The 52,808-nt window shown below is 42.0% G+C and overlaps 1 protein-coding gene across 2 annotated transcripts; it reads left to right on the top strand.

Moving 5' to 3' along the window:
* Positions 1 to 19,585: 19,585 nt before the first annotated feature.
* On the top strand, positions 19,586 to 49,446 carry smtnl (smoothelin, like). Of its 2 annotated transcripts, none has more exons than XM_008305063.1 (10): positions 19,586 to 19,672; positions 19,986 to 20,953; positions 41,407 to 41,488; positions 42,620 to 42,877; positions 43,012 to 43,074; positions 43,166 to 43,226; positions 43,311 to 43,457; positions 43,546 to 43,669; positions 45,820 to 45,971; positions 48,657 to 49,446. In XM_008305063.1, exons 2-10 carry the CDS (start codon positions 20,279 to 20,281, stop codon positions 48,781 to 48,783), a joined length of 1,689 nt encoding a protein of 562 aa, XP_008303285.1. In that variant the 5' UTR covers positions 19,586 to 19,672; positions 19,986 to 20,278; the 3' UTR covers positions 48,784 to 49,446. The 2 variants fall into 2 exon arrangements, with proteins under 2 accessions (XP_008303285.1, XP_008303284.1); XM_008305062.1 differs by having other exon boundaries at positions 19,982 to 20,953.
* Positions 49,447 to 52,808: the final 3,362 nt, after the last annotated feature.

Here is a 52,808-nt window from a genome sequence, read left to right as displayed (position 1 = left end):
AAAGCCAGATAGCAAAGATATTTCCTGAGTACGCTATACACGCTATAGTGCGCTATACACACACTTGCTTCATTGCACAGGCCACAGGTCACATTGATTCATCACTAGATTCACATAAATGCACCTACATCAGGGTGGAGGTGGGCTGCATCAGTTACAAGCATATAGTACATATATATTATTTGCATACATTGCAAAGCCAATCTTGTTTTTGTGTTTTCATTTAAAATTCAAATGCTTAAAGTTGCAACAACAGAAATTTTATTCAGCTTTTGGAAGTGCAATGAATATTCTGAACATGATTCAATGTTCAAGTAACTATATTTCAGGTTTAACATGAAGTCATGGGTTGACCCTCTTCCAGAAACCACGTCATGATGGAAGAAAATCAACTTTGTGGGTGGGTGACCAATAATTAGGTAAATGTGAAGACTGACATGAAATCTTCACATGCTAAAATCAACATTTCACTCGTTTTTGTTTTAGTTTCACCTGCTTCCATTACATATTACCATTCATTTTAATGGAGCTGTATGCTTGACGTCTGCTTGAAATCAGCAGCTGTAATAAACCTGCTCCTGTTTTTCAGAAGTGTTCACAGATTACATGTTGTTCTGCTGCTGGCTGGAGCTAATGATGTTGTCTTTCCAAACTTAGGCTTTGAGGAAAGCATGGCTTCAGCTTGATGGATGTTCTCTAAGAGCCCCGGTAATTGACTCTGCCTGTGAGTGTGCGAGTGCACGACAGACTGTGTACGTTGGGCTCCAGGGCCTGGACGAGGAAAGGGTGACGTGATGCTGAATCAGGGCCCGGCTGGCAGCCGACGGGCCAATGTTGTAACTCTGTGAAGTTTTGATACGGCCGAGCAGCGTGTGTGTGCAGATTGCAGAGAAAGAACAATTGATGGATATGACCGGGATGTATTTTGGCTCAGTGTGAGTGCATGACATCATCGTGCACTTACACATACATACACAGTCCTGCTTAACAATCAGTCATCAGCTATCAGTGTGTGTTCTCTGCTCGAACTGCTTGGCTCCTGGGAAAAAATGCGGGACGTGTTTTCATTTTTTCTAGCCTTTGTCAGGAACAATATTAATTTTCTTTAAGGTCTTAAACCTCCAATAAAATGAGAAAACAGTCCAAAAATGCATTTTTCTTTTAAAAAACTTCCTTGACTGTGTGTGGTTTGCATGTGTGTGCTGTCATGTTTGTTTATCCACATGTCCTTAACTTCCCAAAGTTCCATCCAGTTCTTGAGGTCACATCCTCACAGCAGCCTCCAGTATCCTCTCCGCTGTTGACATTAGGGGCCCGTCCACTTCCACACCTATCTAACTCTGACGCCATCCCACAGAGGACACCCCGTCCAGACACTGTGCGTCTCCCTCCGTCGGCTCTCTGGCTCTGAGTCTTCTCTCTCTGGGGAGTTTGTCAGCCAGCCAGTGTGAGCTTATGAGCTTATGTTGGAAGGTTGACATTCATGTTTCAGATGCCCATAAATAAAAATCTGGTAAACTTAATCCATTTTTGTTGTGCAACCAAAATACTGAGGATACATGACATACGATTTTCCACAATAGCTGCAGGGAAACACCTGTTAAATGTCACCGAAACAGAGACAATGTTTGTTCTCAGTTTAAATTGCTTCAGTCTGAGTACTGTAAAGCTGCTATGGGCAACTTTGTCCACTGATGCATCCAATGTCTCTGCTTTAAACTGAACTACAGCAGATATCCCCTCCTTCTTTTGCTGGGAAAAGAAATACCCCTACAAAGGAGAAAGAGATAAATTGCAGCTACAGAACAAGCAGCTTTTCCAGGAACTATCTCTTCGTTGGGAAGTAGCTCCAGTGAGGATTTGACAGTGAGGTCTTTGGATTCTCCAGATTAAAGCCTTGATTATACTCGTTTGCAGGCGTGCCCATGGACAGCTGCAGGCACTCTGCTCATATAGGTGTTCTAATTATACAACTCCACAGATTGGCGCCCACATATTCTATGCATCCTCACTGCTGCCCTTATAACACAGTGGCTACATTCATTCAAATTGATCCTCACGTATACATCGATGTATGAAAGCACAACACAGGCCTGAAGATGTGATTAAAAAGACTCGAGTCCTGAGTTACAGTATGCAGGGTCCTCGTTCTTTTAAATGTCCCTTGGTCCAGCAGAGTTGTCAAATCCATGCCTTATTACAAGACCACAAAACTACGCTAGCGAGGTGCTGCGGTAGTCATTTAATATACAAATGAAAGTTTACATTCCCAGGAAATTTTGTGCTGTCAACATGGGATAAAATATTCCCTTGGGTCCCTGGTGATTTAGAACCCACCACTCTGGATGGGACATTAAACTTGATGAAATTACAGGATGTGGTCGATGTTAAACTTAAAGAAAAGTGTGTAACCAGTAGCAGACATTACAGCAGCCCATTGGATTTGCTTGCAGGCTGTAGGTCTCCTGAAAATGTTATTGGTTTCTTTCTGCATCGTAGTGTGACCACACAGCTTGTTTCTCTCTATCAGACTGATGAACTAAACACTTAACTGGTAAAATGCAGGCGAAGGAAAGAAGATCTTCCTAAATGAGCAATCTCACCCAACTCCAGTTGAATAACAGTGGATAGAATCTAAATTGCAGGAGGAGGAACTTCGCTGGAAATCAGAATTTAAGTTGGGCAGAAATGATCAGTTGGGAGAAGATGAAAAGTTACTCATATACGTGCTTAGACTGGATTAAAATCACTGAACAGGGCAGGTAATATGAGAATCAGCCCTCCCCACCTACAGAAGTTGGAGCCAGGTTATACTGTTCTGAACTGTTTTAAGTCAACTACTAGACCAGCATTCATCTGAGAACAGTGTTAGGTACAGGCACAAGTGTTGCTGTCACCAGGCAAAATCCAACGTAGCTGATTCTAGATGCATGTATGGCTGCAGAAATACAACAGTAACATGTAGGACTCTTCAACTACCCTAAGGAAGGTTATACAAAGGTCAAGCTTTGTCGGTATATCTTTTTAATGCATTTATAGTGACACAAACAGTTTAAATTATTGGGATATAAACAAAGACAACTGTAATTATAACAGAGTTCATCATTTGTAGCTCCTGGACAGATGGTACAGTCATCCTCAAACAAATCAAAAAGCTTTAAATATAAAAAAAGAGCTACTGACATTGGTACAAGTTATAATGTGAGAATATTACCACGCTGTCAGGTACAAAAACATCCAACATAGAAGCACATAAAGTATTACAGGTGTAATGACGCACAAAATTCCTGTTTGTTTATGAATCTCTGTACAGCAGAGAAAATAAATGCATAAACTAACGATGCTGTCCATAACAGTTGAGGCAGTTGCAATAAGAGCTGAGCTGTTTAGTCTCAAGCATAAAATGTTGATTAAGACAAGTGTAACATTTTCACAATTAACTTAAATTAACCTTTAATGTCATCCTCAGAACTAGACAGAGTAACGCTGCCTTTCTCTCTTTTTATCAACACTTCTTGTTGAGAACCAAGTCATCTTGTTCCAAAAAACTTTATTGGTTTGGTCCCTGTGATCAGAATCTTGGTTTTTATCATACTCTCCATGTAATGATTGATCAACTGACCCAAACAGCAAAGAGTTGTTAGGTTCTGATCAATAAAGATGAATAAAAATTAGTGTCAGCCAGGCTCTCAGGACTAGCCTTTCCAGCATGCTGTAGGTAATAAAAAAAAAACTGGAGCGCTGCCAAAACACAACAGGAACACTTGTGAATTTTTGTTCCTGGAGTGCAAGTGCATCGACACAAATAGACTACTGACGGTAATTATTGACTCATATGGCGCAGTGAACTCACATTGAACACGTCCAGCACTGAATGGTTCAGGACAAATACGCAAACTGCTACACCTCACAAGACATGCAAAACAATGAAAACAGAATATTAGTTCATAGAATTAAGTGTGAAGACAAATAATAGCCCTGCTGTTTTTGATTTGAACTACATAGTTTGCACATGCTTGATCCTAAAAGTCATTCCTAGAGTGTCTTCCAGGAAAAGTCTCAGTACAGAGGTTTCAAAACAAGGAATAGCTTGAAATGATTTTGGAAAAATCCTCAGAAGTCCAGGAAAATGTGTATCTGAGTGTGTTGAAGGGCTGCAGAGATTACAGGGCTGTAATTATGAGGCCAGTGATCTCAGGAGGTTGGCCTGAGTTTGCAAAATGTGACTCTCTTCTCCCTCCATCTCTTCCATTCATCTCTTCCTCTTCACACTCGTCACACCTGCCTGACTTCTTCTCTGTGACACTCTGGACGCCAGTAATAGTCTGACTCAGCGACCAAATACAATCTGATAAGACAAAACCTTGGAAATATTTGTAACGTGAAACATTTTAATGCTCGCTGTACAGTCCGATCCACACACAGACTGCTTCGTATTTCATTTCCAGTAACTTCATCCACATTTCTTGTTAAAACAAAAAAGTAATAAAGCTCTTGTGTTGAGACAGAAAGCTGATTAACGGGGAACATACGTCAGCGGAGAGCAGGGGTTTCTTTGTCCTTTTGAAGACAATGATGGAAACTGCTGCCAAAATAAACTAAATGCTGATACTGAAAATGACCCCATAAGTTGTTTGATATTCCTGAAAACACAAATCCCACCCTGCTGATCCCAAAAATGTATATCATGCGCACCTTGTCCTCCCCAGCGCTCTGCCTGGATTGGTTCAAATCTCATGTTTCTATCATTACTCTTCTGCTGCCGTTCATCTGGGCTCCATCAACCCTCCTTCGTTCTCTCCAGAGATTTTCCCAGTTCAATGTTTGCTTTTTCTAATCTACCTATGACCTGGTTACTAAATAATGGAACTTGTATTATATAAAGTCAGCTGACAAGTTGCTATCAAGGTTTTTATTTCTCACACCTTCCTACTTTCTGTGTTTTTAGCTATTTGATTTTTCTTTGATCTTTTTAATATTTTAATTTCACACAGCGGTACCACGTTTGTGCAGGAACAGTGCAGATGCTGATGGCGTTTTTGTTGGTCTGTGAGTTTTTGGGGTCCGCGTCTGGCAAGCCGTTGAGTCGTTGGGCCGTTGGGCCGTTGGGCCATGGCTCTATTGTTTTTACCCTCATGAACAGCTGTTGGCGCTTAGCCAGGCCAAGCCACCGCCGTGTGAGAGAACGCACAACCCCGATGAGCTGGAGGAAGAGAGGATACAGGGCAGGAGTGAAGCGCGGAGAGAAGAGGAGATGCTACAAGCCGTCCGTCCGTCATCATGGGATACGTGAGGTCTCTCCCAAAGGGATGGAAGAGCTAACGGCTAACAGCTAACAGCGCTGGCCCGGCTGCAGTGGGAGTATCGGGAGTGCAGCCTTATGTTGTTCACGGAGTCGTGGCTGAACGAACTCACTCCGGACTCACTCATAACTTTGAATGGATTTCACCTGGTCAGAGCGGACCGGAGCTGGAGGGAGAGTGGTGAGAAGAAAGGCTGGGGACTCACCATGTATGTGAATGAGAGATGGTGTAATACTGGGCACGTTAGCGTTAAAGAGCGGCGCTGCATGAAAGATGTTGAACTGCTGGCGGTTGGTTTGCAGCTGTTTTACCTGCTGAGGGAGTTTTAGCACATCCTGGTGATTACAGTTTTCATCCCTCCCTCGGCTGATGCTGCTGCAGCCTGTGAGCTCATCCATAGTTCAGTGTCCCAGCAGCAAACATCCCACCCTCAGTCTGTGATCTTCATCTCAGGAGACTTTAATCATACGTCGCTCTCTACCACTCTCCCCACATTCAGCCAGGATGCGGACTGCCCAACCGGAGACAGTGGGGCCTTGGACCTGCTGTGTGTGGACACCAGGATGCATATTACTTAATTATTGTTATTTTCTTGTACTTTCTATATTTTTGGATGCTGCTGTGGTGTGTAAATTTCCCCCAATGGGGGATCAATAAAAAAGTATTCTATTCTATTCTATTCTATTCTATTCTATTCTATTCTATTCTATTCTATTCTATAACTGATGTCCAATAGAAGCACATACAATCTTGTGTACTCTGAAAAACTGTAACTCTAAATGGTGCAGATGGTGACTGGCTGACTTATGCTGATAGCAGCTCTGATACAGACCTGCTGTTCTTGACTTTTCCTTGACTGCGGCCCATATACCAAAGAACACCAAACAACAGCTTGGGGACTGTGAGGTTAATCAGATTCACTCCTGCACCAAGTCAGACAGTAGATTCTGACAGTAGTTAGCTCAGTCGGACTTCCTCACTTTCTTTCTACAAATGAGAGGCATTACTAATTTTGGTGGAGTATTAGCTTGTTCCTGAGTCAGCCTAGTCTACTGTAGAGAACACCTCTGATACCGTACACCAGCACTGTGCGCATGTTTAATGCTTTTATTCTATTAATTGGAAAATAATTGCTTTACCGTCATCCTGGAGATCATGAGATGATGGAAAATGGTGGTCGTGTTTGTAAGCTCGTTGGGGACATTTTGGTCAGGCACTGTGGAAGGCGCAAGGCGTAAGAGGGAACCAAACAGGTTGAAGAACAGGTAATGGAAAGACTCTTGGCTGAAGCAGTCCTGAGGGACGCTCTCCTGTAGTCGGGGTGGGGGCTGCCGGGCTGGTGTCTTTGGCCTGTTGCTGCTTTATGTCTCTCCCCTGACCTAAGTTAGGGCCTCCAGCTCCAACCTCCACTCCCTCAGAATCAGAATCCATTTTCTTACCACATTGCTTCTCACATATGGGAAATACGAGGACTACAAATGGGTTTTGAGGAAGTCTCAAGCTTCAGGTGACATGGCTCCTCACCAATAAGCTTGACAACTGGATCCACAAGGAGGACTCAACATCTCCCAAGCTCAGCCACCACCACTCTTTATTCTTTCAACTTCTTTTAAGAGTGTTTTCTTGGACCTTCAAAAACTCCTTGGAACCCAGTAAAAGATGGCTTACTGACAGAGGATCTCCTGTAAGAGAAATCTGTCTTCAAGTCTGCGAAGAAACTCACATCCAGAGACGGCAGGATGTGAGATGTGTCCGGTGGCAGGTACAAGAAGACGACCACCTCCCTTTGTGCTGCCCAGACCAAATCTGGATCCAGATGAGACTGGTGTCCATTGAGGGCAAGCAGCAGCTCCTTGTCCTGCATGGCGAACTTAGGGAAGTGCCCACACATCACCTTCTGGACTGCTCACTGTTCCTGTTCTTTGCCAGCAGCATCAAGAGCTTTCCTGTTATTGACACCCCCTGGATATCCTTCTTTACAGATGATGAGAGGTGGGAAACCCTCCCCAGGTGCATCAGGTCCAGGAGGTGATGTGATCCTGGATTATTTGGAGTGGAAAAGGTCATACATGTCAAACATCTCAAGCTGACTTGTTTAAATTTCCATCTCAGCCCCTCTTAACTATGTGCTTGATGGCAAAATATAGATATAATGCCCAAAGACGGGTGCTAATGCTACATGTTCTGGTAGGTAGCATCCTCATTAGCTGATGATACATATAGAAAACATGGAAGTAAAGGAGCAGCGTTATTCAAATATTGCAAAGCAGAACTAGTCAGTCCTTGTAGCAGAGGCCCAAACATTCTCAGAACCAGTGACCCTCCTGCTCTCCAACTCTGCTGAACACTTTCACTGCAGCACTATGTTTGAGTTATTGGCAGAAGACGGTGCATTATTAATATCTCGTTCTTTCTTTGGGTGGTCTTACGTGCACAATGTCTACTTTGCCAAAACAGTTGTGTAACTTAATAAGATTCAGTATAAACATGACACAGTTATAGCAAATTTGTACTAATTGCCCTCAAAAACAATGTGTTTCTTTCTCTTTTGCTTGCCCTCTTCAAGCTCCACATGCACTTAATTAAAGTTGTGCTTTGAAGTGTCAATGACATCATGACTTGGCTGCCGTCTGACGTGGCCCTGTTTAGGCATGTCAGGTTCCCATGGAAACTCTGATGTCATGGGGGGGTCGAGGCGAGGCTGCTGGGAGTGGATGATGTTTTTCGTTCTGTTTTGGGTGAGATGTGATGTCTGTTAACACATGGACAGGCAGGAGCAGCGCTGTGTGTCAGCAGCCTGCGATCGAAGCCAGCAAGTAGCCTGTCTGTCAGTCTGAGCCTCCTGCAGCGAACCGCCTGGTACAACACTAGTGTGTGTGTGTGCACTGGCTTCCAAGCGGAGATATCACAGCCAAGCTGTCGGGAATTTACAGTGTAAGTTAAACACAATGTAAAGAGGAATGGTCTGGCTGAACGGCTTTTGCTGGGAAAGGGCTGGCACTGAGGAAAACCATATAAACAGACCAAAAATGTACAATTTAGAAGAAATGCACTGACATCAACTACATGCTAGACATTTTTACATACAGTATTATGAAAAAACACATATTCCTGCACTCTCCTAATTAAAGTAATATTTAATCTCAGCATCATATTTTTGTAAACTTTGATAAGAGGACTAACACAGCCACAATGCATGCAGGAGAGTCTGCTGTTAAAACTTTTATGTGCAAACACTCAACTCAACACTGTGTTGCAGAATAGTTTGAAAATACACACATTTTTAAGATTTTAATAATATGAAATCAATCAGTAAATAAAAGCATCACTGTTGGGCTGCAGCCAGATGAAGGAGACTGAGTTTGATCTCTGTGTTTCTTGTCAGAACATATCAAGGCCTGTCCTGGCACCACACACAAATGATTTTACTGAGGATTATCACTGGAAGTAGAATGGCAGAAACAGAAATGAATGTATTTATATTTACATTTCTACTGTTTTAGTAATAGTTAAATGAGGCACTGATTTCCACACAGCTCCTGGTGTGCTGCAGAAAAGTAAATCAAAAAGCATAAAATATGTATGTGAAATAAACTTATGTCCCAACACAAACATAACTGTCATTAGTGATGACAAAACAGCAGCTCCAGTCACCACAGAGTATAATATGGACAGTCACAGTGTTTCGGTGATCAAAACTATATTAAATAATCTGAATTGTAAATGGTCAGTGCTTTGAACAGCTACGTACGACAAACTTCAAACTAAACAACCTGTTGAACTCATTATGACTGCTTCAATTCAACACACAAACATGATAAAAGTCAAAGTTGGATCTACCACATCCCCCTGAGAAGAAACCAGATTACTCTTGTAGTAGAGAAGAATTTGAAAGTTTATTAGACTGACTGCTTTTGTGTTGCTTAGTAAAGGAATCTATGTTTGTGTTGGACCTGAACCAAATGATTACAGACATCAGTCTCTGTTTAAAAGGGTAATGGAATCTAACACGATGACTCTTACATGTCTCATACTGTAAGCATGTAGACTGAACTAAGCTTACTGTAAAGTTCCTAATCCCATCAGATATTTCCCAAGCTGCTCCAAAGATAACCATCAGACAGGATTTGAAATACCTTCATTTCATATTCACTTCTGGACAAGAAGTGTATCTGTAGGGTCTTTACAGGCCTTTGCATTGGTCGTGGTCACTATTGTTCTATTCAGCTGAGGCCGTCATGTGCTGAGTTTTGTCAAGCGCAGCTGCATCTGCTCCAGGTCCACCTGCTCATGGGTTCAGATCCAAACGCACACTCAACAAATCCTGTCAGCCTGAGAGGAGACTGGACAGATCAGACTGAAGCTGCAGTCATCTGTTGGAGGTAAAAAGCTCTGCACAGTGTTCACACCAAAACTCCGCTACTGAGCCAACACCAGCCATGTCTCACTTTGGAGCAGCTTACTGCAGAAGTGAATGATGCACAGGAACTTGTAGGATGTTTAAGTGTTTGTATCCATCCAGCAGTTCACAGAGTGACGTGTTCAGCTGTCAGACTGTGGAGGACCGACCTCGTACGTCCCACGTGTCAAACAAAAGGTTCTTACAACACAGAGACAGGAAGAGAGAAAGATTAAAGAGCAGACTGAGATTTGAATCAAAGTCCTCTGATCAACAGCTGGATGAAGAACAGAAGCCAGATGTTGTACCAGAGTAGCAGCAGTGTGGTCTTGTCTTTACAAAGCAGACACATCTGAAGTCTATGAGCTGCAGTCGAGGACCATAGGAGCTGGTTTCAGTAAGAATGTTTTCTGACTTGATGTCTCGATGGAAGACTTTCTTTAAGTGTATTTTCACTGCATCCACCAGCTGCTTTATGACTTTCTAACACACAGATGAAGACCAACAGGTGAGCCAGAGGCAGAGGAGAGACTGACACCTGTCAGTGTGGCAGCATTCCAACAAACAACGTTCTGAAGCTTTCCATCAATTCACACGATGCTGATGTTCAACTTTATGGATGAGCTGACGTTCAAATGTTGTTCACGACACGAGAGACATCAACGGAACAAACAGTCTCACTGCAAGGTCCATTTAGTGGCTGGTCAGGAGCTTTTGATCATCACATGATCTCACAAGCAGACACTGAATGGTTTCTGTGCTTCTGTCTTCAAAATCATGAAATTACAGTCAATAAAAAAATCTTTAAGTGACACGTTTACATCAGTTATTAGTGAATAACAGCATTAATTGTCTCAGGTTGGAAAAATCTTTGTCTTTCTTCAGCTTTACACTCTATAATGAAGTCTCAGTTGGTGTTTTATAACATTTGTAACCCAAACAGGTATCCAAAGAGAATTTTTCGCTTTGGTTTGAACCAAATGAGAGAAGCTATAGGTTGGACAACTCTCTTTTCACACTGAAAAACTCCAAAAACCTTTCAGCACTCACATCTCATTTCTTACAAGAAGCAGCACAGTCATTTTCTGACACACTACCAGCTTAATTGTAGCTTCAGTAAAAAGCAACTAGACATTTGACCTTTTAATGTTTCAATTACAGACTGTATAAAATAAAATGGATGAGCCATGTGTGATGTCACCCAGCGGTTACCTAAAGATCCGTTTAAAGCTCAGCGTGGTGGCTGCAGCTGTCTCAATCTCGACAGTACCTGACTCATCCTAATTCCAGGCTAATCCAAATATGAGTAAAGAGGTTGAGAAAGTCTGGAACTGAGGCGAGCCATGCAAACATCTCTGGGTCATGAACTATCCTGTGACAGAAACAACCATCCAGTCACAGCAGCCATGCCTTTAATTAAGCAGAACTTAATACAGTTTAAATGGGAGAGTTATACGACAATTCTACCCCGTACAATTGTAACGGGTGAATTGAGACCATAATAGTTTTCGTACCACGCTCGAAGCGCGTTTATTTCTGCTGTATGATTGGACATTTTAATGTAGGGGTCTATGGGGAGGGCTGCAGGGTGGAGCAGTGGGTTAGCACTGTTGCCTCGCAGCAAGAAGGTTGCCGGTTCGCATCCCGGTGAGGACACCTGGGATCTTTCTGCGTGGAGTCTCCATGTTCTCCCCGTGCAGCGTGGGTTCTCTCTGGGTTTTCCAGCTTCCTCCCACACAGTCCAAAAACATGTTGAGGTTAATTGGTGATTCTAAATTGTCCGTATGTGTGAATGTGAGTGTGCTTGGTTGTCTGTCTCTAAGTGTAGCCCTGTGATAGACTGGTTACCTGTCCAGGGTGTCCCCTGCCTTCGTCCTAAGTCAGTTGGGATAGACTCCAGCCCTCCATGACCCTAGTGAGGATTAAGTGGTGTATAGATCATGGATGGATGGATGGATGGTTGGGTCTATGGGGACTGACTCACTTTTGGAGTTACTCTCAAATGGACATTCAGAGAACTGCATCCCTGCATTGGCTGTTTCTCAGCCTCAGAGTTCACTGTGTGCTTGTAACTGATGGAGGTGATATTAAAGTTTATACTGTTGTGAATTTATACGTGTCATGTTTCAAATAGGTTTTAGATGAAAACTGCCATTTGAAATGTAACTGTGGAAAAGTATAATGCCATAAAAAGCAGAAGACTCCCTTCTGAAATGTAGCGGAGTGGAAGCGTAATATAAAAGAGCACACAAGTACCTGCGATATGTTACAGCACACTATCCTTCCAGAACACCACAAAGCTGGAGTGAACCTATTCAACTGAATGAACGAGCCAGGCCCGAGAATGAAACAACTACTGTCCTGTAACATGCAATGATTATCAGTAGCAGTATTGTTTAAGCTAACCCGCATGCTGCCTGACTCATTTTCATGTTTAGACAAAGAGGAGTTTGGCAGTTTACTTTGACACAGCTCTGTTTTTTGCATGCAACGTTTGAAACTGTAAGTGTGTGTGTGTGTGTGTGTGTGTGTGTTTATGGGGGTTTGAGAGAGCGTGGACATATTTGTGTTCCGTTTTAAGCGGGGCTGACGTACACTGTTCTCTGCGGGTGAACTCAGAACCCTCTTGTTAATGTTTACAGTCTGTAACCAGCAGTCAGAGTGTGTGATGTGAGGGAGCGTAACGATTAGGCAGAGAGGCTATTGTAAGTGTTTGAATGTGTGTGTGTGTGTGTGTATCCCTCTTAAAGAGATATAGGGGGATGTGAATGAAGGCAGAGGAGAAATTAAAGAGGGCCGTGGAGGAATGTGGTTAACTTTGGCAATGTTCAGCTGCACAGTTTCACCATGTTCATACAAACATACCTATAATTAACAACTTAATTATAAACAACTGATTCCCTAATGACCATATATCAAACATTTCTGATTTAAATACGGCAGCGAATTGTTGCCAGCTGTAAAATAGGCCAAAAAATGTGTTGAAATGAAAACCGCTGGTGACCTTTCTGTAAACAGAAGCCAGAAGGAGAAAGCAGGCGTGTTGATATTTTAGAAGTTCTTTCTTTTCAGTCAAACCAGATTTGAATACAGTTTTACATTTTGCATTTCCGTGTTTCCTGTCAGGATGTGAGTTTAAAGCTCTACTGTAACACCCAAAGCAGCCTGTTGCAAGTCGATTAGGATTAATGCTGTATAACTTCCAAGACTAGGTTGTGATGAATACTGAATACCAGACAAATAGACGATACCAGTTTCCCAAGAATACTGTTTTATGAACCGTGTCATGCAGTCATCATATCCAGCCATCAGTGTGTGTGTGTGTGTGTGTGTGTGTGTGTGTGTGTGTGTGTGTGACTGAGTGTAGTGATGATGCAGAAAGGGTATTGTCATGCTCTCATCATGTTTACTGTAAAAGCCACGAGGAGAGCAGTGTGAGAACCGTCTTCACATCTGAATGTGTCATCCATTAAATAGGTGTTTGTCTGACCTTGTTTTGGCTTATTGTGCAACTTGATGTTCACCTGAAAGCAGTTATCTCTGCCAGAGATCTGTGTTTGGACTGAATCCATCTGTGTTCTCTCAGTTTTGTTTCACTGCTGCAACGTTCGACCACAGGGCAGAGACGGGCCAACGACGGTATCTGTCAAAACAACCGCGAGAGAGTTCATCTCAGAGTTACGTCTGAAATTTAAAACAGCCATCACCAAATTTACTTTATCAAATGACGATGTGAGCATGTAACAGAAGTGCTCAGAGTGATCAACCTGCTGGAAATTACCCACTGAGTCTACAGCTCTGCTAGTTTACAGAGCTTTAACGTGAGCTCGTTTGGCTCTTTTCCACTGCAGAAACCTTTATGTTTGTTCAGACTGCAGGAACTGCTCCTGTAGAACCTGTTTTAGGACTGTTTTCACAGGAGAAAAAAGAATCTAATCCAAGGCAGGTACTTTTCCCTGACAGTCTGTTGTGCAGGTTTTGAAATTAATTGCAAGAACTTAGAGAAGACAAACACTGATTGGTTAAATTGTGAGAGGACAGCAAGCAACATTTTTCTTTCCTCTTGATGTCTTCGTCAAGTAGCAGTCCTCTCTCTAACTTTGCTGTCCTCAGTGTAAAATTCCCCATGTAGGCTAACATAACAATCCTTCATTATTCTTTTTTCTGTGTCGTAGAACTGGAGCTATGTCCAGTAACTGCGATGTGTAATTGTTTTGGTTCACTTGAAGTTAACGTCACAGTCGGATCCTGTCATGTAAACAGAAAGACTGAAAGGGCTGATTTGGGGGTTGTTCCCGTAAATTGTGAAAACTGTGAAAAGCCTATAGCTTAGCTGCCTGGCCCCCAACTATTTTAGTTTTCAATGGAAAAGTTAAAAAAATCTCCATGTACATCACCTTATTTAGCACCAAACAGCAAGCAGACCCCGATTGGCCAACGTTTAGCAGCATTTCAGAATAATGGACGTTGGAAGGAACCGAAACCAGAGCTAACAGAAAGAAAATATTGGACTAACGTTTACATCATGGGCCGAAACATGAATCTACATGACCAGTGAAAAAATTGTTCCGTGACACACTGTTTTGAAATATAGAAGTTAGCACAAGGCTCTGTATGGAGGCCATCTGGCAAGAGGTCAGTCAGCTCACGCTGGTCTGTCGAGGGTCAAGGAAGGCTTGCTGCTTATATGATGTGACGAGCATTAATAAACCTGGCCTTTATGAACTTACCTAGCAAAACAACGGACTTCACAGAGAAACTAATGAACTTATATATTATCCCTAAACTCTAGTTATTATAACAGCATACATTTCTAATATGTGACAGAGTTTCTGATTTCTCAATGCACAATATGCGAGGCTCTGGTTTTCCTTCTGTCAGTCCCTGTGGTCAATCACTGATAAATGTGGCACTCTCATTAAAATCCACCTGCTCTTTTTGTGTGTCTGTTATGTTGGTGTTGGACAGTCGGAGTGTAATGGGTTTATCTGAGTTTCTTGACACTGTAAAAATGTAGCTGTTGCTGCAAAGAAATTTAAAAAAAAATGAGAATAAGAATGGTGATTAATTTTACATGCCATAAAACCAACACAAGCAACACTGAGAGATGTTCACAAGTTTCATGTTAGATTTAAAGCAATCTCGTTCACATTTACTCTTCATAAAATTCATAAAAATATAGTGATCAATGCAGCTTTTAAAACTGGTCATGAGTGTAAGTTTTATCACTTAAAAGGCTTCACACCAAGGATCTGGTGATTTACTGCTCCTGTGGTCCTCAGAACCCATTTGGCTTCAGACTTGTGCTGAAGTCATTTTCAAAAAGCACAAAGGCATCAGTGAGGAAACAACAATGGTTTTCTTCATGGTTTTACATTTTACTTTTTGCAGATGTTCGGCCCTTGACAACCCTGATATATGTTGGTCCATTAGTGTGCATCTATCACAAAACCCGAATGTCTTCCAGTCTGCTATATGACCTAATCCACACTTAATCAGCTGAGGCAGCCTCCCTGAACAGAGGAAGAGGCGTGTTTGCAAATGTCTCTGCAATATCAACAAAGACTTTTGGCTGGGTGAGGTCCAGATGAGAAAAAATCTAAGTGAGTGACCTCGTCTCTTCAGTAATCACACTGGACCTCAGCTCTGCTCTGAGGGAGGCGGATTCAGTGAAGTCAAACATGTTCGGTCATTGTCAAAACAGTGAAAAAGTTCAAGTTGGATCGAAAGTGAGAGCTCTGTTGTTGTGGCTACAGCAAGAGTTATTTTTTTTAAATTTCATACCACTCTGATTCATGCGGATCACACCGCATTACCTGCTGACTCACTGTTACTGGAAAGCAGTGGTTTTTCAAAGTGGGGTCCAGGAACCGACAGCGGTGCTACGGGGGCTTTCAAGGTGCTCCGAGCAAAATGAGACACGCTTTCCTCTCGCTGCAATAAAATTTTATAATTTAATGGCTCACATAACGATGTCGCACGATGAATCATGAAGTTTCTGGATTTTTATGGGGCTAACAAAAGCGTCTGCACACAGCACTGACAAATTACTCGTATAAATATTACAGTGAGACTCAAACTAGACAGCGAAGTTGCAACACTCATAAATTCTCAGTCGAGTCAGAAGGAACTACAGAGTTTATCCTAAATCTCTTTCACATTACGTGCACAGTTCACATTGTTGAGACATGAATATTGATCGCTGCAGCTTTAAGAATTGTTATCATTTCAAGTCTTCAATCACAACATTCAGTGTTGACATGGACGTAACACTCCACACAAGCTCCGGCTGCTATGTGCATGCCATAACTTTCTATGAACTGTTAAAGCGCAGTGCAGCTTTATGAATCTTAAACATAGCAGGAGTGCCGCCGCTGTCACCGCTCACATCATGCAGTGTGCACAGGGCACCGAAATAGCTCTAAGATTATCATAATAACCATACGGGCCTCACAACATGAGCAATAACTGGTGTCGTGTGCGCAGGTTGAAAACCACCAAGGAGCCAGAAGGAAGAAGAAGGAGGAGGTCTCATATTAAAGTCTTTTTTTCTGATTATGTCTTCAGTGATAAATCACTATGTGCCTTTTAAATTTATCATTTGTTAGTTTGCTAACTAATCTTAAAGTAGTGTTGGTCAGCAGACTGAAGTATTGTGTCCTCTCTGCCTAACAGCTCTTTTTAACAACACTTTGCAACTTTGCACTGCTAACACACAGACTGATCCACTTCCAAAAGCACAAGCATAATATAATTAGGGTAAATCCTTTATGTCAAATATGTGATTTCTTGTGATTTTAACTGGCATCGCTTGTGTATAGTTTTAAAGTTTGGATCCTGAGGTTTTAGTTCTCCAGAAGTATTTAGAGGCCTTAACCAGCTCTTATTCTCTTTTCAGTCAGGTTAAGATGAACACTAGAAAATCCTCCCAAAGCTGAATGTGCAGAAAGTTTTAGATATGAGCTGAAACTTTGCCCCTGAAATATGAGCTTTTATATAAATTAGTTTAAATGAATTAGTTTATCATTGGTGTGGAAAGATGCCACATGTACAGGTTACTTGTTAGTTTACTTCCCCACATTAAAAAAAAAGCTGATCTACAGGTGAATAGATTTTGAAAAACAAATACAGACTTCCTGAGAGGCATACGGCATTATGTTACATTTTGAATTCTCACCCAGTGCCTGAATTTTGGGTTTTCCTTCACATGTACATATATATATATATATATATATATTTAGATATTTCCACCAAAAGGCACAAACCTGTTAAAAAAAATCCACCTGAGTGCGTAAAATTAAGCGTTTGACGCCCCGATTTAAAGTGACTTAACTGATGTGTAACTGATTTACGGGCTGCTGCTCTAACAAATTTGATAAAAAATGCTAAAAGATGACTCTGATCGGCTACATCATGGAGAAAGCTGTGTGAAGACTTTTTAATGGTTTTTAGACAGAATGCCTTTTCAGACAAACGTTTTCCAAAAGCATCATCTAACCATTAGCGGCAACACTGGAAAAGTGACTGTACATGTCTGTTTTCAAGAACCTCAGATGATACCTCTGACCTGTGTGTTGAACTGGCCCCAGCAGACCCACATAAAACCCTCAGGGAGGTGTTGGTGAGTGTGTGTGTTTGTCTGACAAAGAGGTGGAAACATGGGGAGACAATCTTCCAGTAAAAGACCCCTCCTCGTCTCTTAACCGTCTCAGCCACACCACTGTCTCTCACACACTTCTTAGCGCGCGCACACACACATGCACACTGTTGACAGTAAGCAGGAGGGTGGAGTGTCAAAGTATTTGTATTGGTCTGTCTGTTGCACACACACACACACACACACACACACACACAATGGTGTATCTGGTGTGGAATGTTTGCTCTGCTGGAGTCCAGTTACAGGGGGAGGGTGGTGGTCCTCCGTCCGTCTCATCCTGCCATCAGGCACAAAACTACAATAGGACTAAAAAAAAAAACCATACAAACAAAAAGATCCTACAATATTTATTAAAGCAGTAGAAGATAAACTCAATCTAACCCCCCGACAATGATCAGTAGTCATGGTATCATGTACAAAAGGTGACTGCATTAAGATACAGCCTGTGTGGGAATTGTGTGATAATCATGCTTGTATGTAGTTATGGACACAAAAATGTCAAGGGTCTCTCTTTAGCTCTAAATATGCCCTGTCCACTAAAAACAAGGTGTAAAGGGAAAACGTGTATTAGTTCACCTCAACAGCCTCATTACTTTTCTAAAGGAATGCTCAATGCAGATTAAACCATATCAGACTACTAATGACATAATAAACACAATATCCTAAAACTGAGTTGGGGGGGGCGACACATAGAAGTTTATGCTACTTAGGGGCAGCAGGACAAACTAAAAAACAATGTGATTATAATTAATATGTGACACATAATTACACATGCAGCAGTAACATTCATTCATTTGGAATTGATGTGGAGTTCTTTTGGAGTTCACCTGACAGAAGACTCCCCTTTTAGCTCCATTTTTGGTCTCCACCAACTCCTACAAAAACATCTGGCTCTGTCGCAGCTGAATGTGATGTTCACCACAACCTGATCTCACATTCAGACGCTTGATCAGGACCCCTTTGTGTCACTTTTTTTATTTTTTATATATATTGTTTTGGGCTTTTTGCCTTTATTTTAGAGCAGTAGAGATAGACAGGAAAGTGGGGTGAGACCTGCAGCAGAGGGTCGTGAGTGGGAGTCGAACCCATGACTGTTGCATCAGAGAACTACAGTCTCTGTTTATGTGTTGCCTGTTCAACTAGGTGAGCTATACGTCATATTTTCATGTGCAGGGTAGTCCAACGTCCTCCGTCAGTGTCAGAAAAATATGCCGTGAGTCGTCACTATTGCTCTTTTTTAGGAGAAAATGTATATTAGTTAATGCAGCACTTGTCACAATGGTAACTGTGGAAGTGAATTAGAACTGAGGTGAGATTAGTTTGCATTCAAAAATGTGGAGAGGGTTAAATTTATACCAAACCATGTAGTTTTGTTGCTTAGACTTAACTGAAGTTAAAGCAAAACAAAGTCTAAAAATAATCCAAAAGTTCGTCTAAAGATAATCTTAAAAAAATATTGATCCCAAATAGGACACTATCAGTCGCCAAAAGAACCCTAGGATAAAAAATTGCTGAAAGCAGGGAACCAGGTGTGTTAAAATGTGACACCAAGAGGTCCTGACCAGGCGTCTGCATGTTACAAGTTGTATGTAATACCGTTTTGTTCAGTCTGTTTTATCACTGGGCAGATAGAACTTTGTCATTTGTTTAAACAAATGAGCTGTGATGATAAGATGGTAAAGTCATGTGCTATGAAACCCAAACACAATCAGGTAAATGATGCTACTAACGCTTCAGTGAGGGCTAAGAGGAACTGCACGAAATCCGTGAGTGACACAGTTCACATTTCACTTCTTACAATGTTAAGAAGAAATAAAAATCATCAGTACAGCTTTAAAAAATACTGTTTCTGTCATTTTCTTGTTTTTCTGGAAGTGGTCATGATATAAAATGTGTAATAACACACTTGAATGATGAACTCCAAGAAACAATAACACAGTCAGCAGGTATTCTTTACCTTTACTTCTATTATTTCCTATATTTACTCTGACCAAGCAGGGGAGACATATCTATGATATAAAGGAGGGAGCGAGGAAGGGTAGCAGTGTGACAGTTTACACAGTGTTGGGACATTAAAGCTGCCCGGCCTGCCTCCCCTCCTCCCCTTACTACTATTTCCATGTTAGTTCTCCACCACTCCTCCTCCCTTATCCCTCCCTCTCTCCTCCCTCCTCCGGGCCACAAGAGAGGAGTGATCAACCTGAGAGTTTAAACAAACCGGAGAGCCGGCAGCGCAGAGCAGAGCTCACACACTCATACAGCTGTTCAGCGCTGAGGAAACTCTGGTGAGCTGAACCGAGGAGCACAGCTGAGGTAGGTTAGTTGGAACTGTTTGAGAAGATGACCTCATTGTTTCACAGCAGTTATGAAACGTAGCTGGCTCAAAGAGATGTACGCTTTCCTTCTGCCATTCTCACTCCTTCAAAACAGATCTGCTTATTCTTGTCAGCCTGAACAGTGCGATGTTTTAGAATTTTTTTTGTACTTTCTGAATGAATTAATGTCGTGCATGCTTTCGGTTTGAGTGTTCATATCTCTGATTGCTTTTAATAGTCTTCACCTACAAACTGGAATGTTATTGATCTTTGACAGTTTGACAGCTTCAACCCCTTTTAATTGCAGATAGAAGTCAGAGGGAGACATCGGTACCTGAAACAGCAGAGTTAACTGAAGAAGACGCAGCACAGGACAGTTTATCTCAGGACGGAGCTGAAGGAGTGGAGATAACACAGACCAGACCTTTGCCCCCCTCCCCTGCAGACTTTCACCTCCCAACCCCGGTCCATCAGTCCCCACCCCCTCCGACCAAACCCTCAGCACACCGACTGAAGCAACACATTCTCCAGTGGCCTGCAGATCTCACTCACAGACGTTAACTCACAGACTGTCTGGCCCAGAGGGTCGCCAGCGGCAACTCCGATGGAAGCTCCAACCCTGGCCGAGATGGGAGACTTGTGTCACCCCCGATCTTCCTCCCCTGAGGGGGAGACAGTGTGTGCAGCTCTAGCCCGTTACGAGAACACTCTCCAGGATGCCATCAGGGAGATCCACGTGGATGTCAGCACGTTCAAGCTGGGCATGGAGCGTCGCCTGGAGGAGACTGCCAACCTGAGCGGGCCCCTCGGACGAGCTGTGGCTCAGCTGCAGCAGGAGAACCGGCAGCTCAAGAGTCAGCTGGAGGCTCTGACCCGACAGGTGGAGCTGCTGAGTGGCATCACATGTGACAGGAGCACCTTGTTGAACAACAACCACAACCACAGTCAGAACCTCAAGAATCACCTAAAGGACATTCAGGAGAACCACCAGGAGATAAAGGAGGTGATCTACGGGAAGGGTCAGGCCTATACTCACAGCCAGGCTCCTCTCCACATCCACAACCCCACCTTGGGGAGCCAAGCGCAGACCTTCAACAACCTCAGCAGTCCATCCAGCCCCGCATCCCCCCCGGCCACCTTCTCCTCCTCCCCCAGCTCCAGCAGCCCTCCTGCTGGCTCCAGAGTTTCTTCCATGGTGACGAGCCCAGCGTCTGGCACCAGCCCCTCCATCACCCGCTTCTCCAGTCGAGCCACCTTCGCCGTTTCCAGCAAGACCAACGTGAGTACTGCATGTTTATAGAGATGGAGAAGGAGTTCATCCAGTTCTTAAGTGGTTTCAAACGTGCATGCGTGACAAAAGTGCCGCTTGATTGAGGCAGCTCACCCCGATCCACCTACATGAACATGTGCTGATGTTAAACTAGACCACTGATGAACAACTGAACTGCAGGTGTTTGGTTTAGTTTGGCTTCAACCATTTAGCTACGACTGTTTCAACCATTTGACACAATTTTTTTTTAAACCTAATTCAACCATTTTACAAGTTCAACCATTCTTTTTTTAGCTATCTCATTAATTTTTTTAAATTTTTATTCATTAACTATTTTAAAAGTGCATCAGCTCACTTACTTTTTGCTAAATATTTAAACAATTCAAATGTAGTTATCTGTTTATCTATTGCCTTTATCGCTCTGATTTAATCGTGTATCCAGTATTTGTTGTCATTTGTTTCTACCAGTCTAACTGCCTTTATCACTTTGTAGCTAGCTTTGACCATCTCACCATTTTAGATTACCATTAATAATTATAAAAATTGCTATTACAAGTAAAACAATAGTTCATACATTACATTTAGTTAAGGGTCCAATTTGTAGCTCACTATGAACCATTTATTTCACTCTTAGCTACAGCTATAATGGCTGTAACCAACGTCTCTGTTGCTCACTAGTTTTCCTGCTCTATCAGTCGTGTATTGTTATATTCTGGTGTTATGGCTTGACCTATTATGTGGATATATTTAGAAATCTGAAGTTCAATGAATAGCTTTCAGTATCCTCTGTCAGCGCCTCTGGTCAAAAATCAATGTATGTCAAGATCTGCACTAATATCAAGTTTCAAGGACACTTATCCAAGAAAACATGTAGTTCAGGTCCTTCTGGGTTGTTGCACACAGAAGCTCTGACGGTTTTTGTTCTGACCCACCACTTAGCACCACATACTTTGCAACATAGATGGAAACTATAATATACAGCAGCAGAGAGAGGCAATCCAGCAGTTGCGATGCCTGCTGCGGTAATGATGCAGACTGTGAGTTTAACTGATGCCGTGTTGCGTTGTGGCTGTGTGAATGTGTCATATGAGGCAGTGGTGGTGTCACTGCGGTTGCACAATAGCCCTCCACCAGAGCGCTTAAGGATTTATGAAGTACAGTAACATGAGTCGGCCAGGCTCCTGGGAGGTGAGGTTAGTGTGGTTGTGTGGTTTTTCAGACCTGAACCAAATATGTGAAATCAGCATTGTGAAATGAAGACTCTGGTTAGTCATTGTTGCTCCTCCTTGGTCCTGTGTGAACCACGTGGGTCCAGTTTGGGGGATTTTCAGGATTTAGCTTCACCTGAATGTCGTGATTTGAGAAAATTCCAACGTTGGGTAAAAGTCTGTTCTCTTGGTTCTTGTAAGTCTGACATCTTCCTTGATAATGTTTTCCTGATGATGCGTCTGTCTGGGCTACATCCCAGTTTTTCACAGCAGACAACACGAGTCAGAGTTCAAGTGTTTTGTGGTTTCTAGACTGTTACCAGGACTATATTCCTACTGTCACCTTGGGATGCTGCTTATTGAAATATGTCCTCTGGCGTTGCAGTAACTGTCCCTGGGTTTTGTTTCCCTCCCTTGGCTTGTCTTGCTAACAGAGAATCTCCTGGCTGTGTCCATCCTCTTACTGCTGCATCACTCAGCCAGTTGATGATGAAAATGCCGTTTTCCTGGCCTCCTGCTCGTCATAAATTCATGGGCTCTTCAGTGCAGAAAGTAAATTACGTCCAAACCCTGTAAATATTTAGACAAACAAAAGGCCAGACACCAGCTGAAGACAATCAAGATATATTTTTTTCTCCTATTCCTAGATGATTGAGTGGATTTGACTATTGAGTGTTTCCTTCAGGGCAAGAATGAATGCAAGTACATATAAGTATTGATATATTTTAGGGATGCACCAGTCCGAGTTTTGTCTTCTGATTCTGATAGCTACTTGCTGATACCAACCACCGAATCCTACATTTTAAATCTGTCATTCTGCACCTCCTGTGGCAGGACTGTCGAAGCTTCAACCACAAATGCTGGGTTTCATCAACTGGTTGGAACTTGTGCAGCCATTGTGTGTCTATCATCAGTAGATAATAACAACTTTTATTCAGTTCTGTGTTTATTACCTTAAGTAAACCATGACATCACGTGTCAAACAAAAGCACACTGGGTGATTTGAATGACAGGCGCAAGTCCAAGGAAGTTGTTATTTACTTTCATTGAATTCCTGTCCTGCTGTGGAGAGTAGGACATGTATGACGACAGAGCGTCTGTTTTATTTGGAGCAGAGCTGTTCATTAGTTGAGCTCTGTGTTTTGTCTCGCCTGTAAACTCAGAATTGACACAAAGCTGGGACACATTACACACACAAACATCCAGCCATGTGAAAAAAGCAAGTAGGAAGTAGTAAGTCGTGGAAGTTATTTCTTTTTTTTTTGTTGCCACATTTGGACAAACAAACATTTGATCCTAGAGATGAAGGTGACAGAAAATCCCCATTTCGTGTCATTTTCGTCATTCATCACACTTTGAAATCTATCACATTACTTTGGAGACCATTGATTCGAACCTCCTTAGAGAGAGACATGAGGGAACTTTCTTGTTTAAACCTCTGACATTGAGGCTCGAATGTTTCCTTTGCTGTTTAAGTGTCATCATGGAGAGATCTAAAGAGCTCTAAGACCTTCAGGAAAAAGGCTGTGGATACCTGTGAGTCTGACAAATTATCTGACATAAATCATTCCCCTGCGAGGACAATCACCTACAAGTGGTCCAGATTTCAAACACCTGCCACTTTGTCCTGTCTAGAAAATTCAGCCCAGGCCTAGAACTTTAAATGCAAAAAGAATCTCCAAGAACCTCAAACTTTCCTCTCAGAACTTGCAGGTAACTCTGCAGCTGTTTTTGTCTAAGTCCTAAAATCAGAACGAGATGGTACAAATATGACCTGCATGGAAGGTATGCCAGGAATAAGCTGCCAAAAAACAACAACAGATGAAGCAAAGATAGAGTTGTTTAGCCACAGTTACAGTAGACATGTTTGGCAGCTTTTCAGGAGAAGAACCTCAAACCGACCGTGAAGCATGATGGCGAAATGTTCTGGTTTGGGGTTATTTCACCGCCTCGGGGACTGAGCAGCTTGAAGTCATTGATTCAACTGTAAATTCTGCGTCATGTCTAAAACGAGTGCTTGAAGAAAATGTGAAGCCATCGGTTTGAAAGTTCAAATTGAATCAGAAGTGGGCCTTTCATCGGGGTTATGATTCTGAGCAGAGAAGCAAGACCTACAAGGAATAGTTTTAAAAAGAAATGGAGGGTAAATGGAGGAACTAGTCAAGAAAAAAAGCCAACTGAAATATTGTGGGGGGATTTGACACAGGCAAGAAAACCAAATATATCAAATATCTTGCAGCTCAAGGACTTTTGCAGAGAAGATTGGTCAAAAATGCAAAGTTATCTCTGCTAAAGGGAGCAATACCAGCTCCTCAGGCTGCTGAATCACAGTTTATTTCAGGATCATCTGTGCCAGCATCTTTTCAATATTCTTGCAACATGCTGAACATCCAGTCATACAGACGCATTAAAGTCTCCCAAAAAAACATTATAAACACATGCACACACATGCGCACATTATGCAAATGGCTGTTTCTCCTGTATCTGTAATTACCAAGCTATGCGGTGGATACAACAGAGGAATGTTATCTTCTGTGAAATCATGTGGTCAGAGCTAAACAACACAAGGGCACCTTTGTTTCTGTGTGTCTCTGCTGTGGGAGATCCCCCGCTGTCAGCCAAACACACCGCTGCAGAAACACACAGATCAGAAAATACTGTGAAACACTGCGTGTGCACAAAGGTTTGCTGTGTGCACGGAGCGTCTCCGCTCTGCGTAATTAGCTTCACGGGATTTTTCTTTTTTCTTTTTGTCAAACGTGCCGCTGTTTGAAATCATAATTGCAGTTGCTGTTTGTGCCACATCCTCACCTGCCTGTCAGAGGAAGGTGAGGAAGATACAGTAAGTTCAGCTGGCTGTTCAAACAGGCCTGATTGACACATACATAGAAACACTTGCACACACACACACACACACACACACACACACACTTCGAAGGCTTTCTTAATGGCTCAAGTCCAAGCTGAAGCTATCGGAGCCAGGAGGATGTGTATAGGCGTGTCTGTCTTCCAGCCTGTTCTCCAGCTGTTACCGCGCACCGTCACCGTGACCCGCCAACAGGACGCACACACCTGCACGCACACACTTCCCCTCCAAAACGCACCTGCAGCACGTCAGCAGGACGGCGTTCATATCAAAACCCACCTGCAGCACGTATCTGTGTGTGAATTATGAACTGCTTTCTTCATCGCGTGTCCCGTTTCTCACTGTGTCTCTTACCCCTTCAAAAAAAAAAAACCTCAGCTGAAATATGTTGTAGAGCAAGTTTAAAAAAAAAAAATTCTTTGAAGAGGTTGATTTGTCTCAGTCTGCTTCATCAGGATGAGGATGAATGTTTTGTAATTTATGAGAAGCTCTGTCATAAGTTGCTGCTTCTTTCTGATTCAATTTGTACGAAAAGTCTTGAATGGAAACCCAGCCGTGTGTGTAATAGTGTATGTTTTTATATGTGTGTGTGCATGTATTTCCATGTGGATGGTTTTTGGGGTTTGTAAAGAGGCAGCTGTGCAGCTCCTTTCTATCCTCTAATGGTTCTGGGCAACAGGAATTAGCCAGGATTAGGATTAGGACAAAGACCAAAGCCTTCTCAACAATGTGTCCTCTTCCTCCTCTGTTTCTACCCCTAAACCCTCGTTCCACACTTCACCATCTCACACACTCACATGTGTACGTCTGCAGACAACACCGCTGTTGCCAATTACAGTGCCAAAGCAGCCGTCTCAATGGGCCATTGTGTGGGTTCTTGCCTCATTAAGAGTACATGGACTGTGGAAGGATTACAGAACTGACCCTCATTTTTACATTTACTTTGCTTCCTCACCTCCTTATATCACCTCAACTAGTCTTTCACCAGAAGCTATTTTTTAAATTTATAACATTCTGACAATGAGTTCCAAGAACTCCAGGTCTGCTTATTTGCTTTTTCCTGGACAGCTCAGGTGTCCTCATGTGATAACAGCTGTTCTAACCTCAGTTACTTCACGTACAATCATGTAAGATAAAAGTTCAGGGACAAACAAACAAGTGGACCTTGACTTAAAAGGTACTCCCGTGATTTTACACATAAAATCGGTTTACTCGTCGTGAGATGTACTGCTCATCCTGTAAAACCAACTGCGTATTGTCTTCTGTGGCTCTGGACTGTGGCGGTTTGTCAAACTTAAGGATGCGATCCTGAGGAAACCACAGTGATGTTGTCCGGGTTTCTGGTCTGGTTTGAACTATCAGACTACAAATTTACAGCAGAAAGAAACAACAGAAAGCTCTAAACGTAAGCACCTTGATGTCACCGACAGGTTTGTGAACTACTGTTTCGAAGCCTTGAGTTTGAAACTTGGCCGTCGCCTTCCTGGTCTGTTGAAACCAGATGTAATGAGCGAGGGGTGGATCTGACAGAGAATTCGGGGACACGAGCTAAAATGAGGAAACTCGCAATTGAGACCATAAACTAATTTGGAAAATATTTCCTGGGGTAACAGATCAAGTGAGAATTAGGGTCATTTTCTCATAGACTTTTATACAATCGGACTCCTTTTTGCAACCAATAGAGTCGCCCCCTGCTGGCTGTTAGAAAGAACGCAGGTTTAAAGCACTTCTGCATTGGCTTCACTTTTCAGACCTGGAGGCTGTGTTTGTGGTGTTTACCAGGCAGGGATGGTGTATAAGAGTTATTGTGGAGTTGCTTTATGGGAAATGTAAGAACCCGTGTTTCTGTAGCTCGACCAATGAAATAGACAAAAAGTCGGAATATCTGCTTCAGTTCCACTCTTTCAGCTTCAGTGCTAAATTGCAGGAGCGATCTTTTAACATTTTTGTGTGTGTCTCTGTCTTTGCATGTACCTTCCATAGACGACAACTCTAGTCTAATAGTTGTCAGAGCTTGACCAGATCAAGCTAATCTCTATCGCTGGTTGTGTTGTCTCTCACAGAAACACATACCACTTTAATTCCTTCTTACCCCCAAATATCTGCCCAGACTGCACCTGCACAGCTCGACACTCCACCGTTACACAGTACATTCTTTAAGCGTGTGTGTTTATTAGCAGAAAACCCGATCAGAGTGGGACAGGCAGGTCAAAGAGTTATCTCCTGTTCCCTATCAGCTCAGAGACTGGGTGCACTTGATTTATGGCTCAGCACAGCACGTGCATCACGCGTTATGTAAGTGATCATTTATCAAGCTAGAAAAGCTGAGTTTGAGGTATTTGTAGATGTTTTTTTTTCTTTCCAGACTCAAAGGACGGGCTGCGTAGCTGTCACATGAGCTTTCGCTTAAAGGTGCTACATGCAGCAAATTAAACCTCCATAAATCAGTACCAGACACATTTTGTAGTACTTTTGCTGTCGACCGTCTGGTATAAACTCAGCAAAGGCTTTTATTGGTGGTGGCAGACAGTGGAAGGAATGAAAGGCAAATTTACTTTCAATAGATTCTAGCAGGAAGCAACAGGATTTATGGGAAATGTGGTTTTAATTTTGAAGAACATCTGCACTGTTGCTGCCACTGCTGCGAGACAGAAGCTCCCCCATTGTCTCAACGCTTGTCTAATTTTTACTGCAATTACACCAAGCTATTAAACTTCATATGACAGTAATAACACGCTGCCATTCAAAAGGGGAATCTTTGTCTGAGTTTTGAGCAGTTGAGCTGCTATTTGTCATCTGATCTTGTGATTTGTGTTGATACAAATTCCATCAGGTTACACTCCCCCCAGTACTCATTCACCCTCCATGCCTCCCCTTGCACCCATTAGCTCCATCTCCCACTAACATTACACAACCTTAAAGTTTCTTATCTTTACACACACACACACACACACACACACACACACACACACACACACACACACACACACACACACACACACAAGCAGCAGACCACTGCAGCATTTAGCCCACGGTGTTTTAGTTTAGTCACAGTCTGAGATTCGGCTGATGGATGGATTGTGTGTTCAGGGGACTTAAATGTACTGATCCTAGTCCAAACTAAATTATGCTGTGATTACTGGGTGCTGGTGCACACATTCGCTTGCACACACCCTCTTTTAGCAATAAGTCATGGAAAAGGTGAAACCACAACAGTGTGCGTACGCATACACATAATTATTTTGCAGATGTGGACACACAGTGCTATGGGTCATAAACCTGCATTCTCTAATGTGATCAAGCAGCGAGCTGATGTCATCTTGGTTCATTTTAAGAAGAGTAAGAATAAGAAGAAAAACTTTTGAAAACTATTTGTCATGTTATTTCGCGCTACATCATGCAATGTAGCTTGGCACTAACTTTAGCAGTATTTGCGCATGATAGTGGAATTTCATAGCATTTAAATTATTTAATTATGAAGCTGTTGTAGCTCTCTGGCCTCAGTATGTAACTACAGTTTTGAGAATGTACATGTGTGGCTACAGTATAACCTCAGAACCTATGCACATACTACGGTTGACAAGGCATAAAGCCTTAACACAGAAATATCTAACTACACATAAAGTTGTTTTGCCTCTGACATTGCTGACTTTGAACTTTTTTTTTTTTTTTACCAGTGTACGACAAAAAGTTCCTTTGAAACCTAAAATTGTGAAGTATTTTTGGACTCTTCTAGAATATTTTTATTTGCTTTAGTCTTCAAAAAAACACTTTTCCCCCCTCCACTGTCCCCCTCCTGAAAAGCCCAGGCTGCAAAAGTAAATTGTTGGTTATGCACCATAACCCCACATCTATGAGTGTAGATAGAGAGACGTGGGCTGCATTCCAGATCGTAGACGCTTTCTATTTACTTTCAGTATGTACTGCAGCTGCCCGTACAAAACACATGTAGCCCTGTAGCAAAAGTGGCTCCAGTGCAGAAGTGATGTGAGAAAACGATTTATTCTTTGTTTGAGGGCCAAACTAGCTGCTAGGAATGCACTATGCAAATGTGTTAGATTGTGATGTAAATGAGTAACAAAAAAAAATAAAAATCTTGGATGGAAATGATGCGTTTCAAGCAGGTAAGGAGCCGTGCTCTCTGTGGAAGAGATAACTCCCTTGACATGCATAAAAAAAGGCTGCTATGTTGCACATTAAAGAAAAGGGAACCCCAGAGTATGGGCTCTGTCAGTCAGATTGTAACGCTTTCAGTTATCTTACAATAGTTACACAGGTACAGAGACAAAAGGCAACAAGTAGGTGCAAACAAAGCCTCTACCAAACTCAACAAGAGCTATTTTCTCTCCAGAGGCACATACGTTCCTGTACAACAGCACAACTAACATGAATGTACTGTATCAGGCAGTGCCTTAACCCTGCATGAATATGACTGGATGTTGCGATCCAGCTGATGAATGAGCCAAGAAGAGTTGATTTCAATCAGTAAATGCAAGAACAACTTCTGTGATCTGCTTGAGCTAACATTTCGTTCCAGTAGTTACATTAGGAAGACTTGCAAGACATACAATGATGTTTTTGTTTTGTAGATCTTTATGATTGCTTTTTCTATATTAGAAGAAGAGTAGTTTAACTGCTTCACAGTCAACCGCAGGGGAGGTAAAATGAGATTTGGTTTGCTTCATTTCTTTTTAAATTCTTTCTGACTTTAATCTTTTATATGCAGAAAGAAGGAAAATGTGTGAGAACATGTGTGTGTCAATATGGAGCAGAACACATTCAATTTCCCACATGAATAAATGAATGAAAGTTGGAACAAAGGGCCACACTGTAGAGTAAAGAGTGTAATGTTATTCATGTCCATAATAAAGACATCTGACATTTACTCTCCATCCATCCATCCATCCATCCATCCATCCATCCATCCATCCGTCCGTCCATCCATCCATCCGTCCATCCATCCATCCACTCATTGCTATGTCTCTGTGGCCCCTTCCTCACCCTTTAACCCCTCCCCCATCTCCCCCTCAGAGCTGGGCTGCATTTTAAGGCTGGATTCCTGGCACCAGCCCCCCTTCGTGGCTATTAATACAGGCATGAGTGAGACAGAAAACAGACTTTTAAATGTGAAAACGCACTCTGACACACATATATATGTAATAGCTTATGAATTATAAGTCTCAGTTGAACTTTTCTTGGATTCTTCTATCATTTCACCACATCTCACAAAAGTCATCTCTGCACTCTTGTTTCACCGTGTGTGCTGTTATTAATTTGCACGAGTGGGTTGGCAATGAGAAGTATTTTTTTAAGATTATTACATTTGCACCGATATAGAAAGAAGCAGTAAAACTTTAAACAGGGCACAGCTGAAAGGCAAGCAGGGAGTGTGTGTGTGTGTGTGTGTGTGTGTGTGTGTGTGTGTGTGTGTGTGTGCGTACACATGCTGGGGGTTTAACAGAGGTATGCAGCCACTCCCTGGCTACCCCTGGCTCTCTTAATGACTTCCAGACAATAGGCCGTGTTCCCGTCATCATCTCTGTGGAAACAGGTTAATAACTGACTGGTCGGTGGGACAGCTCACCCTCGCTGTGTTCTGGAACCAGTAAGCCTTACTGGAACTCAACTTGAGGAGCTGATAGGTTTTAAACTGGCCTCCTTGACTATGCCAGCTCGGTCCACTCTGGGAATACTTCACAAATTTCATTTAGCTGCCCTCCAGCTCCAGCGTTTTGGAGTTATGCCCAGAAGGTACTTAAAGAAAAATCAGTTATAGAGGTTGGGTGACACCGTGAAAGGGTCATGGGTGACAGAGCAGGGGTTTCTAGAGTTTTTTTCTTCGCTACAGGAGACTGACCCCAATATAACGGCCACTTTGAGCATTTGGGATCTCAGCAAATATGACCCAAAGGTAATCTAACTCCCTGTCAGTCACTGCAAAGATAAAATTCAGAATCTCCAGAGGGTAGATGATGAAGTGCTGGAGGTGAGTGGATGACATGCTGCATGTCCCCACTGAGCTGAGAGAGTTGTCTGTTTTCACAAAAAGATTTATTAAATGTATTAGAATCCCTGCAAAGAAATGGGTCTCTGCAGTAGATAGGGTGCCGGTGTATAGTGAGGCAAAGATGGACAACGACAATGTAGCATGGAATGAAAAGTGTTCCAGGATTTGACAAAATGAAATTTAGTTTAAATGAATGAGGAAAAAGTTATGATAATCACTTAAAAAATGTACGCCATTATGGAAATAAAATGCTTCACTTAATGCTGATTTCTGTGTGAAATGGGACCTGGTGTACCCTCCGCTCTATAAAATAAAGAATCCAGACTTTAAGGATGATCAGATCTTCTCGCTATGTTGTTTTTCCATGTTTTATGTGTGTGTTTACGTGTTTTGTTGCCGGCCAGGCCAGCCTCAGGGCCAAGCGTAAACACAATGCAGGCCATGACGCGGGCACTCTGGGTAGTTTTTGTGACGGAGCTGGTGGCAATAAAGATTTTTTTCTCCAAATGGTGTCTGGTAACTTTAAAGTGATTCTCAGCTGTACGTTGTGAAATCCAAACCCTCCAGGGTCGTATTTTAGAGTTCTGCCAGGATGATGACTGGCTCCACCTTCTCACCTCAATCTATGAAGCCACCATAATGAATTCAGAACTTTATAATTTGGTTCTCACTCTCTTAACTTTACAAAAAAACTGAAGATACAGAAAAAAACAAAACGACCATGAGCTGTAACTGTCTCTAGTAGGAGGCAGCCTTGGTTTCCTGCATGAAACTCAGACGCGCTGTATGCCCCTCCACCACCCCGACCTCCACATCCTTATCCTCACATCCTCACAAGCTCAAAGGCTTCCTGAGCTGGCACTGAATGTGAGCTGGACTTGTGAGGAACAGATTTGTCCATCTATCAGCATAATTCCCAGGAACAGTGAGCCTTGATGACTACTGGAGCTTCCCGCTCACATGACACCCCTTCAATTTATCTCCTGTTTGTTAGGAATAGAAGTGAAAAGAGACTGTAAGTGTTCACTGGCCTGCTAGAGGTCAGCATGCAAAACTCCTCCATATACTGCCTCAGCCTCACGGCCAGGAACAGGGGAGGATGAGAGGAGGGAGGTGGACAGGGCAGACTTGGGAGTTGCTCTGTATTGTTGCCATATGTTGGAGCTTGATGTTACAGTGAAAAACCACCTTTTCCCCACAGCTCGGACCTATTTCTCATAGACACTCGGCCTGGAGGAGACAGAAACCACAGTGTTCTGGTGCGATAGTTGGGAGTAGTTGAGAATATAAATACACAGTTTGTTATCCTACATCGTGATGGTACTTCTATCTGGCTCATTTAGACCTTAGAGAGGCCGAACTCCAATACACATACATCTGATACATTTATTTGACATCTGGGAAGGTCGTGCTGCATAAAATATACTGTCTGCACCGATCACACAGCAGATGAAAAATCCATTGTGTTTAACCAGGTTTTACAGCACGACTGTCTGAGAGACAATGTTGTTTACCAGCTTTACCCATAAAATTAGGAAAAACCATGAAGGATCAAAATCAGAAAGTAAGTTGCATCCAGAACCCCAAACAGAACATTAGGGTTTGCTAAACTGATATTTTGGAATCCAAAACAGAAAGTCTTAGTTTCGTAATTGTTTTCGCTGTAAACCAAAAGAGATCAACTGACAGACCTCAGAAGAACACAAAAAGCAGAAACTAACTCTTGCTTTTAAATGCAGTTTGCAGAAAAGCTCATGTAAAATCATGTAGCTTGTGTTGAGTTCTGTTGTGTTTATGTAGTAAACTTCTCCCTGTACAGTGACTCTCACCTGCAATTTAGGTTTTATATCTTTGTAGTTCAAAGGCGATAGCATATTTTCCATCCTTAACCCAAAGTGGTATTCCCTGAGATTTTTCTTGCAGAGAAATTGCAGGCTGTGTGAATGTATTTAAAGAACAGGTGGTCTGAGTGTGTCTTTCTTCCTCAGAGAGGATTCCTCTATAGCCCCCAGGGAGGAAATTACAGAGCAGGACTCCCCTGTCACTAACTGTTTCCTCTGATAGCTTTACAGTAGCTGTTATACATGATGACATGCTTCTTGCCTCATATGTTGCACTACAGTATACTGCTGGATGTACTGTGCTTTTTTTTTTTTTTTTAACTGTGCCATCGTAAAATGCAAAGTTGGAGGCGCAGTGAGGTTTTGCGACTTATAGGCTTTGTAATAATTTATAACATGTAAGATGCTGCTGAAAGACTTCACTGTGCAGCCATGTGTGTCTTCATGGAAATCTTTGTGTCAGTGCATTTGTTTTGCAAATAAGACGGCAGTGTGCAACACGTACGTACACACTGTCTCTCTTTCGAACACACTGACACTCACTGGAAGGCCGCCAGCTTGCCTCCATTGTTCTCGTGTTCCAGTCCTCCACCTCTCCAAGGTCCTACGAAGCTCAAATGTCATCCTGAGAGAGTAAAGCTGAAGGACAGAGGACAGTTTACGAGGTGGAGGGATGAAAGAAAAACACAGGTTTAAGTACAAGTAACCTTTGTTTACCTAATGTCAAGTTACACTAGTTAAAGAAAAAAGAGGGAAATAAAAACTAGTGCACAAATCCGCTATAAGGGTAAATGTTCACATCCATACTAGCTGCAGATGACAAGCTTCTTTAAACAAGTAAAAAGGAAAGATGGATGCAGTACAGAGTTAGTAAAACATTATAGAGATATAAAACCAGATATATAGGTTATGACTTTAACATTAAAGGAACAGTTTGACATTTTGGGACATAATGTGCAAGTTAGAAGAGAAGTTAGTTAACACCAGAGATGTTAGAAGGTAGAGACTCCCCACTCAAAGAACCCTGAATACGAATCTGGTGGAGAATTCTGTAACGTCAAAGATGGTAGCTTATGACACGTGTCCAGCCAGTCCCCAAAAAAACAATTATCTGCTTCATAACAGCATTTACAGAGGAGTCTGGTCTTTTCAGAGGGGCGCTGCCAAGATGGCTGCTGAGTGGCACTAAGACGAGTACGTTACAGCAACAAATCCGCAACTTGTTCTTACTTCTGTACTTACATAAGAATAAAACAAACAATTTATGACACACTATTTGCAAAATTATTAAATTTTTCAGATTATATTTTACCTTTGACAGCAGTAGGCTAGAACCAGTAGAGTTTATGATACCGACTAGAAACAGGGCTAACAGCTAACGCTAGCTAAAACAGTGACACCGTATAAAAGCACAGCATCTTATTTTAACATTTGTGTTTGCATAGGGATGAAACTAATCAATATGAATGAATGTATTGTTTTTGAGCTTTGATGGAGATAGGCTAGCTAAATATTAGCCTAGCATCAGTAGGCTATTAGTTAAAATAAAGGCAAAACAGGCAGAACAGCTAACGTTAGCAAGCACAAGGTACCTTTGTAAATTCATGTAAAACAAGAAGTTCTTGTTTTCACGTTTGTGTTTTTAATTAGATAAATCAAAGTATGATATTCTTGTAAAATTTAAAACTGTGGGTATGCATATGTTTTTATTTTGTTTGTTTGTTTACACGTGACAGAGCTAGCTAAATGTTAAGCTCGAGCCAGCAGGTCATGAGCGTAAGATAAAGACTGGAGGAAAGACTACCCTGGCTGTAAAGGTCAAAATATTGATAAGCAGCACAGAGTTGGTACTTTAAGCCCAAAGCGATTGTTCCGTTTCAAATACAACCTACTGGAGCACATGGACGGATACTCTTTCACTCAGCAGCCCACCGCCTCCCCTCATCAAATACTCTGGTCCAGCAGCCGGCTCGTCCCATCCACACCTCACCCCCACAAAGTCTTTATTAAAGTGTCAGTGATGAAGACGCCTCTGACAGCTAAACAATGTCTTCTGACTAAACACAGGATACGGCGCTCACCCAGCACCCTCATACCTCCTCCTGTTTGAACAGACGGATCTCCATGCAGGGAACCGTATTGCCAATATTGTGGCATTTGCACTAGATGACGAATGGTAATTGTGTTAAGTTTCGCTATGGACTGAGGAAGGATTTAGGCTAACATGAACTTCTATACAGTTTTAAAAATGAACATAGAAGTCATCATTTGTGTTGTTGCAGCACAGTTTACTTGAGTTTAATTTCATCCTGCTATGATGGTCCAAGGTCCACTGGGCATTTATCCACCAACGCCCCTTGGGGATAAAGGTAATTTGTGGGACAATGCTGAGGTCCTGCTATTGTCTCGTCCCGTTTACTTAAAAAAAAAGTTAGCGCGAAACTCTTTAGATTACGCTGTGATTGATCTTTTCCTGGTGGGGAAGTCCTTTGTGAGATTTGACCACTGTTACCACCGCCGGTGTGGATGGTGAAATCTAGTGTGTTCAGACAGTTTATTTTACATCCATTCTCCTCTCGCTCTGCTCTCATACGGAGGGCTTTTCCACATTTTCTGCTCTGTTTTACTAATTTTGTCCAAATATTTTATAGTTCCCCGCTCTCGGGTCAGTGACGCACTCTCAGGGTATGGGGGATTTGTTTTTCCTCGAAGGAAGAAAAGGGAGCTTTTGTCTGCTTACACTTCTGTCACACAGTTATTAGACTGTTGTGGAAAAAAAGAACTTTGCATGAGCTGTATGTGTGTTCATGCATCTGCACTTTTATGGGTCGTCCGTACGGGAACACAGCTACTAATAGCAGAGCAGACTAAGCAGCTGGTCAGTTGTTAGCTTACAGTCTGATTTACTTCATAGACAACAAAATTTAATTAGGATGAAGCCTAATACCTCCTGTATGTATAGACATGGTTCCTTACACAGCTCAGCTCGCTCTATTTCAGGACCATCTAGACATGAAGCGTCCTCCTTATAGCCACTTATCAAACAGGAGCAAACACGTGTCTGCCAATAAAGCGAAACGTGACTTGCAGAGTTGAGGTGATGATATCTTTAAATTTGATTCCTAATTTACAAGGGTACAGGGTTTCAGCCAGATGCTGATTCTTGGCACACTTGTATTTATTGGGTCTGTAATGGAACTAAAATATAACTTGGTACATTTTTAGGTGGCCTCTCTAGCAAGCATTTAATTGGGTGGGAGAGGAAAAGTCCCTGATCAGTCCTAACAAGTGCAGTTTGAAATACAAACTTAGTCCAATAGCAACATTATGAGGTGAAACATGGATATAACATTACATCTGAATTCTGTTCACTTCCTCAAGGAAATGAAAAAAGTCATGTCTGAAGTATTCACACTACTTTCTGCAATATTTTCTCCCACAATGCAATGCCCAATATTATGTAGATGCAGAACTGACATATTCTCTTAGTGATGAACAGAATGATGATGATGGATAGAGAGCATCTAAAATCTTTATTTACTGCTCAAAGAGTAAACAATAAAGTGTGCTGGTGTCAAAAGTTCATTATTAACCATTAGTATGCTTATTTTGAGAAAGTAAAGTGTTCTTTATCCCTGTGTCAGCATGCTGGTGTTTGCTAATTAGTAGCCTAGACTGTATATAAAAGATGGACAGAACCACCACGACTTCACCCATTGGTTTATTGATGAATGCTCAAGTCGGTCCTCTTTATTTTAGGGATTTTGTGTTTATATACGTATGTTTTCTTACTTTATTTTAAAAATGTTACATTAGCAAAAGTTAGTGTAAATAGCAAAACTCTAAAAAACTGTAATTTCACAAGAACTTTTATGCTCACTTGAGGTAGTTTTTGACTTTTTTTGAAGAAGAAGTAATGTGCCTCATGGGAGATGGAAACGCATTTTCCAATTAAGTTCTGACACAAAACCATTTAACTCACATGACTAAACAGCTGCTTCCATTTCTGTCAGTGTCTTTGCTCAATTTTTTCTAGATGGACAAAGTTTTGTTTGTTTCTACTTGCCAGGATTAACATAGTCTGTACCGTCACTTTCTGTCAGCTGCGTGCTTTAGTTCATTCACACCAAAGCAGTTAATGGGAACAACCCTAATTCACTTTTTTTTGGACATTACAAAAGTTTGTTTCAAATTGCTTTACAATTCTGTGGAACATTTTTGCAATCAGAGGACGTGCCGTCTGTTGAAAACTAGACAAAGAATGTGGATTCAAGGCTCTCCAACGGCTTCACTTTTCAGACCTGGAGGCTACGTCCATCTTTTCTTTACAGTTTGATTAGCTTTAACACAAACTGCAGCTGAAGCTGATGGGAATGCCATCAGTTCTGTAGGTCATCATTCACCAGTGTTGTTACAGCTCATCCTGACGGGAACATGAGCATCTGCACAAAATGTTATGATAATCCATCCAAACAGTTTTAGGACAATTTTCTGTGGAACAAAGCTGTGGATCAACCCACACTGCAATGCCTACAGCAGCTAGCACTGCTACAAATGAAATGAAAAGGGACAAGATGATATCGTAGGGATGTTAATGTTTCTTTGAGCATCTTAAGGTTCCCTTGTCACTACCATTGCTGGACATAAAATCTGACTTTGTGTGATTTGGAAAACTTGTGACTTCGTTTAAGCTCAACCTAAAGAATATTTTCCAGTTTGGAGCAGCTGTCTGTATCCACAGGTTATTAGAGCTGGTGCAGAGTTATGTATCCACTCCTCAGTGTATAAATATTAGCTGTGTAGCAGCTGCTAACCTCAGTGTTGACCTTTAGCAGAACATGTTTTGTCATAGCTTCCTGGCCACAATATAACCCCAAACACTAGTGAAGCTCTTTATCGAATGCACACTGAATGAAATAACTTCTTTTAAAAAATCTCTATTTACTCTTATGGTGAAATATTCTAAACATTTGTCACATAAAAGAAAGGCAGTAGATAAGGCATATATGAAGAAATGCAATATTTGAACTTAGTACATGAACAGGAGGCTACATCATGCTAAAGAAAGGTTGAACAGATTTCAGTGCAGGGCTGCTTCCACGAGGTTGGATGCAATGTTTTGCTTTTAACACAAGCTGTTTTTTCAAAACAGTGCATCAGCGCATCAAGTGCAGAGTCATCCAACAGACACCAGATCTGCTCCGTGCTTGTATGCATGCGTGTTTTATCAGATGCGTGTACAAATGCGGTTGGAGCAGCATGTCCTGAGGTCTCTGGTGTGGAGTGTGGAGAACACGGCCATCAGCAGTGTGTTCTGCCAGCAAATAAGACCTCGAGATACCAGAGAGTTTACAGGAACCTCAGCAGCTCTGCGATCATGTTTCCCCCTCTGACCCAAAGTGGATGTCTGATGATCTGAGTACTTAAGCCAGGGAAGCTCCCCTCCCCAAAGCCAGACATTCTGCAATTTGTCTCCCTCCTCCTGCGGGATAGCCAGCTGTTTCCACCTCACTACCCTTACTCACTATCCCTCTGTACCTTTCCCTCCATGCAATGAAAAACGACACTCCTCTGCCTCCCTTACCTTATCATACATAATGATATTTTCTACAAAAGTCCTCGGATTTTCCCTTATTAAGTGTGTCACCACTGCTTAATGAAATGACAACCTCCCACACACACACACACACACACACACACACACACCTACACACACACACACACACACGTCTTTCTTCTTGCCTTGTTTTAACACACATGACCTACCAGCATTCCTATATGGCGAGCTCACCCAAACACACACACACACACACACACACACATGCACACACTCCCAGCCATTTTCTCAAGTGAGCACAGCGTGCTATCTCACAGCAAGAACCGCGTAATGTGTATGTATGTGCACATGTGTGTGTGTGTGTGTGTGTGCAGAGGTGATATGGTGCTGGTTTTGATTTTATGTCTTTCAAGAGACTTGGGGTTGTGTTTCAATTCCTGAAGCGTTAATGAGGTTTTGTTTGTGGGGCTCACATGCAAACTCATTATCCAGATGAGTAACCACAAGGCATTGTTTCTGGAAAGTTGTGCTGCAGTGTTTGAATATTTTTTTGTTTAATTCTGTGAGCACTGCAAAGAAAATTGGATTGACCTCCACTGTATTGGCTCATGCTCGTAGCATCTTGGTAACACGTTTTTTTTCCTGCAATTTAGTGAAATGATGTATTTTTTTTTAAAGCTGCTCCAGTAAATATTTTTGAACTAACAGTGAATCAAATGACTGTTGAAGTGAAAGTTGTAGCTTGTCATGACAAAACCTAGTGACCCTGAATTCCCCTGAGCTTTACGGTGCATTTTGACCTCTTTTTGTGTTGGTTTAACACTTCAGCTCAGTCTAACTGCTCTTATAGCAGTGATACTAGTTGCAACAGGTAAATATTTTAGATGAAGAAGCTCTGATACATTCATTCTACTCTACCTGCTTAGAACTAATCAGCAAACTAGAGGCTAGCTATTGAACATACTTGAGGTAATTGCAAGCCAAAATTCTAGCCAAAAAGTCTTACTAATTGTTTGTCATGTAGTTCACTTCATAGATTTTTTGAACAGCAATCTAAAGTCTTTCTTTATTGTGGCCTTTAATGAACATTTTCCATAACTGCTAGATTTTTGCAGGCTAAATGTCACAGCCTGGCAGAAGACATGAGTCCATGGAGGAGTTGAGTTGTTGTACCAGCTCAGACATGTCTACACAAACAGACAGAGGACTCGACACTGTAGATGTTTTCAGACAGCAGAGATAACAGCTAGAGAGCTATATATTTATATATGGGGGTGTTTTTCTGTGCGTACAAAGACAGCGCTGTTTAACTTAATGTGGATACTTAATCCAAGGAACGTGCTTATTATTTCTTAGAAAGATGGAGAAATAAATGCTGATGGAGCGACTCCACTGAGAAGCCAGAGGAACTGAGGCTGGAGGCCAGATGTGATGTATTCATGCTGGTTCTTTATAGTGACTGTGGTGCTAGCAGCCAGTGAACATAGTGCTCACATATTAAGGACTGAACAGCCATTAAAAGTTTGTAGCTAATGCATTTGCTCTGAATAGACATCTCAAATTACTACTTTGTCTGCCTTTCTGTTTTTTTTTTTAATTTAAATGCTGGTGATAGACTCAGCGTTGCTCATCCTTTATCTGTTCATTTAGTGGTTTCTGACCAGATTCTGCAGCTCTGCTTCCAATCACGCTGACGTTATCTAAACACAGCACTGATGCATCAGTGGTGAAATAACGTTCTTGGTCAAACGCAGCGCAGAAATCAGCCCTGTCTATTTGATTCCGCTGTTGCAGCCAAGTCGAAACACAACCAGCTGTTCATTTGTTATTTGCTGTTAAAGAGCTGAGGATCTCCAACATGGCTGCCTGAGGGTGCATTACGTCCGTGGAAAGCCTGTTTCTGGGTCTGTTACGCTGAAAAATGTTTGACAAGACCAACAAAGATGTGATGTGACATGTTGTTTGATCCTGACCTTGAGAAAACGTGCACAGCTATCAGCGCTGCACTATTGACCTGAGTAGTGTTGTTCTCTGCCAGAGAGGCTGACTATCATCACGCTAAGCTCTGTTTATCTTTCTGACAGGGCCACATGGAAAGTGACAGCTTGACCCACAACCTATGTGGGTCAGCAGCACCATGCATCAAGAGTCTGAGATAGAAGTATCTCCTCAGGATGGTGATTAGCTGTCCCATGTGGCTGATTGTGTTTGCGGGGAGGAAAGACAGGCTCTGCTGCAGGTCTCAGCTGATCACGGGGGCAGGAAAAAGGCAGGGTCACGCAGAAGTATGAACTCTGGATACTGATGATGTTTGACATTAAAACTTGATCTCAATCACATTAGCAGTGAGAACCGGATGGACTTTGGCAGGACTCCCGTCTCTGAACGTGTCAGTGACAGCGGTGCCTGATTTAAAACAAAGACTTTGCAGGTCTTATCACTGGAAGGGGAGGCAGATACACAGAACAGACCAACCCGGTGCCTCTAACACCTACAAGGTTTTACCGAGCTCTGACTTTGAAGTGCACTGAGTTGTGCCATGCCAATTTGTTGGTTTATTTAGTTTTGTGTGAAGTTACGTCAAAAAAATGCTGGATTCTGAAGAGTGAAAGGCTCCAACAATGACTCAATGAGCATCTGGATTTATTTTATTGTTCAAAGCAGAGGAACGCGATGCCCCACTCTTTGTCGGCGATCCAAACACAACATGAACAGCTTGATGCAAAACTCAGACAAGATTAAAGGGGTGACAAGTACACATTTAACTCTCTGTGGAACAAAATGATCCAGTAGGCAATAATAACTTACAATCAATATGACACACAAATGATTCATTCACCAGATTGCTGCTTATGTTCCAGCTCTGTGCTGTGGTGGAAAAACAGCCACAACAACTGGTCACCAGTAAAAGTCAAATATGACTTCATTTACGGCAACGAAGGCTGTTTGTGTGTCGTTAACTGTGACTCTATGTGTGTTTCAGAGCATTGAGCGAGAGGAGCCAATAGAAGTGGACCCAGCCCCGACACATGCTGGACAGGAGAACGGACACACTGCTGCACCAGGTAATCACACAACTGCAAGGTGTCCCCACATTTACTGTCTATATGCACAGAGTGGTTTCAGCCTTCATTCACAGGAGGCATAAAAACACATTAAGCGTATGTTACTTGTCATGGTTGGTACAGCTCAGCCTGAGAAAACAGTCGCTGATGGTATTTGTGGCTTCGTCAACCCCAATCACAGTTAATGTCAGTTTAGGCTAGGTTTGGAGACTACAGATTGTTTTTAGAAAGCCTATCCTGCATCACAGACTAAAGTTGGAGATTTTACAAGATGTTTTTCAAGGCAGGGAGGTTCTTGCAAAAAGAAGCAATTGAACTGCAAAATGAGAAATGTGGGACTCAGTGTTTAGGAGTTCAAAGACAAAATAGGAGAATATCAGCTGCTGCTACGTTCATATTGTAGAAAAAGGTCTGCCAGCATGAAAGTTACCAAGTTCTTCCAGGGGAAGCAAGTGGCTGCTCCAACATGCAGGAAGTTGAATTGTCTTAATATACACTGTAAAGTTTGTATGCTGTACTTGTGTTACTTGTTTTAAAGTGTAGAATGGAGAAAGTTAACATAAACTCATTATAGCCACATTAAAGGGGAATATAAGAATTATTCATGAAAGCTGTATTCTTTGATGTTTGGCCGCTGGGGGGCAGCAGGAGAAGCTGTAAACACAACATTGACATATTAGCGCCTTACACTGTAAAGATCAAATGGTAAATGTGTTACCAAACAGCAGCCCATTCACAATTTTGGAGCAACATTAGCCTTTATTTGGAGTCGTGTTTCTGACAGTGTGACAGGTTTAAGTCCAGTAGTTGCTTTCTTTTAGCTCTGTTTTGCTCTCAACCAACTCCAGAGGAAAATACTGAATCTAGCTCGTTCTACTACACCAAGGTAATAGTCTCCTATGTTCAGCAGCTTGTCATTAATAATGTTTGGTGCTGAGCAGGTATTGTACTGTGATTCATCGGAGTTCAGTAGCAAAAAATCTAAATAATAAGCTTAAAAACGGTAAAACTTCCTGTAGAGCTGAAGAAAACTCCAGATTAATTTTATGTTGTGTTTATTTAAAACTGTTGATTGGTGCACCATAAGACATTTCATCATCATCATAGTTTTAAATCTTTCTGTCCAACCAGAGCATTCGGTGTTGGTACATGGAAAGATCTCTCCACCCAGCGACTTCCCACACGAGCACACAGCACCAGTCGCCATGCGGATGCCTCACCTTCCCATCACTGCTACAACCAAGACAGCAGAAATCAAAGGTTCTCCCGTCTTTCCCAGCAGTCCTGTTGGTTCTATGTCCTCTTCAATCCTAGAGGCCTCACCTACCGACCAATCGGCTGCAAGCATCACCCAGCCCCAATCAGCGGAGGAGTCTCTAATTCAGCCAGGTGTCTGACAGTCTGATCATCAAGTCAATTCATGCTATGTGTTTTTTCCCCTTTGAATCGTTAATGTAGAATAATTCATATCTGGTTTTGGAAAACCTCCCAACTCATATTCCTTTTGATTTTCTGTCTGTCAGTGCCTTCTGTGAAGACATGGACTCCTACACCCATCAGAGCTCTGGGATCTCCATGTCTTCAGGGTGAGCACTTCATTCACTCAGTATATTTTTTTTAAAAAAAGACAACATCCCAGATGTGATTTTCACTCAATGTACTGTGTCTGTTTTGCAGAGAAGACAAATTCAGCTCCCGCTAAGTCTGTGACCTATTCAGGGCTGCCACAGCATGACAGGTAAGTGGATGGGGAAGAACACACCTTCAGGACGGATAAAATAAGTTTTGCTTTGTCTGACTCTTGTGTGCTGCCACCCTGTAGAGACGGTGATGTTAGCAGTGACAGGTCCTTCGGGCAGATCGGAGAGAGGAGGCGGGAGCTGGTGAGATCGCAGACTCTGCCTCGTAACATCGGCGCTCAGGCTCGTCGATCCATCTTTGAAAAGCTGGACTCTGAAGCCAGTAACAGGTCAGTGCAGTGCAATACTGTAGCTGGGTCATATGGGAACAACAGTGCATTGATGATTTATGTTCTCTGTCTTATGTCCTCTGCACAGTCGCCCTAAACCAGTGGACTCTAAACCAAAGCTGAAGCGGTCTCAGAGTTTTGGGGTGTCCAGCGCCAGCAGCATCAAACAGATCCTTCTCGAGTGGTGTCGCTCCAAGACCATAGGCTACCAGGTACAACACCGGTCACCACCTGACCAACACACTTCTAGTCTGACAGTGTTATATTGTCATTTACTACACCGTATTACCGATGTTTTATGGGTGTAGAGCATTATAAATCTATTTCGAGCCATATTTTATAACATGTGGCCCATTTATTACTGGAACTGTTGGGTTCCTCACAACCTCTGATCCTGTTTTAGTCCACTGACTACAGATTCTACGGACCATCATTTTTCAGAACAGATCCTAGTCGATTGCCTTTGTGAATGTGTTTTCCTGCCTTCCAGACAGTCACTGACATCAGTTAATTTCATTATAGCATGGAAATGAACTGGCAGATATTTGCTCCAGATAGATAATCCAGTGGGTCTGGTTATATTTTTGTCCAAGTCACATTACTGTTGCACAGTAACGTAGTGGAAAACTGACAGCGTGTTCATGTCCTGATTGGAAGTTTGAAGCCGAGCTTTAAAGTTGGAAGCACTGCTGCAGCTGGCATGTTAATGCAAGAAGCTAATAAATTCACATTATCCTTTTCATGATGTTTTCCAGCTGTTAGACTTTTGGGTTTGACTTTCTGGCAACGTCGCTCATGAGTGCAGTGCTGTTTCTTAACCTTTCAGTCTCAGATAACAGAACCTTTTAACAGCACATGAACGCACCGTGTCAAACAGCTTAAGATGTCTATTCAAGCTGTCAACAGAAATATCACAGAAAAATAATGTCACTTTGTTAAAAATAAGCAAGCCAGAGGTTTAAGGATGAGAAGATGAAGGATTATTGAAAGTCAGCTGATCTTTGCAAGTCCATTTTAATAGTAAGTTAATCAGCAGATGATAATCCTGTGCTGTGTGCAGCTCTAAGCTCATTTATCGACAAGGGCGCAGAGCTGGAGCAGGAATAATGTAGAAAAATAATCATACAACAGAGAGAAGAAGAAAAGGGTGAAGTAGTTTGTTTTGTATGCGCTGATAAGATTTCTTTCTGAGAGAAGGCAGATGCCACATCAGTTTAACCTTTGGAGAAATGCAATGATTTGCTCTCAGAATGATGCAGCTATAGACTTATCGTGTCTATTTATGACATTTATGGATTTCTATAGGTCACTTAGATCACCCTTCACGTTGAACAATGACAGTAAAGTTAGTTTGAATGTGACGCCAAGAGGTCCTCGTAGCAGCATATGATGGGTTGGGAGGGAGATTGAGTTTGATAAACACGTTTCCATGTTTACTGAGCAGATTACAGCGATACTACTGGTCTTCTTGTCTAATCCTAACAAACTGTTGAACTATTCTTTGCTTTGTCTCAACCTTTTTGCTGCTACTGCTGCTCTTCCTCACATTATTTATTATTACAATAAGGATGTCAGAGTTAGCAAATTGTAGAAAATGAGTAAATCTCCAGCATAAGACTGAAATTGAAACACAGATGAGGTCAGAGATAGATGTAATGACTTTCAGACCTTCACAGTGTTTCATTTCGCTTTAACCTGTCGGCACACAGCGCAGCGCTAATGTGTTAATTATCTACCTCTGAACTACAGAGGTGCATGGAAGTGAGTGCTTTTGTGAATATAAGTGTATATAATTGCATGAGTGTGTTATGAAGGGGGCGAGGGTGCAGTACTGAGGTAGTTCAGGTCATGGCTGAGCACACCGACACATTGCTGCACTCTGGTACCCTTTTCTTTGCAGCAGCCTGCGCCAGCTGCTCCATGTGGCTTTAGTTAGAGTCAAGCAAGGACGGCAAAGCCAAGACTCTTATTAACTTGTAGAAAACGCTCACAGACACACAGACGAGAGAGAGGGAGAGATGTTCATCCGATTACTTGACATGTTGCATTTCATTCATGGCAAACTCCAGACTAATAAAGGGCAGCATCGAGATGACATGATTTCAAAAGCACGAAACGGTCTGACAGCAGGAGAGGAGAGGACGGGCTGTTTTATCCATCATAATTATGGGCTGGACAGAGAGTGAATGGGGAGATGGCTTTGTAAAGCTGCAACAAGCTGCCAGTCACTTTTACAAGTCATGTCATCTTTTAGGTCCTTCAATCTTTCAGCTCTGACTGCGTTCCTCCGTGCTGTAACTCTCACACACACTTGCCACATCATCACCAGATCTTTATCTTCTCTCCCCTTGTTTCTCTGCAGAACATCGACATCCAGAACTTCTCGTCCAGCTGGAGTGACGGGATGGCTTTCTGCGCACTGGTCCACTCCTTCTTCCCCACAGAGTTTGACTATAACGCTCTGTCGCCCGCCAACCGCAAACACAACTTTGAGCTGGCCTTCGGAACTGCAGAGTGAGTGAGAGAAACAAGAAAAATATTTAAAGAGGATGCAGTGGTCCAATTTTTTGATTTGATTTAACCGAGACCATTTAAGCAAATACAGAACTGTGACAAACAGCGAGCCAGGCCATGTCCTATAGTTACAAAAACCACTTACCAGCACCTCTTAAGCAGGCTAGTTTTTTTTTGTCTTTCTTGATCAGTACAATGACAGTGTTTACTGTGAGGGACTTTTTTTTTCTCGCTCAGAGCAGTGACTTTGTGATAATTACCCCTGCCCAAGAAATCCTCCAACACAAAACTCAAATCTTTCAGTTTTACACCTCAGTGTGTTTGTGTGGACTAAAGGTGAATTTTGCAGCATTAATCTTATACCCTTTTTATTTTTCAAATTCAGTTAATCTACTCATCTAATAACAGTTGTTCATTCTGTGTGTGCACTAAAACAATATTGCACGTTCATACCAAGCCATGGCTCTGTTCATAGGAAACAAAGTGACTCAGACTGAGCCACACAGCACTATTTAAGTGAGCCTTGTGCACATGAAGCAGAAGTTAGAGGGGAGACAGAATAAAAAAGGGGCAGTAGAAGTGAGAGGGATGTTAAATCTGACACATGCTAACCATCGAAATCCACTAACTCGCTAAATCTCAGCAGTCTTTCTCACAATAAAATAACAAGCACCTTTAAACAAGCAAGAAATAAGGTGTTAAGTAGTCGGCTTTAGGAGGATTTCGTGTCTCTGCTTCCCATCTTTCACTAAACTAACTGGCTGCAGTTTAACAAACCGACACCACAGTGCTGTCTTTCTGAACATCACTTGTCAAGAAAGCAAATAAGTACATTTCCTAAAATATCAAACGATGACTTTAACCTCCTATTGTTCTCATTATGGAGCACACACAAACACACATTCGTTAGCTGGGAGTCAGTTGCGGTTTGTGAATTCTGCAGATCTGGACTTACAGGATTTATGGGCCTTAACTGCATCAACAATGCGTGTCTCTGCCTTATTGTGGCTGCATGTTTCTTAATGTGTTTTCTTTGGTGGTTTATTTTATAGCTCTCTCCAAACAACAGAATACACATATTTTACATAGCTATACTCCGTCCTATCCTATCCTATTTCACCATGAGTTTTTCTGTTTCACATTTGATGAAAGGTGTGCATTCCTTTTGGCTGACTCTATCATTTCATAGAGCCTAGCCTATTGTCACACTGTGCAAACAGGCTGCATACTATAGATCTGACATGATGCAGGCCTACAGCATGTACATACACATGCTGTACATCAGGGCTTAAAGAAACCACTTGATTTAATAACAGTTTATTCACTGAGTGCTGCAGAATTAAGCTGCTTTGACTGAAAAACAAAATTCACTTGCAAAGAATCAATCCTCTGTCTTCGGTGGCAGTTTCCGCTTTGACCTCTGAAGGAGCTCAGAGATATGAGATTTATGGCACAGTGAATATATATGATTGATCAAATACATCGCGTTGCTCTGTCACCTCAAAACATGTTTGGCAAAAGTCAGTGTTTTCATGAGAATTACACTGATATATTGTGCTGACTGTTGACTGGAAGGATGCAGTTGTGTTTCTGCACATTGTGTCTTATCTGAAACAATCAGTCATTTAGACAGACAACAGAAAAATAATCACAATCAACCAGCAATGAAAAAAACAAAAAGAAAGAAAAGGAAAACCAAACTGATTCCAGCCTGCATGGAAACACTTCACAGGTTTACAAGCAGTTTTAATACATCACCGTGGGCATGTTTGAGACCAAGCAATAGACCAAATTCCCTCAAATGGATCAGCTGGTGAATTAAGTCCATCTCAACTATGCATACTGTTTCATTGTTTCTAAATGCTATTTTAGGGGCAATAAAACCAACATTTTCAAACTGCTGAATCCTGTTTGGAGCTGCAAGGTGGCTCAGTGGTTAGCACTGCTGCCTCGCAGCAAGAAGGTCGCCTGTTCGCATCCCGTTGAGAACACCTGGGATCTTTCTGCGTGGAGTTTGCATGTTCTCCCTGTGCAGCGTGGGTTCTCCTGCTTCCTCCCACAGTCCAAAAACATCCATCCATTATCTATACGCCGCTTAATCCTCACTAGGGTCATGGGGGGCTGGAGTCTATCCCAGCTGACTCAGGGTGAAGGCAGGTTCACCTGGACAGGTAACCAGTCTATCACAGGGCTACACTTAGAGACAGACAACCAAGCACACTCACATTCACACCTACGGACAATTTAGAATCACCAATTAACCTCAGCATGTATTTGGACTGTGGGAGGAAGCCGGAGAACCCGGAGAGAACCTACACTGCACGGAGAGAACATGGAGACTCCACCCAGAAAGAGCCCGGTGCCCCCACTGGGATGCAAACTGGCGACCATCTTGCTGCAAAACAACAGTGCAACTTTGCAGCCCAGTCCAAAAACAGCTGAGGTTAATTGGTGATTCTAAATTGTCTGTCGGTGTGAATGTAAGTGTGCTTGGTTGTCTGTCTCTAAGTATGATAGACCCTAAGTCAGCTGGGATAGATTCTAGCCCTCCGTGACCCTAGTGAGGATTAAGCGGTGAATAGATAATGGATGGGTGGATGAATCCTGTTTGGTTTGTGTTGCAGTCAACCCATGCTCCTGCACTATAATGCCCTCTGCTCTAACTTGTCTTTCTCTGTCCTCCAGAGTGAAGGCAGGCTGCGACCGGCTGATCGAGGTGGACGACATGATGATCATGGGTCGTAAACCAGACCCCATGTGTGTCTTCACCTACGTCCAGTCCCTCTACAACCACCTGCGCAAGTTTGAGTGAAGCTCAGATGCCTCCACCAGAGCTCAACAGACACTACTTTAATTGAATTCTAATTGCTGTCAGGCACACGCCTCTGTACCTAAGCTGGAGCTGAGTGGAGACCCAGACCTGGCATGAGAGTCCTTTGGAAAGACTAGGTCTCCCCCTAGTGGTGGATTATTAGACACTCCTCCACTCGCTGCAAAAGAAGCACCTGGTCACAGAGGAAATCCTCGCAGCTCAGATCACAGTGACTCATTATTGCTGACCAGTAATGAAGAGGATGGATTTATATACAGCTGTACAGGGTGGTCTGAAAAGTACTGTTCTTTAGTTTTTTAGTTTGTGTATGAGTGTGTGTATGTAGTTGAGATGTATTGGACAAGAGTTGCTGTGTTGTATAAATCTTTATTATCACCACACATGTTTGAAAGTGAGCGTCCGTAATATTAATCTTGAGCTTTGCACCGATTGAGAGGATTCTGTCTCACAACTGTCACTGAAAACTGTGTGTGATGCAGCATGGCACGCTGTTGGGATCCAACACAATGTTATAGAGAATAAAATGATAATGTGATGAGGAGCTGAGGGATATTTCCATCCACATATGAGGTGTGACATTGTGTTATTGAGATGATCTTGAGATATGAAAAATGAATCCAATAAATTGTACCATACACCTGACTGTGGACGTTGTGTTCCTACTGATAGAATGAGAAAAGGGAAAGAGATCAACGCTGCAGAAGTTTTGTTTTTCTTTTAAAGAGAAAAAAAAAACCTTTATCAAACTTTAATCTCTGTTCTGGTGGTGGATGTTTGGTTATAAGATGACATCAGATTATTGTGACACAAGTTGTACTCAACCATAAAACAAAATTACTGTTTATTAAACCAACATTAGCTGCATTTTGCTACATGTAAAAGCATTTTGTAATAGTTTTGGTCAATGTTGAACTTCACCATCTGTTCTGGCTGCAGAACGATTCGCAGCTCATCCCATTGTTACAGGTTAGATTAAGAAGAAACTTCAGCAAAGTCAGAGTTTAACAATTATTTATTTTGACAATCAGAGGTGGGTATCCCGATTTACATTATCGCGTCTTCGTTCTTCCAAAAACAACAATCCAACCCGAAATAGCTGAAACCACCGCAGAAGGAGGACAAACCCGCAGATTTATAAAGCACACATCCACTTCAACCCAAAATCAGGGCACGGCAAATACACTGCAGGCCAAAACACCGCAAATGAAACCAGTAAGATCAGGTTGGGTATGTGTTGGAGTGACAGGCGATATACGATCTGTCAGGAAGTGACCCAATAAAAATAACATACAAAACAAAAAAAAGGAAAAAGGGAGTTAGTCCGCTCGCACAAGTTTACCAACACATAAGCACAGATCAGATGTACTAGTGGAGTGGACTAACTCAAACAAAAACAAAACTAGAAACTAAACAAACATCAGGACAGCAGGCAGCGGTAAGACGTGAATACTGGCGTCGTACTCCCACGCCCAGTCATTCACTACCACACAACTGACAGTTCTCCACAAGACCGTCCGACCCAGAATTGGTCTCAATCCACAAAATCCACAAGAGGGCCCAGCAAACGTCCTGGCCACCCCACAGGAAACTGGCACTTCGCGGGCAAAACTACCAACTTCCTCTTTTATGGGCTAATGCCCTGGGGCAAGAGTGACGCCTAGTGGTGTCACCCGTTACACCATGGCGTCAGTTTTTCTTTCAGTGTCCTCGCTACTCCTCAAGCCCATAAGGAGCAAAAAGTGGACTGTAGATGTCGCTGAAAGCAGAAGACAGGGTCATATACAAGTAGGGAACACACAGCTGTCACTGACATAAATTGAAATTGACAAAAGTAATAATAAATAAAAAAGTTAATGAATGAAAATCACGACATTGCTTTTGAACTGTGGTTCAACAAAGATATTTTTCAAAAAGACAAACAAACAAGCATGATGGGACCCACAAACTAATGTTTTGTTGAACAACCCTTTGAGCCAATCACTGCAATCAAGTGTTTTCTGTAACTCTCAATCAGACTTCTGCACCTGTTGACAGGTGTTTGGATTTTGGCCCACGGCTCATCAGCAAAGTGCTCTCATTTGTCTGGGACATTTTTTTTTATTTTTTTAAATTTTTTTATTCTTTTCAGCCACAATTCAAAGCAACGTCTCATTTCACGAAATTATAATTTAGCAGTTTTTTAAAATTTATTATTACTTTTTTCAGTTTCTAGTTATTTGAGTGACGATTGTGAATTTTGCCTTTTCTTTAATGGAAAGATCTGAATACATTTGAGGACGACTGTACATATGTTTTAAAAAACACAATAAAACTGAACACACACACCAACTGTTGTGGACTGTTTGCTGGTTTCACTGTCAGTGTGTAGATATGGTAAAAAGTCCAGATGTGCAAGAAAACTTTTCTTCCCACCATCAGGAGCTGAACTCATTTAGCTTAACATGTATTTTCAAACATGCGATGCAGCGGAACACAATGGGTTCCAAATGGAATTATGATGTCACAAGAGAAGGCAAGTGATTTTCACACTAATTTGATCTTAAATCTCTTATTGATTTCCCTTTTTCTAAATAAGTGAATTCAATCAAAAGGCCAGAAAACCAGGAATGTATTTCATGTTGTTGTTTTTCCTTTATTTCAAATCAAAAATTTAAAGAAAAGTCAACATTTGATCCACAAAATCAAAGATTCAAAGTTCGAAAAGGGTTTAGGAAGAAGTCGAACACTTATAAACACCAAAACCCCGATGTTTAGAATAACTTAAATATATTTACACTTTCATAGAGTCTCATCAGAATATTGAAGCATATTACACAACACACAATTAGGGTGGCTGTGGCTCAGGTGGTAGAGCGGGTTGTCCTCTAATCGCAAGGTTGGCGGTTCGATCCCCCGCCCCTCCACAGTCGAAGTGTCCTTGGGCAAGACACTGAACCTGAAGTTGCTCCCAATGGCAGGCAGCACCTTGCATGGCTGCTCTGTCGCCATTGTATGAATGGGTGAATGAAAAAAGTAAAGTGCTTTGTGTGCCGCAAAGGTAGAAAAGCGCTATGTAAGTGCAGACCATTTACAATGATAAAACTTTCTCATAATTAATCACCATACACAATTACATTGTTTTTAATGAGTCTCATTAACATTATTATAATTATTAATTATATCATCTTTTTTTTTAAATGTCCCTATTGTTTGATATGTTTTTATGTTCTCACTGCAGCTGTTTCATGACTGAACCCCTCCTTGTAGAGATACAATGAAGTTTAGTGTTTGTTCTTACAGCTGTTTTTTTGAACATGTATGTTCCTCTTAGACAGAATTTACTCTCCCTTGATTGGAAAACCTTTTGGATGCTGTTAGTCAGTTGGTCATTTTTAACTCGGTACATGATTTGAAGGATGTTGAAATTGATCAGGTCTTCAAATGTCAATCTTTCCAGTTTGCTGAACAGAGCGTTAGTTGGTTCTGTATCAGTGGATTTAGTCATTATTCTTATGGCTGTTTATGCTCATGATGTGGTGACTGAATATGAGAATACACTTGACACACTTCGACTCTGTGTTCGCTGGTTCCCTCCACAGTCACACTGACAGCGCTTGTGGTCCAGGCAGGTGAAAGTTCCAAGTCAAAATAAAGTTTTACTTGCAGCAAGGAGCCAACATGTGCAGTATAAGGTCTGAGCAAGTGACTGACTAATAACATGACGCATTGATTTCTACATACAGGCAGTGAAGAGAAAACAGAAAACAACCTCCTGCAAAGGGGTGAGAATAGGCAGAGTTTTCATGGTGTTTTGAGTTCTCACTAAAAACAACTTGTCCCTTTCTCACACTCACAAGGTTTAACAGAGGCAATGGACATTTACAGCATTCTCATACTTTTCACAAGATTATTGGATCATAACATAGAATTATTCTAATAATCCTGCATCTTGTTTCCTCTCAGGTCCAGTTCTGTCAGATGGGAGGGGTTGGACTTCAGAGCTGAGACCAGAGAATCACAGCTGA

The sequence above is a fragment of the Stegastes partitus genome, unplaced genomic scaffold (assembly GCF_000690725.1).
Source record: "Stegastes partitus isolate 25-593 unplaced genomic scaffold, Stegastes_partitus-1.0.2 Scaffold2397, whole genome shotgun sequence".
NCBI classification, from domain to species: Eukaryota; Metazoa; Chordata; class Actinopteri; family Pomacentridae; genus Stegastes; species Stegastes partitus.
This window is presented reverse-complemented; position numbering and strand designations above follow the sequence as displayed.

What these genes read in the sequence shown, in the direction of transcription:
- smtnl (XM_008305063.1), top strand. Translation starts at nt 20,279, where the DNA reads ATGGAAGCTCCAACCCTGGCCGAGATGGGAGACTTGTGTCACCCCCGA. An exon ending in CGGACACACTGCTGCACCAG is followed by an intron (nt 41,489 to 42,619) that starts GTAATCACACAA and finishes CTGTCCAACCAG; the next exon opens with AGCATTCGGTGTTGGTACAT. An exon ending in GGAGTCTCTAATTCAGCCAG is followed by an intron (nt 42,878 to 43,011) that starts GTGTCTGACAGT and finishes TCTGTCTGTCAG; the next exon opens with TGCCTTCTGTGAAGACATGG.